Source organism: Chiloscyllium punctatum, chromosome 21, assembly GCF_047496795.1.
Source record: "Chiloscyllium punctatum isolate Juve2018m chromosome 21, sChiPun1.3, whole genome shotgun sequence".
Taxonomy (NCBI): domain Eukaryota; kingdom Metazoa; phylum Chordata; class Chondrichthyes; order Orectolobiformes; family Hemiscylliidae; genus Chiloscyllium; species Chiloscyllium punctatum.
This window is the reverse complement of record NC_092759.1, coordinates 81,562,725-81,634,813: the sequence shown is the minus strand read 5'-3', so window position 1 is coordinate 81,634,813 and position 72,089 is coordinate 81,562,725.

Below are 72,089 nucleotides of genomic sequence, written 5' to 3'. Positions count from 1 at the left end.
GTGGTAATTTCCATGAGCGGTGGACAGAGATTTCGCGATCCGCTGTGTAAAGTAAGGTTGGATTGGCAATTCCAGAGTAGGAAGTAAACAGTGTGAATGATTGGCAGTGCGTCAGTTCGTAGAATACAGTTTGTTCTTTGGAAGGACTGAGCAGGATCCAAGTTTGGAGTGATATTCCTTGTTGTGGAGAGGTCAAAGAAAGACCAGGGAACTGAGTTAACAGGAAAATACCCGAACATTTTTCAAGTTGTGTAGTAATAACATCGTGCGATCACAAATCACAACGCAAAGCAAAAACTAAAGAGAAAGATGAAAGTGTTGAGGTTCAGTTAGCGTGCATCCTGTTTGACCTAATGGTGAAGGAAAACCTGAACAGATAGAGGATCATACAGAAACGTTTTGGCCTGGAGGGCTAATGGATTGTCAACAGAAGGACGAAAAAATAAATTATTATATATGTGGATGCATACTCAGAAAAGAAGACAGAGAATATTCCTGAGGATTATTGTCTCAAAAAATACAATCCTAAGACGGAAATGGAGAGGTCAGTGCAATAAGAAATGGACAGAAGTGCACTAGATTATATTACCAGTCGCATAAGGACAGGAATTGTTTTGGCTACCACATGAACTACCAGCAGACTACCACCAAGGTGAACGGAGCCTCAGGTAATTTTACAAAAGTATTTGTATTGGAATGGAAGACACAAGGATGGGACTAAAATTTGCTTTGCACTTCATACATTCCAAATATTAGGTTAGGGACATAAAGGTAATAAAACCAACACTTTTGTGTTCCAATTCAGCATTCGAAATGCCTTATACGTGGGTAATAATTGATTGTGTATGTCCTCTCCAAAGAAACGAAACGTGAACCAGTACTTGCTAACAACAACCGATGTGTCTAACAGATTTCCAGAGGCAATTCCATGATGATGTATTAAGCCAAAAATGTTTTTCGTGGAGTGAGTACCCTTCTTCAGGTGAAATGGGTTCTCAGAGATATTTGATCATACTGTCTTGGTTCTTTAAGGAAGTCACGGATAGCTTAGGCATGCCGCACCTTAAATCAAGTCCATATCATCCTGAATCCCAGAGAGCATGAGAAAGATGGCTTCAGACCCTGAAGAAAATGGTAAGAGCCTACTCTCAGGATTACTCGAATGATTGGGTAAAGTTATCCCATTCGCTTTGTTCACCATTAGAACAGCTTCAAATGGGAGTTCTCGGTTTTCTCCATATCTTTTCATTTGGGACAAGAAGTCAGTGGGCTTTTGAAATTATTTAAAGAAAAGATGACAAGTCGAAATCGAGACCTTGCACTTTGATTATGTATGGGAGGTGAGGGAGAGATTAAATCGAGTAGGTGAGCAGACTAACAATCACCTTAAGACAGCAAAGCATAGAATAAAGCAGGTTGGAGATATAAGACTCGAAAATTCGAACGTTTTCCTATCGTAATAACTTATTTGTACTGGCAGCAAGTGTAAGAGATCCCTTCAAAACAATTTTTAGTGACCTCTTTCAATTTAGCAAATAGTTGTGCTCGGTAATCAATCTCGTAAAGATATCGAACAGAAAAACAAACTGCATTGACTATCATGTCAATATACTGGATTAGTGGTGCTGGAAGAGCACAGCATCCAACGAGCAACGAAATCAACGTTTCGGGCAAAAGCCCTTCATCAGGAATAAAGGCAGTGAGCCTGAAGCATGGAGAGATAAGCTAGAGGAGGGTGGGTGTGGGGAGAGAGTAGTATAGAGTACAATGGGTGAGTGGGGGAGGAGATGAAGGTGATAGGTCAAGGAGGAGAGGGTGGAGTGGATAGGTGGAAAAGAAGATAGGCAGGTCGGACAAGTCAAGGAGACAAAACTGAGCTGGTAGTTTGAAACTAGAATGAGGTGGGGGAAGGGGAAATGAGGAAGCTGTTGAAGTCCACATTAATGCCCCGGGGTTGAAGTGTTCCGAGGCGGAAGATGAGGCGTTCTTCCTCCAGGCGTCTGGTGGTGAGGGAGCGGCGGTGAAGGAGGCCCAGGACCTCCATGTCCTCGGCAGAGTGGGAGGGGGAGTTGAAATGTTGGGCCACAGGGCGGTTTGGTTGATTGGTGCGGGTGTCTCGGAGATGTTCCCTAAAGCGCTCTGCTAGGAGGCGCCCAGTCTCACCAATGCAGAGGAGACCACATCGGGAGCAACGGATACAATGAATGATATTGGTGGATGTGCAGGTGAAACTTTGATGGATGTGGAAGGCTCCTTTCGGGCCTTGGATACAGGTGAGGGAGGAGGTGTGGGCACAGGTTTTACAGTTCCTGCGGTGGCAGGGGAAAGTGCCAGAATGGGAGGGTGGGTCGTAGGGGGGTGTGCACCTGACCAGGTAGTCACGGAGGGAACGGTCTTTGCGGAAGGCGGAAAGGGGTGCGGAGGGAAATATATCCCTGGTGGTGGGGTCTTTTTGGAGGTGGCGGGAATGTCGGTGGATGATTTGGTTGATGCAAAGGTTTGTAGGGTGGAAGGTGAGCACCAGGGGCGTTCTGTCCTTGTTACGGTTGGATGGGTGGGGTCTGAGGGCGGAGGTGCGGGATGTGGACGAGGTGCATTGGAGGGCATCTTTAACCACGTGGGAAGGGAAATTGCGGTCTCTAAAGAAGGAGGCCATCTGGTGTGTCCTATGGTGGAACTGGTCCTCCTGGGAGCAGATACGGCGGAGGCGGAGAAATTGGAAATACGGGATGGCATTTTTGCAAGAGAGAGGGTGGGAAGAGGTGTAATCCAGGTAACTATGGGAGTCAGTGGGTTTGTAAAAAATGTCAGTGTCATGTCGGTCGTCACGAATGGAGATGGAGAGGTCCAGGAAGGGGAGCGAGGTGTCAGAGATAGTCCAGGTAAATTTAAGGTCAGGGTGGAATGTGTTGGTGAAGTTGATGAATTGCTCAACCTCCTCGCGGGAGCACGAGGTCACTTCCGCCCCCATCATGTCCACTCCCACAGCCACGTGCGGCCCTCACATCATCGCTGATGCCACATGCTCAGTGACTCCCGCCACGCCTACTGCCGTGGTCACCACCACTTCCACCCCCACCAGCGCCACTCACCTGCATTCTGCTGACACGGCACCCACAGACCCCACTGTCACTATACCCACACCCCAGAACCCCGAGGGCAACATTACCCCTGCTCATGCCTCCACCCCCATTCCCCCCACCATCACACCCACTCCAGGTACTGGCTCTGACCCCACTCCCAGCTCCACACCCACACCAGATCCCAGCTCCCGGCCCTGCCGAGTTTTCACCATCCCTCCAGACCTCCCACTCACTGAGGACGAACGATCAGTCCTCAGCAAAGGACTCACCTTCATCCCCCTCCGTCCACGCATCAATGAATTTAATACACGACGTGACATCGAACAATTCTTCCGTCGCCTCCGCCTCCGAGCTTAATTTCACAATCAGGACTCCCGCCCACCTTCCGAGGACCCCTTCGCCCACCTCCAACACACTGCATCCACCTGGACACCCCGCACTGGCCTATTACCTGCCCTCGACCTCTTCATTTCCAACTGCCGCTGGGACATTAACCGCCTCAAACTGTCGTCCCCCCGCCCCCACTCCAACCTCTCACCCTCACAACGCGCAGCCCTCCAATCCCTCTGCTCCAATCCCAACCTCACCATCAAGCCAGCGGATAAAGGGGGCGCAGTGGTAGTCTGGCGCACTGACCTCTACACCGCTGAAGCCAAACGCCAACTCGAGGACACCTCTTCCTACTGCTCCCTCGACCATGACCCCACCCCCCATCACCAAACCATCATCTCCCAGACCATACAGAACCTCATCACCTCAGGAGATCTCCCACCCACAGCTTCCAAACTCATAGTCCGGGAACCCCGCACTGCCCGGTTCTACCTCCTTCCCAAGATCCACAAGCCTGACCACCCTGGCCGACCCATTGTCTCAGCATGCTCCTGCCCCACTGAACACATCTCTACCTACCTTGACACTGTCCTATCACCCCTACTCCAGGAACTCCCCACATACGTTCGAGACACCACCCATGCCCTCCACCTCCTCCAAGACTTCCATTTCCCTGGCCCCCAACGCCTTATCTTCACCATGGATATCCAATCCCTCTACACCTCCATTCGCCATGACCAGGGCCTCCAAGCCCTCCGTTTTTACCTCTCCAGACGTCCTCAACAGTACCCTTCCACTGACACTCTCATTCGTTTGGCCGAACTGGTCCTCACCCTTAACAATTTCTCCTTTGAATTCTCCCACTTCCTCCAGACCAAAGGCGTAGCCATGGGCAAACGTATGGGCCCCAGCTATGCCTGTCTCTTTGTTGGCTATGTAGAACAGTTGATCTTCCGTAATTACACCGGCACCACTCCCCACCTCTTCCTCCGCTACATTGATGACTGCATTGGCGCCACCTCGTACTCCCGCGAGGAGGTTGAGCAATTCATCAACTTCACCAACACATTCCACCCTGACCTTAAATTTACCTGGACTATCTCTGACACCTCGCTCCCCTTCCTGGAACTCGCCATCTCCATTCGTGACGACCGACTTGACACTGACATTTTTTACAAACCCACTGACTCCCATAGTTACCTGGATTACACCTCTTCCCACCCTATCTCTTGCAAAAATGCCATTCCGTATTTCCAATTTCACCGCCTCCGCCGTTTCTGCTCCCAGGAGGACCAGTTCCACAATAGGAAACACCAGATGGCCTCCTTCTTTAGAGACCGCAATTTCCCTTCCCACGTGGTTAAAGATGCCCTCCAACGCATCTCGTCCACATCCCGCACCTCCGCACTCAGACCCCACCCCTCCAACCGTAACAAGGACAGAACGCCCCTGGTGCTCACCATCCACCCTACAAACCTTCGCATCAACCAAACCATCCACCGACATTTCCGCCACCTCCAAAAAGACCCCACCACCAGGGATATATTTCCCTCCCCACCCCTTTCCGCCTTCCGCAAAGACCGTTCCCTCCGTGACTAACTGGTCAGGTCCACACCCCCCTACGACCCACCCTCCCATTCTGGCACTTTCCTCTGCCACCGCAGGAACTGTAAAACCTGTGCCCACACCTCCTCTCTCACCTCTATCCAAGGCCCGAAAGGAGCCTTCCACATCCTTCAAAGTTTCACCTGCACATCCACCAATATCATTCATTGTATCCATTGCTCCCGATGTGGTCTCCTCTACATTGGTGAGACTGGGCGCCTCCTAGCAGAGCGCTTTAGGGAACATCTCCGAGACACCCGCACCAATCAACCAAACCGCCCCGTGGCCCAACATTTCAACTCCCCCTCCCACTCTGCCGAGGACATGGAGGTCCTGGGCCTCCTTCACCGCCGCTCCCTCACCACCAGACGCCTGGAGGAAGAACGCCTCATCTTCCGCCTCGGAACACTTCAACCCCGGGGCATCAAGGTGGACTTCAACAGCTTCCTCATTTCCCCTTCCCCCACCTCATCCGAGTTTCAAACTTCCAGCTCAGTTACTGTCTCCTTGACTTGTCCGACCTGCCTATCTTCTTTTCCACCTATCTACTCCACCCTCTCCTCCTTGACCTATCACCTTCATCTCCTCCCCCACTCACCCATTGTACTCTATGCTACTCTCTCCCCACCCAACCCTCCTCTAGCTTATCTCTCAATGCTTCAGGCTCACTGCCTTTATTCCTGATGAAGGGCTTTTGCCCGAAACGTTGATTTCGCTACTCGTTGGATGCTGCCTGAACTGCTGTGCTCTTCCAGCACCACTAATCCAGTATTTGATTTTCAGCATCTGCATTCATTGTTTTTACCCTATCGTGTCAATATGTTAAAACCTTATTTTTATTTCGAAGAGGAAATGTCAAAACCCGTGTTAGTTAATGCCTTGGAGTGTGAGGAATCAAAGTCAGGCCTTGTGGTGTTTTATGTGCCTCAAAATACGGAAAACAACGAGAAAGCCCGTGAGGAGTGGGATAGGCAAGTAAACTATCCGTCTCAGGAGCAAAGACAGACGCATTTGAAAGGTTTATTGCGGCAATATGTGGCGATATGCAGGAATCGGTCGGGGTGGACTATTGCGATTGTGCATGAGATAAAAGTAGGGACTCTTTTTCCGATTCAGCAAGGCTCCTACCATCTTAATCGTTTCAAAGACACACACCTGCAAAAGGAATTGTGTGCAATGCTGAATCAGGTCAGAGCGAGTGGAGTTGGCTGATCCTGTTAGTTCTCAAACCTGACAGGATTCATCGATTTTGTGTGAACTCTCAGAAGGTCACTGTTGGAACAAAATGCGACTCATACTACTAGGGTTGAAGGACTGTTGAGTGGAAGTTGGTTAAGTCAGTTATATCATAAATTCTACTTTCAGCGTGCTTCTCAGCAGCTATCTTTGTCAAAGAAAGCACGATAATTTTCTGCGTTTGAACATGGACTTTTTCAATAAAACGTGATGCCCGATGTCAAGAAGAACACACTGGTCACTTTGCAAATACCCGTGAGCAGAGTTGTGGTTGGATTAACAAACTGTGCAGTCTATCTGGATGATGTTGGAATCTTTCCTGAGTCATTGAAAGATCACATGGGACAGTTGGCTGAGCTTTCTGAAACAAGAAGAAAAACAAAATGTTATACTAATAAAGAAAACAAAATTCGGGTTAGCATTGGTGGATCATAATATCGGTCATGGAAGGTTGAAGCCAAGAAATACAAAGACGAAGTCAAGGGAGGAATTTCCGCGAGCACCCTCGAAGGAAGAGGTGTTTCGTTTTTTGGGAGTAACCTGATTTTACCGGAAGTTTGTTCCAAACATCTGCAGTGCATTGGCACCGTTGCATGATTTGCTGAAAAAGAACTTAACATTTGGGTGGACAGAATAATAACAGAAAGTACTTGTCAATTTGGAGCAGTGCGAACCACCACACCATTTTTGGAGATACCAAACATTTTGAAACCCTTCAAAGTTGCAATCGATACGAGTGTCATGAGTGTTGGAGGAACAGTTGCTTGACAGGAAGATGATGATTGAATTGAACGCGTAGTTCATTCCATTTCAAAGAAACCCAAAACCCATCAGGAAAAAACACCATATCATTAAAAATGACTTATTGAGTTTGGTATGGGCCCTCCATCATTTTACTGTGTACGTGAAGAGCAATGTCTCAGTAATAGTTGTGCATACGGGTCACAACTCTCTTTCATTCTTGGAAGGTGTGATAGACAATAATATGACGCTATTCTGTTCAAGTCTAATGTCACAGACTTTTAGGTTACAATCGTACATTTCCTTGTGATAAGAAAGTGATAGTAGTGATAGCATTTTCGCGAATTTAATGGATAAATTTTGTAATAGATTGAACAGATAACAATGGGTATGTGTGGATATATACATATATATGTGCTTGTGTGTGTGTATGTATGTATGTATATATATATATATATAAACACACACACAAATTATTTAGCTGTAATCGGTTTAATAATAAGAAACAAATAATGAAGCCATCTTTTCGTTATGCTGGTGCGATTTTTTTTCTTAATTGTTGTTGTTTTATGAAATTGAAGTCCTATATTGTACCTTGAAGAGACAGTTTAAGTTGTTTCGGTCGTGAAAGTTTGCAGGCACCTGGCCTGTGACATACCAGCCGTATGGAATATGAAAAAATAATGTCATATTTGCTTATCATGTTCACAACAGTTAGAATTTAACCAACCCGTTTAAATTATGCCACAGGATAATAAAACTCAATCGAATTTGAATGCTATTGTTTTGGCTCCATTGAACCAGTGTGACGATCTCATGTTTGTGGTATAAATAAGTCAACATTATGAAAGTTAGCCAGAGAACAACAACCTGCTGTTACGACACGGGGTAAACCCTATTGCAAACAAACCAAATATGCAGGAAAGTTCGGCTTGCCAAGTTATCTGTGAAAGTATAGTCTTCCCTTGCGTCATATTCGGTCTTCTCCTGCAAAGATGTTTAATTTGAAAGAAAGAAAGTAACTGTTAGAGATAGGCTGGCAGGAAAGCAATGGTTGTAGGTGATCTTTGTCTCTGGCCATCCTTTCAAAATGCTTCTTTTTTATACACCAACACATCGGACTGTCTCCTTGGTATGATGATGTCTAAACAGTAAATTCAAACTTATTGTGTTCTAGGTACTTAGGACGTAGATTAAAGTAATTGGTTACGTTCGAATTGTTGTGTAAACAACTCAATGTTCGAATTATAACTCAAACATTACTTTTTCGAGTTGCCCGGAACACTTTGTGCCTGCCGTCACTTACATGACAGGCGTGTCAGCTTTTAAAATTTTACGTTTTTTTAAAGGTACATTAAACACCTCAACTCCTCAGCACCTTCCCACTTAAGAAAAAATACTGAAACACGACAATGAAAATGAATGGTTTCATTTTGTTTTTGTTTCTTAAATACATTTCAATGATATGTATAGGACGTTAATTTAACTTCACGTTAATGTCTACACACAAACATGCAAACGTATAGATATAACGTTGGTAATTTTAAATCGCATCTGCATCTTTAATAACGCATCTGTTGTCACAATTTTAAGTTAATAATCTGTCACGTAAGACTTTCAACGAAATAGTTTGGTAGTTTTGTCTTTCAAGAATGTTAGAGGATTTGGACTGTATACAAAACAGTCGCAGTTATTTTGTTCTTGACAATAACATTAAAATGCTGTCAGGAGTGTACCAATCTCAATAATTCTTTTTCAATTATAGATTACTTTGGCCATTGTCTTTTGGGGTTCTATGAAAAGTAAACAACTGACAGACCAATTCCATCATCATCCCCTAGTAACAAGACATATCCAACTGCTGTGTCAGAAGTATCGATTGCAACATTGAAGAGGTTCAAAAGCGTTGATGGAACTCAAACTGTTTCTGTGGTTCACACAGTTTTTAAATTGTGAAATGCCTCCTGGCATTGTTGTTTACATGAAGATTTTATATTCTACTTCAGCAAATCTGCGAATGATGCCTTACACTACTGAAGTTTGCAATAAACGTCTGGTAGAATCGACTCAGTCATAATAATCGAGGTAACTCTTTCTTCGAGGTGGGTTATGGAATTACCTCAAAGACCTTTATCTTTGCGTTCCGTGGGGTCACACTTCAATGATCGATGCTATGTTCCAAGAACGTCATTTCTGCTTTATCGAATTAATTATTGTTTACATTTATTACCAGTTTTGATTCTCTTAATCGTACCAAGTGTTTGCCAGCTGTACCATGTCAGCGTTCCAAAACGCACTGCATCATCCACATAGTCTGCACATGTTTTAACACAGCAACAGATCTCTTCACGAGCCTTTGGAATATGTCGGGTGTGTTGTCAATTCCAAAGGACATCACTTTAAATTGATATAGCCCATTCAGGATTGCAAACAAATAAATTTCCATCACATTCTGTGATAACGTTAGTGCCAGTTCCAACGCAAAGTCCAACTTTGTTAGTAGCTGGCTTGTCAAACTGTTTCAAAACAGTCCTCGAATCGTGGTATTGAGAATGACGCCGAGTTCGTCACAGCGTTGGCCTATGATACTCCACGCAAAATCGTGAAGTCCCATCAGTTTTGTCAACTGACACAATCAGCGAACTCCACACGCTCCGACTCGGTTAGATGATACCTTGGTTGAACATCACCTCCACTTTCTTCTGTACATTTTAGCCTTTGAAATTATTAAGATCATAAGAGTGTTGTTTTATCAGGACAGCATTCCGTACATCTACCTCATGCACAACACTGTTAGTCCTCCCCATTTTATTCCTGCATACATCCACATACTGCTGTAACAAATTATTTAACTGCCTTCTTTGCTCCTGAGACAGATAGATAATAGAAATATCCGACTCAACAAGGGCGTCCTCGTTGTTTAACGCATTTTGAGCCACATCAAATTTCACAACATTTCGCTTTGATTAATCACACTGCGCGCCAGGAGCTAACACCTGTTTCACCACTACCTTCTGATCCAAATAAAGCTTCAACATATTCAAATTACATCTCGATACATTTTTTTCCTGTCCGACATCTTTACTTCATACTTCAGACATTTTCTCAACATAGAGAGGACATTTAAAACTGGCTTTGAAGGTATTTCCGATCAATTCTAACAATAATAATATGACATCACCACGAGAAAAATTCAGACTCTCAGTTTTTAATCAGCCACCTGCTTCAGTCTATGCTGTGCAATCTTTAGGTCCTGTTTAACTCTCTCAACTATCCAATGTAGTCTCTCCCTCACCTCCGAAACATAATCCTAGTGTTAGATCTCTGACTTGGGTCCTGTCAATTTCTCCTCAATGAATTTAAGATGCCCTCTTACTTCATGTCCAAATATTAACTCGAAGGAAATCAACTAGTAGATTCGTTTGTGGCATCTCTCACGACAAACAATAGGAATGGGATACCATTACCACAATCAGTTGGATCATTCCGACACAATGAACTTAACATAGCTTTCAGGGTGTGCAGACGCCTTTGTAATGCTCCGTGCGAGTCAGGATGACAGGCATTGGATTTAATGTTCTGGATACCTGAGCAACTCATCACTACTTAAACCAGTAGCAGTAAAGTTAAACCCCTTGCAAGAATGAATCTCTTCAGAAAGACCATACATCGGGAAGAAAGAACGCAACTCTTCCTTCACACTTCCTGAGTTAATGCTTTGCAATGGACTTACCTAAGAAAAACAGGTAGATTTACCCATTACGGTTAGCTAGTCGCGGTTTCCACTTCAGCTTTTGTGGATGGGACCTGCACGGTCAATCGTTACAGCCGTGAAAGGTTCTTTGAAGGTGGGAATGGGCAACAATGACTCTGGTTTTATTACTGCTTTTGGATTACTTTCAAGTTGGCACCTATGACACGTACAATAGAAGGTAACCACGTCCTTGTGCATTCGAGGTCAAAAGAGATGTTGATGAATGTTACCCTGAACCTTTCATATATCTTGGTAAACTCCGACAGGTAGTTCACGTGCGACCTGTAAGTCTGTGTGCTACAGTCAACACAATCTGGTGCACTTCTGCCCATGTCTCCACTGCACTAGCCTGTCAGGACCTCCACTTCAGTTTTAGGATTCTATCTTTCAAATGGTAACTTTCAGGAATATTCTCTGCCTCGTTTCTGAGTAAGTGTAAGAGTATATAAATTCTCCTGACTCGTTCTATTGCTGCAAGTGCTTTAGCCTTTCATTTTTAAACATTCCAATTCATAATATACAGTTCTGTCTGAACTTGTGGTGTTCTGGGTTTTTCTGCATCATTACAACAAATCGTTCAGCTTTTTCTTTAGGTTTTCATCATGCACTGACTTATGATAGTGAGATATTGTCATACTCAGTCTTGGAAAATGCCAGGTTCTTTTTACTTTTAACCTCTCAGTTATCAGGTCTTCATTGGGCTTCTCCTCCTCTACGTATGTTACATTCACCGTGGACCTTGCTAAATCGTTCCAAAGGATGAACTGCATTCCTGTTACTGACATTCTATCAATCAGACCAACTGTTTATTAACCAGTCTTGAGCTGTCACTTCAACCCAGTCTGGCATAGCGTAACGCGAAAGTCACAGAGTTATAGAGTCATAGAGGTCTACAGCACGGAAACAGACCCTTCAGTCCAACCCGCCCATGATGACCAGACATCCGAACCTAAACAAATCTGATTTCCTTACACTTCGCACATATTCCACTCAATCTTTCCTATTAATATACACATTTAAATGCCTTTTAAAAGTTGTAATTGTCCCAGCCTCCACTACTTCCTGTGGCAGCGAATTCAGTACACGCACCACGCTTTGCCTGAAAAAGTTGCCCCATTTGTACCTTTCATATATTTCCCCTCTTACCCTCAACCAATGACCTCTATTTCTGGACTCGCCAACCCCAGAGAAAAGACGATTTCTATCTATCCTATTCATGGACCTCATGATTTTACAAACATCTAAATGGTCGGCACCCAGCCTTTGATCCTCCAAGGAAAACATCCCCAGTCTGTTCACCCTCTTCCGATAGATCAAGTCCTCCAACCTTGGCAACATCCTTTATAATCTCTTCTGCACCTTGTCAAGTTTCACAACATTCATCCGATAGGAAGCAAACCAGAATTGCACGAAAAATTCCAAAAGTGAAGTGAGTAGCGACCTGTACACCCGCAAAATGGCTTCCCAACTCCAATGCCCAATACTTTGATCAATAAAGGAAAGCAGGCCAAACACCTTCTTCACTGTCCTGCCTACTTGCGACTCCACTATGAAACTGCACTCCATCCACTCTATGTATAGCAACATTCCCTAGGACCTTACCATTGCATACATAAGTCCTGATAAAACTTTCTTTCCGAAAATTCAGCACCTCGATGTATCTTGCACCAATTAATGGACAATTAAATTTGCCTGCTGCCCTCTTCACAATTTATTGAGCCCTCACTTGACAGCTCTGCCTTGCATTTTAATCTGAACAAGCATTATCCACAACTCCTCTGACCAATCTATCTGCCTAGCACATTTTTCCAAATAAATAAAGAAAGCTTCAACATTTTTCTCAACAAGATATGGCACAGTTTTGCCATATTTGTAAATATTACTAACGTAGATTGTAATCACCATCTTGTTTCCTCGACTTAGCTGAATAAGTCGCAAAGTCTAAGTTAAAATTCTCCCTCTTTCTCTCTCCCTTTCTATGCACAGTTTTCCCTCTCTCTTTCTTCACTATGTCTTTGCTCAGCTAAGAACTTTTTGTCACTTTCTTCCTTTTCCTCTGGCTCTTTCTTCTATCTCGTTCTCGTTCGTATAACTCTTCTTTTTCAGCTCAGACGTCTTTCTCTCTTTCTCTGATCCTCCCCCATCTTTCTTCTCCCTCTCTTTCTCCGGCTATTTATCTTCTAACTCTGTATTCCACAGTTGTAATTTACTTTTTTCCAACTCGAATGCACTCGCCTTTTTATCTAATGCATCTAATTGCTTGAATAATTCCTGAAAATTTCACATTCACTTCTATCCTTTTATTAACCAATTCCAACCTGTTTGGTATATCTACTGGTCATGTAGTTTCCTTTCCTTCTAAATTTTCCTGGCAAACTTGGGAATCATCTTCAAACACCAGAACCGCTTTAGCAATTTTCAAAGCCATTACTCTCTTTTAATTGAACCAACAACAAATAATGCGACATTAAATTAATTGGCTCACCCACGTATTATTGAAGGATCCAGGACGGATTCTTAGTTGGTAAGTGGTTACAGCTTTTGGGAGCTGACATGCTCAAACCTGTCTAAATCTCTGATTTGTTTTGATGTGAACCTATCCAAATCCTGTTCCCACTCCCCCAATCTTTTACGACATAGGTAAACCCTTCTGCTAACTTATATCAAATACGCAAAAACTTCACCTTACCCTCGTAATCCGTTAAATTATGAGTGACAGAGAATTGCAAATTGCATTATTTTTAAAAAATCATTCTTCAACTCAAGAAGAAATGATTAATCCACATTTTTCAACAAGTGTACACTTCCTTTCTCATCACGATTTATCTGCATTTCACTCTGTAAAAATCCACTGATACGATAAATCCTCCACTAAATTTACATCAAATCAATTTCAAAACTAGGTGTCGTCTTTGAGCGTTGTTCAACCTATCGGTAAATTTAACTTGGGTCATCGTTGCTCTTCTCCTGCAAATATGTTTCACATGAAGAATGTTTTCTTTTTGAGACAGGGTCTGTGGGCAACCTTTCGACAGCAGTAGGTGCACGTTGTCTCCCGCTAACTGTACAAAACGCCGGTTGGTTATGCCCAAAAACATTGTTTTGTTTTATTGTTTTAATTGTGGGAAACAGTAAAACTGAACTTTGATTGTGTTTTATCATTTTGGGCCATAATTTAAACTGATTGGTTGAATTCGAATTTTAGTGCAAACGCCGCAGAACCTGAGTTAAAGCTCAAATGTTACTTTTTTTTAAATTCACCAGTCCAACCTCCTGCCTGCAGTCAGTTGCATGACAGGCTTGGCAGCTTTTCAAATTTCCCTGTCTCTTTCCAGTACAGTTTATTCCTTCAACTCCAAAGCACTGCTATCTGGAGAGAGGCTGTCATTTAAAACACTCTATCTCAACCGTACATTTACCTAATGAATCAGCTCAGCAGCAAGAGACCGAAGATTACCCAAGGAGATCTGTCGCTGAAAGAAGACAGACCGCAATAACGACTGTCGCGGTTTGGTTTTGAAAATTAATTTGATGTCAATTTTATAGATGCTTTTATTGGATCAACATATTGTCGAAATGATGGAGGTAGATAACAGATAGTTCAGAGAAAGGAGATTATGTACCGAAAATAGCTGTTGAATAAAGTTCAAATTTAACGTTAAAGAATAAAGTTGATAATTTTGAATAGTAGGATTTGAGGTGTTCTCTATCACTCATACTTTAACAGATTATAATGTGAGTTGAACCTTTATGAGTGCTTTGTTTCATAATCAGAAGAGTTCACTGCTGTGTCACAATAAAAGTCTTCGCTCCAGCAAGAACCGTGACCATTTACACACTCGTTCCATTCGCAACGTACTGTGATCTCCTCCTGGCTCTGTTCCTGCAGGAGAACCCGTTGACTCCATCACCACTCTGTTCCCGCATTAACTGCTTGTGCCTAAGGTCCATTCTATTCCCTGAGTAATGGACAGTGGACTCATCCCTATTCTTTTCACCCAGCAAGTCGCAGCAATCGAATCCCCACTCCATTTTCATTTCTGCAAACTCTGAAACCATCTCCAGGATATTCTCCCAGCAACATCCTGTGGACAAAATCATACACTCTTCTCCTCGCAAACGCCTGGGATCCTATACCAACTTTACTTCACTCGCAACAGCCCGTGAACGAATTCCCACTCTATTCCCAGAGCAACGGCCTGTGAACACATCAACTTTGCTCTGATCGCAACAGTCTGTGAACTCATTTCTGGAATGTTCTCTGGACAACGGACTGGGAATAATTTCCCATTCTGTTACCGAGCAATGGCTTGCGAACTCATCGCCTTCTTTTCTTCTCTCAGTAACGGCCGTTTGATCTATGTCAACTCTGTTACCCTAGCAACAACCTATGAACCCATCAGAACACTTTTATTTCCTAACAGCTGTCTTATGCTCCATCCTGGTGTTGTTCGACTTACAATGGTCTGTGAACCCGTTCCTGCTCTTGCAACTCAGCAATGGCCTGGTAAACTGTTTGGACTCTGTTTTACTGGCAACAGCATGTGAACTCATCCCCTCTCTGTCTCCCTAACGATACCTTATGAACACATCCATACCCGTTTCCCCCAGCAACGAGCTGTCAACCAATCCCAACTCTATTCTCCCATCAACTGCGTGTCCACTCATCTCCACTCTATTATTCTAGCAGTGATCTAAGAACCATTCTCACTGTATTGTCCCAGAATTGCCATGTGAACCAATCTCCACCGTACTCGCCCCGCAGTAATTTTTGACTCCCTTGCCGCTTTGTATCATGAGCAACAGCCTGCGATCTCATTCTCAGTCTGTTTCGCCACAGGAGCTTGTGAACGTATTCCAGCACTGTTCCCCTGCAAAGACCTATGATGCCATCTCCAGCCTGTTCGCCTAGCGACGGCCTGTGAGCATATCCCACATATTTCCATTGAAAGTGGACTGGGAACCCTCCCCAGCACTGGTTTTAGAAACGACCTGAAAAACCTATCGCACTCTGTTTCCTTAGCAAGAACCTATGAACCAAGCACCGCCCTTTTCGCCAAGCAACTGCCTTTGAACACATCGCAACAGTTAATTCTAGCCACAGCCTGCGAACCCATCTTCACTCTGTGCTACTATAAACGGTCTGTGACATTACCTTCAGACTCTTCTTTGTTCAACATACTGTGAACCCATCCAGTTTCTATTTTCCCTGCAACAGATTGTGAAAACATCCCCGCTCTGTGTTCCGAGCAAAGGCCTGTGAATCCATCCCTGCTCTTTTCCTCCCGGAACAGCCCATGAACAACATCCACATTCGGTTCTTCTAGCAACGGCTGTCGACTCTTGGCCACAACGTGTGACTCCCACCGCAGTCTCTTCCTTTTGCAACGGTTGGAACCCATTTCCACTGCTGTTCTCCGACCAACCATCGGTGATGCATCTTCATTCCGTCCTCCGAACGACGGACAGTGAATCCCCGCTCTGTAACACGAGCAACAGCTTATGGTCCTATTCCCACTCTGTTCCATCAGCAACTACCTGTGAATGCATCCCTACACTGCTACGCCAAAAGAGGCCCGAGAAACCAGTCCGAATCTGCTCTCCGAGAAACGGCCAGATAACCTATCTTAACTCTCTTACCCGAGTTAGAGCTTCTGAAACCATCCCCGTTCTGTTCTCCAAGCAACAGCCTGTGATGACATATCTTTTTGTTTGATACTGGTCTGTGTACCCATTCCAAGACGTTTCCTCCAGCAACACCCTGTGAACACATTACAACTCTATTCTCCTTGCACTGGCCTGTGAATCCGATCCCTAGCCTGTTCTCCAAACACCATCCTCTAAAGGCATCCACACACTCTTCCCCAATAAAGGTCCATAAATCCAAACCAACTCTGTTCTCCTAGCACCGGACTCCGAAACCGACCTGACTCTATTCCCCTTGCAATGACCTGTGAACACAGATCCACGCTGTTCTGCCTGCAACGTACTGTGAATTCATATGCTAATAAACGCTTGTCAACGTCTCACAAATCTGTTCTCTGACTATTCTGATTTCCTACTAAAGGCTTGTTTCGCCGATCCTCACTCTGTTCCCCGAACAATGGCGTGTGAACCCTCCCCCACACTTTTTCCTGAGCAACGGGCTTTGAGCCCATGCCCACGCTCTTCTCCGAGAAGCTGTCTGTGACCCAATCCTCATTCTGTTCCCAAACCAACAGCCTGTTAACCTAAGTCAAACCTGATCTCCCAGCGAGGCCTTCGAATCCATCCAAACTTTGTTTTCGTCGCAAAGACCTGTCAACGCAATCCCACTGTTCGTCAAAAATGCCCTGTGAACTTATATCCAATCTGTTCTCCGTCAACATCATAAAACTCCGTGCCGTTTCTGTTTACCTAGAAACGGCCTGTGACCTGTTCTCCAAGCAACTGCTTGTGATCCTATCCCCACATTGTTCCCGGAACATCGGGCTGTGACAACAACCCCACTGTATTCCCTTAGCTACAGTCTGTAAAACTATTCGCAATTTCTTTTCCAATCTAGGGTCTGTGAACAAGTTCTCAATCTGTTTTCAGTGCAATGACTTGTTACCCTCTCCCATTTGGTTTTCCCAGTAACTGTCTGTGGACCATTACCCACTCTGTTCATCTCAGAGGTAACTGTTTGTTCTACTGTGGTTTTAACTCAGGCCTGTTGATTTACCTCGTTTCTGCTAACCTCGCAACTGTTTGTGACCTTATTCCGGCTCTGTTCCACCAGTAAGGGCGTGAGAACCCATTCCAATTCAATTCCTCTCGCAACAACATGTAAATCATCACGTTCCTGTTCCCCTCGCAAGTCAGAATAAGGGTGACCTCAAGCTAGTAAGACAGTGAGTTGGAGTGAGAGAGGATGAATCAGAACGGGGGAAGGCCTCACAAAAGCAAGGAGTCAAGGAGTCAAAGATGAAAACGCAAATCTTGAGCTTGGGCTTCGGTCCCCTCCAGTTGTCTAAGGACCAGGAGTTACAACTCAGTCTGTCGGTCTCCAGCTCAGCTTCTTCAGAGCAACGACAAAAAACAATGTAGTTGACCCTGACACTTATACCTTTAGTCAAACATTTTTATTAATTACAAATTAATTTCACAACCAGTGCACATTCTCACTGGTTGCTGATGGTGAAACAAATATTGAGATGTGTTTCCACAACCCCGATGGGATAAAGTTGGAGAATCCAACACTACCTACAATTTGTTACCATCGCGACAGGCTGCTTTATTGCTGAAACATTAGTCAGCTATGGGAAAAACCTGGATGAAATTATTAATGAGAGAATTTCAGCAACGCATGAATTTGGGTAAACGGATACTTCAGCACCTTCTTCAGCTGCTGTCTGAACTTAGTCTGAGTTATGGCATAAATAGCTGTATTTGTGCAGCAACTGAGGAGCTGCAGCATGAAACCGAGTCTCAGCAAAAACCAGTCCGGATGGATTATCTTCACCCCCAAATACCACAGCCGTTTCCATATAACAAACGTCGTTAACATACACCATAGCAGGATGAAATTGGCCGAGATCACAAACATTAAAATAACAGATTTTTTTCGATTTTGCATTTCTTTGTCACAATGCGCTTCATCTTTGGTGTGAGGCCAGAGTCTCCTGCGAGCTCTGCTACTTATTAAGATATATCTGACAGTGAAAACATTGAGCAATAGAATCAGGATAAATGGAACAACAGGGGTTAGAAAATGGTGAAGAAACTCAATTGAGACCCAGACCCGGGAATAAAAAACATATCTTGGAGCTTTACAAAACCAGGGAGAGTTCCCAAGCCGATACTCACCCAAGAGCATAAAGTACCAGAAAATGTTCTTTAAAACACTCAGCACGGTCACTGTTCCCAGAACCGCTGTCGCTGTTTTCGCACAGCAATAATTATTTTTCAGTTGCTGGCAACAAATGGCCACAAATCGATCAAAAGTGAAAGCTACAGTGAACCAGACAGAACAGTCAGTGACTGCATAAAGTAGGACAGCGTGGATATTACACACCGGGATGGACTTCAGGAAATAAAACTGTTCATAATAAACAAAGGGAATGTGTCTGAAAATCAGGTCGAATATTATGACCAGGAGATCTGCCACTGCCATGGTCCCCAGGTACTGACTGGCAGACGGAGACAATCCACAATCTTTACAAAGCTGCACGTAGATGGTCAGGACGTTCACTGTGAAGGAGGAAAACATATGAATTATACATGAGCCGTGAGGAAACGTCACCCATTTTATTGAGGACAGAGAAGTCTTAAAAATGTCACTGTATTCAGCGTTTTAATTTTGTAACAAATGGTATCATGTGAATTACTGACAAACATGTGATGAAAAACATACGAAACCCTGTCACCACACTCATCCTGAATGATTCTCTTCCTGTTCCCTGAGTACAAACGTAAGTTAGAAATATTTGTCATTTTTAAAAATTGTGGTCCATCGTGTATTGGGAACAATTGCAAATGCAGGGAAACCACAGTCATCCATTTAACTGCCTGAGGAAACTTCGAAAGTGTGTCGCTTTCTTTATTGGTAGGAAGCTCTTCCCCAGCGATGTTGTCTTTTCGTCAATTAACTGACGTCCCACTGTCCAAAATCATTCCAGTTGTGGAACCTTCTGGAAAATATCAGTCACAGAATGCACTAGATAATGTCTGGTATGAATTTTTCTGGAGAATGTCCAGTATACAATGTTGCAGGGAACGTCAGGGAAACAGTGTTCAGAAAAATGTCGATCTTAGATTAGATTACAGTGTGGAAACAAGCATTTCGGCCCAACAAGCTCAAACTGACCCTCCAAAGAGTAACCCACCCAGACCTATTCCCATACGCTCTCTTTACCCCTTACTAATGCAGCACACACTAAGAGCAATTTAGCATGTTCGATTCAACTGGCCTGCACATCATTGGATTGTGGGAAGAAACCGAAGCACCTGGAGGAAACACGCGCAGATACGACGAGAATGTGCAAACTACACACTGACATTTGACCGCCATGTCTCTACAGCGGGAGTGGCGGTCGGGATTGGAAACCAGGGGTCTATCGCAATGGAAAAAGCTTCATTTCAAATTTTACTTTGCAGTCGTAGTTGCCGGCATTTCTACAACAGGAGTAGTATACTTGGAAAGCGAAACAGACATTTCAAATTTACCAGAGGGCAGATGCTTCTGGGACTGGTCAGTTTTCTACCTATAGGTATATAAAGAGAGTGGTTGCTATACATGTGAAATTACACCTGTAAGGTCTAACACCCACCAACCTCCTCTCACCGTACACCACCAGAGGAATATCAGGTCAGCTTTTATTTATTTCTTTCATGCAGTGCAATATTATTCTTGTGGAATGTTTAATGTGTGCACCCACGGGAAGTACTCTCGATTCCACCTCCTTGTCGACCGTGTTACGGAACTGGTGCTCACACTGGATGACTGCAGAATCATTCAGGTGGCAGACACAGTTATCGATAAACAGATCCAGGGAGATATTTTATCACTGGAAATGAAGATACTTGAGTGATTGTTGGAAATGTTACGAACCAGTTTGTGCGGAGATCCCTTGTGGTCGTTCCTCTGTCTAACACGTATACTGTTTTGAATGCTGTTGCAGGGTACAGGGATAAACAGGGGTAAACAGCGGAATGCAGGTTTCTGGCACAAAGAGTGTCCCTGTAGCTCAGACGGGAAGGCGGGAGAGGACGTGAGCATTCGTCATTAGAGTTTCCATAGGTCGAAGCCAGACGTGACATTCTGTGGGAACGGAAGAGTCTCGCCGTTGATGTGTTGTCTCCCAGGTGCCATCGCCCATAATGTATCGGATCGTGTTTTCTGGATCCTTTAGAACGAGAGGGAGCAGCCCCATGTCGTATTCCAAATGGACACCATCGGCATTGGTTGTAAAATGGATGAGATGTAATCAGAAATCCAGGGACCTTGGGTAGAAGCTCTGAGGTAGAAGCAACTGAGGTGTTATTTTTGGCTTGTTACCCATGCCACGTGGTAGAAAGCGAAGAACGAAGAGACAGAGAGAAAGAGTGTGTTATTTAAGATGTGCAGACAAGAATGGTAGGAGGGCGGGATTCTGGATAATTCAGGTCCATCTGGGGAAGGTGGGAAATCTACAAATAGCGTGGTCAAAACCTTGACCAGAAGGAGACCAACATCTTGGGGGAGGGATAATTGCTAATACTCCTCTGGAGGTTTTAAAATCATTCAGTGCAGGATGGCAAACCGATTTTTCGCTTCATTGTACAGAAGGTTGAAAAAAGTGAAGTCTTGACAATGTTTTCAAGGTTGCAGGACGGTAGCGTCGGGCAACATAATGGGTTAATTGGAAATGGGTTGGAACTTGGGACATCAGTAATGTGACTATTTTGTAGACATGAATAGATCAGGATTGCTTTTTTGCACGTTTCAGGGTTCAGATGTTTCAGTAAGATCAGGGAAGGTGAAATAACTGATGGAGATGTGGCATTGTTCTTGATTCTGGTGAAGGGCTAATGTCCAAAATGACGATTCCCCTGCACCCCGTATGCTGGCTGACCTGCTGTGTTTTGACAAATTCACACTCTCGACTCAGATCTCCAACATTTGTAGTGCTAACTTTCTCCATGTAGCAAAGTTAGTCACGGACAGTGTTACATTGGTAAAATAACTTTTGATGATGACCCGTCTCCTCAGGTAGAATGGCTGAGCTTAGGAACAGGGTAGCAGAGATTCTCCTGTTGGGAGTTTTCTATAGGCAGCTGCAAACTTCCAGATAGGTCGAAGGAGGGAGTGCAAAGATGATTCTCAATAGGTGCGAAAGTGACAGGGTAATTATTTTAGGGGAATTAAAATTTTCCTATATTCTGGAAACTCTCTCGTTCGAACAATTTAGATAGGTTAGTATATGTCCAATGTGTATTGGAGGGCTTCCTCACAGAGTATGAAGATAAGGTGAGAGCCACATGGCTTTTGATACTGGGTATTGAACCAGACCAAGTTGTGAGAGTTGATCACTTTGATGATCGTAATCATAATGTGATTACATTTAGTTTAACCGTGGAAAGGGCTAGGTATATATTACAGGGCAAGAGTTATAGTCGAATGAATGGCAATTGCGATGCGATTAGGCAAGAATTAGAATGCACAGGATGCGGAACGAAACTGCAGGGTATATTCGCAAGTGAAATGTAGAGCTTGTTCAAAGCGTTTCCTTGGTAAGTGTACACCTGTCAGGCAGGAAGGAAGTGGTCGAGGGAAGCAAACGTGGATTAGTAAATAAGTTGAATATTTTGTCAAGTGGAAGAAGGAGGCTTGAATGCTCAGTCAGTGCGCTTGAGATTTGCAAGATAGACAGAAAGGGCCTACAGAAAATGTTTAGGAAAGCAAGAGGGTGATATGAAAAGTCTTTGGCTGGTAGGAAAAAAAGAGTAGAAAAGCCTAACGCCATTTCCTAGTATGTCTGCATGTAAAGAACGACTTTTGTCTGGTTAGGACTAGTAAAGGACAATCATCGCAAGATGTGTGTGGTGTCCAAAGAGATAGGAGAGACGCTAAATGAATAGTTTTCTTCAGCATTCTCATTGGACAAAGATAAGTTTGCCGGGCAGAGCACGGCGATCGAGGCGATGAGACTTGACAGGATTGGTGTTCAGAAGGAGGAGGAATGAGCAATTCTGGAAAGTGTGAAATTCGATAACTAGACTGGGCCGACTGGGATTTGTCATAGAAGTCTGTGGGAATCTCGGCGGGCTTTGGAGAGCATTTGACATTGATTTTTATGTCGTCTTTGCTTACAGGAATAGTACCAGAAGATTGCAGTATAGTGAAAATTGCATATTTTGTTCAAAGAAGGGAGAGATACAATTCTGCTAATTATGGATCAGCGACTTGTTGTGGAAACATTTTGCGAAAGGAAGAGAGACATCGAATTTAAATTCATCTATAAAACAATAATGCAATTAGAGATAGTCAACATGGTTTTGAAAAAGGTTCTGTCATGCCTCACAATCATTGAATTCTTTGAGTAACTGACTGCAGATAGATGAAGGTAAAGCAGTTGATGTGATGTTTGTATATTTGAATAAACTGTCTAATAAAGTGGACGGTGTCTTAGCTTTCTTTGCTAGAAGGATTGAATTTCGGAGCTAGGAGGTCACGTATCAGCTGTACAAAGCTCTGGTGGGACCGCCCTTGGAGGTTTGCGTGAAGTTATGGCCATCACGTTTGAAAAAGGACGTGGAAGCATTAGAAAGGGTGCAGAGCAGGTGAACTAGAATGTAGCCTAGTATGGAAATAAAGGCTTGTGAAGAAATGCTGATTGAGCTGAGGCTTTATTTTTTAGAGAGTAGTATCTTAAGAGGTGACTTAATCGAACTATACAAGATGATCAGATATTGAGACAGGTTTTAAAGTGAGAGACTCGATCCTTGGATGGTGATCGGTAGCACGTGGAGTCACAAGTTTACATTGAATGGTGAAAAAGAAAAGACACGTCTCAGAGGCAATTACTTTAACCTGAGAGTCGTAAGAACGTGGAATGCCCTGCCCGGAGCAGTAGTGGACTTGCCAACATGATTTAATTGAAATTTTCACCGGGTAAACATGTGAATAATAATGGATTACTTTGGGCGAGTTACAATTTACGCTGTTATCACAGGTTGTCTTAATATCCAGTGGTGATGGGCTTCTACTCTGATGTAATGTTCCATATCTTTCAACTCTAGACATTTAATGGATTCAAATTCCACCATCTACCATTTCAGGATTCGAACACAGACGCCAAAGTATTTCCTGGGATTTTGGATTAACAGCCTCAAAATAATACTTCAACTTTCCAAATATTGACTGGGAACACTATAGTAAGAGTATTATAGATGTCTCAGTATTTTGTCCAGCGTGTGCAGGAGGGCTTCCTGACTCAGTATGGAGACAGGCCAACAACAGGCGAAGCCACGTTATATTTGGAACTGGGTAATGGGCCGCGCCAGGTGTTAGACTAGGAAGTATGTGAGCACGTTGGTGATGGCGATCAGAATTCTGTTATGTTTATAGAAAGGGATAGCTGTATACCATTGGGCAAGAGTTACAGCTGGGGGAAAGGCAGTTACAATGCAATTAGGCAAAATTTAGGAAGCATAGGATGGAGAAGGAAACTGCAGGGGACAGGCGCATTAGAAATGTGGAGCGTATTCAAGGAAAAAACTCCTGTGTGCCCTCGATAAGTATTTATCTGTCAGGCAGGGACGAAGCTGTAGAGCGTGAGAGCCGTGGATTACGAAGGAATGGAATCTATGGTCAAGAGGAAGAAGAAGACTTATGTTAGGATGAGTTGTGAAGGCTCAGTTAGGGCTCTTGAGTGTTACAAGGTAGCCAGGAAGCACATAAAGAGAGAGCTCACAAGAGCCAGGAGGAGACATGCGAAGTTGTTGGCAGATAGGATCAGTGTAACTCTTAAGGCTTCCTAGAGGTATTTAAGGAAAAAATAAAGGATGACGAGAATAAGATTAGTGCCAATCAATTATAGTAGTTGTGAGGTTGTGTGTGGAGTCAGAGGAGAAGGGGAAGCACTAAATGAATATTTTTAGACTGTATACACTGTAGAAATCAACGAAGTTGTGGAGGAGATTACTGAGATACAAGCTACTAGACTAGGTGTGATTGAGGTTCACAAGGAAGAGGCATGAGAAAGCCTGCGGTGTGAAAATAGATAAGTCCTCTGGGGCGGATGGGATTTATCCTAGGATCCTCTGGGTAGCCAGGGAGGAATTTGCCGTGCCGTTGGCATTGATCCTTAAATCATCATTGTCTCCAGCAATAGAGCCAGAAGACTGCAGGACAGCAAATGTATATCCCCTGTTCAAGAAGGAGGGTCGAGACAATCCTGGTAATTATAGACCAGTGAGCTTTACTTCAGCTTTTGTTAAAGTGTTGGAAAATGTTTTAAGAGATAGGATTTACAATTATCTAAAAATGAACAATTTGGTTAGGAATAGTCAGCACGGTTTTGTGAAGGGTAGGTCTTACATCACAAACCTACTGAGTTCATTGAGAATGTGACCAATAAGGTAGATGAGAGTAAACCGGTTGATGTTGTGTATATGGATTTCAGCAAGGCGTTCGATTAGGTTCCCCACAGTCGGCTATTGTGCGAAATATGGAGGAATGGGATTGTAGGAGATATCGCAGTTTCGATCAGTAATTGGCTTGCTGAAAGAAGACAGGGGGTGGTGGTTGATGGGAAATGTTCATCCTGGAGTCCAGTTACCAGTGCTGAACTGCAAGGATCGGTGTTGGGTCCACTGCTGTTCGCTTAGAAACGACCTGGATGCGGGTGTAGGAGGGTGGGTTCGTAAATTTGCAGACGACACTAAGGTCAGTGGAGCTGTGGATAGTGACGAAGTATGTTATAGATTACAGAGAGGCATAGATATGCTTCAGAGCTGGGCTGAGAGGTGGCAAATGGATTTTAATGCGGACAAGTGTGAGGTGACTCACTTTGGTCGGAGAAACTGGAATACAAAGTACTGGGATAATGGTAAGATTCTTGGTAGTGTAGGTGAGCAGGGAGATCTTGGTGCCCAGATACACAGATCCTTGAAAGTCGCCACCTTGGTTGACAGGGTTGTTAAGAAGGCATACGGTGTTTTAGTTTTTATTAATAGAGGGATCGAGTTCTGGAACCATGTGGTTATGCTACAGCTGTGCAAAACTCTGTTGCATCCGCATTTGGAGTATTGTTTACATTTCTAATCACTGCTTTATAAGAAGGATGTGGAAGCTTTGGAAAGGGTACAGAGGAGATTTACTAGGATGTTGCCTGGTATGGAGGGAAGGTCTTACGAGCAAAAGCTGAGGGACTTGAGGCAGTTTTCTCTCGAGAGAAGAAGTTTGAGGGGTGACATATTGGATTACCAGAGGGTTAGATATGGTGGCCAGGGAGAGCCTTTTTCCAAATATGGTGACAGCGAGCACGAGGGGACAGAGCTTTAAATTGAGGGCTGTACATTATATATTTCAGATGTCAGAGGTCGGTTATTTACTCAGAGAGTAATAAGGGTAGGGAATGCTTTGCCGGCAACGGTAGTAGATTCACCAACTTTAAACACATTTAAGTCGTCATTTGACAAGCATATGGACGGAAATGGAATAGTGAAGATTAGATGGGCTTCAGATTGGTATGATAGGTCGGCGCAACATCGAGGGCTGAAGGGCCTGCACTGCGCTACAATGTTCTATGTTCTATGTTCTAATGCTGCCATGCCATCTCCATAAATGGAGACGATATCTCTGTTCCGCTCTAAGTACTGTGTAGACAGGCGAGCTTAATGTTCAGTAAAGCATGGGGAGCTGTCCAGGGTGGACATTGTGCAACCCACACCGGTTTACTCAACTTGAACAAAAGGAAAGGTATATTTCCCGCAAAGAGGGAGCTGTGCAGCGCACATCAGCAAGTTGATATATCCACTCAGCTGAGATATCTGGCGAGTTGCTGTTTGTACAATTACATTTGTCCTGATTAACCTTGGAATGGCATGAGTCGATGTAAAGAAATGTCTGCGCTATATCGGCATTGTGGAAATGGCTTGTCTTTGGACAATGTTCCTGGCACACAGTATACACAATATTGTAATTATTTCCAGGCACCTCCGCGCAAACTATAGAAGAACTTGCAATGTTTTGTTATTTCCGCTGACAAATGTTGTGAAATGAGCAAAATGATTGATAAGCAGTAAATCAGTGACGCAGAGGGCAGCATTGTATCACTTTAAACAAACGAGGCAAGAGAGGTTTTCACTCATTTTAATGATGTGTCCCGAAATCAAAATACTTGAATAACAATGACATGGAGATACATAGGTACAAACGTACGTACACATATTGATCCAGGAGCACACAGGAAAAAGAAAATCAAGGCGACACGGAGGGTCACACAGACACATACAGAGACGCAAAGAAACAGAAATTGAAATATGCAGGCACATACATAGACACACAAACATACATTGAATCATGAATCGTACAGACAGTGAACAGATAATTTCATGCAACCAGTCCGTGCCGACCATAATTTCAAATTAAACTAAACACACATTCGTGCGCTTGGCCCATTTATTTCCAAATGTTCTCTGATTCAATAACATTACTAATTGCCTTTTCGGCGTGCAACTGCATTCACAACCACCACTTCCGTTGGAATCTCATATCATACACAGACACATTGCGTGGAAAATAAATACCCCTCATCTTCTTCTCATTTTTTTCTCTTGCCATTTCAAAATTATTCTCTATTGTTGAGTTAATGTATCCTGGGAAAAAGTACAGCTGTCATTCACTTTCTTCATAATCCTCATCATTGAGTATTGAATCAAACCTTGCTAAGCATCTTTCTAACCATTTTGTGCACATGGCATGCAAAAATCAAATACTTGTGCCTGAACCCCTAAGTCTCTCTGTTCTGCAACTCTACCAAAGTCCCTAATTTTCATGATATAATTTCTCCTAATTTGTTCTACGACTAATGAAATAACTTGTATTTAAACAAGTTCAAATCCAACTTCCAATGCTTCGCCCAGTGATTGTTTTTAAGGCCTCCAGACCTTCCCTCGTCGATAAAAAAACATCCTATCCACACCTCACCCACAACCGACTCCGAGTGGCCAATAAAGTCTGGCTTTCATTTTCAAAAAAGACCCTGAGCTCAGTTGACCCTGGGAGGGCAGGAGTAGTAAGAGGTTGGATTGCCGACGCAGTCATTGGGAGGAGAGCTGGAAAGTAGGCAGCTCCCTCATATAACTTATGGTATTAGGAACATGGCATGATCGTGTTAGTGACTGGATACAGTGATCGTTGCTTGACATCAGAAATTATGCTCCTTCCTCAACTGTAGTTTTTGGAAATAATGATTATTTTTCATGCTCCTTCAGACTGCAGATAGTTCTGCTGGAGTTTTTGTCCTAATGTTGCAGTTCCGAGATGAAAAACGGTTTAGCTGCACGTCATAGCCAAGCAATTGTAGATGTCAACAGTTTTTTTCAATGGAAGCGCATATGCAATCTTCATCCTACAGTTGAGACAATTACCTTGCATCTTTTAAAAAAAATAAGTGCTTTAACTTTGTAATCCTGTAAAATTAACAAGGCCTTAAGGAATCCATACTGAGCTGAAAACTGGAATTAAAATGTGACTCAAATTCTGGGCATGATTTCCGACTTGTATAGTGGCCAGTGGCCCCGTATCTGAGCAATAGCTCTGCACTGGATTTCAGTTCACCAACTCGTGATAATGTCCCAAGTTCTGAACCATGCTGTCTGGATTCAAGCTGTGTCTTTCATGAAGGGGAGTCACAGCATGTCAGACTACCCATTGCAATTGTGTTGCAGTTATCAGGGCTTTTGCTGAGTGGTCGAATTCTCTCTGTCCCTGGGCCCAAAGGTCTGCATTGAAATTCGACAGAGCTGTTTCATAATACGTCTGAACTAACTGATTAAAATTATTTTGTAATTATGTTTTAATTTGTAAGGAAGATGTGTTGGTATTGAATTACAGAATTTAGGCTCGGAGTGGCTGAAAGACAGCCATTCTTGTTGATTGGAGTCAAATTCTCGCCAGATAGTGGTTGATAAAATCCATGACGGGCATTGATAGGGAAAATAGTCAATTTAGTTACTCCCAGGGTGGGCGAGTCCAAAACTAAAGACAAAGGTTTAAGGTGAGAAGAGAAAGAGTTAAATGGGACTGAAGGGGCAACCTTTCACGCAGGATTGAGCTGCCAGTGTGGATGGTGGAGGCTGGCACAATTGCAACACAATCATGCAGTGGTTCGCACTGTGCCTCACAGCGCTGAACATCCGATTTCGTCTCCAGACACAGGTGAATATCTGCGTGGGGTTTGTGAATTCTCGATGTGTCTGCATACGTTACTGCTGGGTGCTCCGATTTCTTCTCAATGTCGAAAGATGTGTAGTTTCGGTCGGTTGCCCTTGGTAAATTACCCATTGTGTTCACCAAAGTGTAAGTCGCTGGCTGAGACATGGGAAATGTCGGGTTCAGATCTCGGTGAGCTGCTCTTTGCAGGATTCGTACAGAATTGCTGGGTCAAATGGCTGGGTCAAATGGTTGTGTCATAGACAGTGAATATTGTTAATCGAAATTATAAAAACACCTTGTTGAATTGGATCAATGATCATAGAATGAACTGCATGAAAACCGACCCCTCACAGCATCTTGCTCATATCCTCAAACAATATCTTCCTATGTAACAGAATTTCGCCCATATGCTGCACAGTGTGGATGTCATAATTTAAAATGCATCTGCATATTGATATGAAAAGGAAACACTGAGCGGCATATGGGCCAAATTCTGTTATATAGGAAGAGACTGCTTGAGGATATGAACAAGTTGCTGTGAGGGGTCTGTTTTCATGCAGTTCATTCTATGATCATTGATCTAATTCAACAAGATGTTTTTATAATTTCGAATAACAATATTCACTGTCTTTGACACAACCACACTTGGTGTCATCTGAAAAAAAAATGCTAATTATGCCTTCTTTTAGTAAATCTAAATCGTTCCTATAAATGGTAATCAAAAGTGGATCCCGCAAAGGTTCCCTGTGGAATACTACTGGTCACAGTCCTCCAGGCACGAAAAACAACTCGGCACCAACACAAAACCCCCTGCCTCCTACCATTAATCAGTAACACACTAAAGCAGACAAACTAAGGAGATGCAGATGTATGGTCACAACAGTATTTCCAAGAAAGAGGTGTTTATGTTTCGATCGTAAGTGGATTACGGATTGCGGAGAGAATGCAGGAAAATTGCGTTTACATACCTACCAGCTCTGATCAACAGTGGAGTAGCATTGTCGGGACAAACGGCCGAACCTGCTCCATTGTTTTTCTACTCTCTGTGGCCAATAGGTTTCATGGGCTGGATGCCCTACATCAATTCGTACCTGCTGTACCCCTATTTCTCAAAAGAGAAGGTGGCTTGCTGTGATGTGAGCACACTTCGAATTTAAGAGGTGCCCCATTGAAGATTGAATGAACGTGAGACAATTATTTTATTTGGCGTTACATGTGAGTTATTCACTTTAAGTCAGAGAACTGGCTGTGTAAATTGCTAATGAGATTCTTGGGTTGATCATGATTCCCAAATGTGCCAAGAAAGCTTAGAAAAACAGGGAAAGGCAATGTTTTTAGGATTAGCAACTAGGTAAGATTTGTATTTTACCTGAGACAAAAATAACTGAAATTGATAAAGAGTTTATCAGAGAGACAAACAAATGCACTAGTGTGAGAAAAAGTTCAATAACAATTCAGTAAACTGGCGTTACAAGTTAAGAAATTGCAAAAAAAAAGCCATGAAACAAATAGAGAAAGAGAGGAAAAGGAGAGACAGAAAACGAAAGAGAATAAACAGAGAGAGACGAAAGGAATTGAGAGAGAGAAAGAGAAAGCGAGAGTGACAGAAGGGAGATGAGAAGGAGAAACTTGGAGAAAATTGGATTTCAAAGTTGCAAATTAATGTGGGAAGTCATGTTAACAGGATGTAAATAAAAAGGCAGTGTCCTGATCGAGATGAATATTTTAAAATATGGCCACATATTCATAAGACAGATTTCGAAGCCTTCTTTAATTCTTTTGAAAATCAGATGAGGCTCACAGAAAGGTCACAGAATTTGTGGGCAATACTATTTTAGACTGATCTGTAAGGCAGCTCTGGTGCAGTATTTGAAGCGCGGGCAGATGAGACTGTGCGAGATTTACCCATATCAAACAGGTTACTTTGAGGAAGTATGAATTGCGAACCTGAAGCATACAGACGTCGGTCCATTAACATATTAAAGGAAGCAGGTCATATTTATGCTGATTTCGGAAGAATTAAATATTTAATTTTGGTAGATGGTGCAGGCCTTAAAATAGACATAACCAATGAGGCCATAAGAGAGGCTTTTCTGCTTGAACAGTTTAAGTAAAGAATTCCTCCAGAGATGATAAGAATTCGAGTGGATTTACAGATATTTCAAAAAGTGAGAAAAGCAGCAGAGATGGCAGATGAGTATGCACTGGCGAATTAGACAATGTTCAGTTTATGGCAACAATGCCATCCTGCCCGGGATAGAGATTGGGAGAAAGGGAGATTCTGCTCTACAAATAAAAGAGCAACGCACACTGGTTTTAGTTTATCACGATTAACTAATACGCCCACAATTGTGAAACAAGGATGAAAATCGTCTGGTGTTTCTACTATTGTAAAGGGGGACAAGTAAATTCGATTGCTGGCCATTAAAGAATGACACAATTGGAAATGTTGTGGCAAAAGCGGCAAAGCAAGTGGCATTATTCAAAAAGCAGAAAGTGGGTGCAGACCGTCAGTAGGAGCTGGATATTGTGTTAATGTGGGACCTTGGCAAAGTCTTCGCCTCTGTGGGTGAAGCATACCCAAAAAGAACATGGGAGAAGTGAAAGAATTTATAATTTTGAGGTATATAGAATCTAATCAGTCTCGAAGAATAAGAGATGAACACATTTGCACTCATTCCGAACTGTTACACGAGAGAGTGGTAATCCGTGGTATTTTGGGCAAAAAATTAGCATATCCCTATTTAAGATCAGGTTGGAGTGAAAAAAAATAAAATGCGGTTGGATAATCAACGGTTGGACTGATTGCCAGAGTGTCGGTTCCAGCAATGCAGTTTGTTCTTGAGAACGATTTTGCAGCATCCAAGTTTGGAGTGACAACTCTTGTTGTGGAGAAACCAAAGGAAGGCTTGGGGAAAAAAAACTGGACTTTATTTTCCAGAACGTGTAAAAACATGATCCCACTGTCAAATAACAGCACATAGCAAAAAGAAAAGGAAAGGCGAAGGTGTTAATGTTCAGTTAGTGGACATCCTGTTTAATGTAATGGTGCAGGAAATAACTGCACAGAAGAGGGCCGGGCAGATGTGTTCATTCTTGTAAGGCTAATGGACTTAGAACAGAAACACATGGTTAATACCATGTATTGATGCATATTTGGGAAATGAATTATTATCTATTCCTGAGGATTGTTGAATTCAAGATAGAGTCCTCAGTTAGAAGTGGAACATATGGCCGGTTAGTGCATAAGACAACTTGGCAGACGTGCACCAGATTGTGTTGCTGTTCGTATATAGATCAGATATGTTTAGGCTAGCCACTGAGTTGCACGTCGGTGATTACCAAGATGTAAGGAAGACTCATCTAAGTTCCAAAAGCATTTCTATTTGCCTGGACCACAAAAACATGCGGTTAAGTTTTGTCATACAACTCATACATGCAAAAAGGTAGATACGCTACAGAAAATAATAAAACCAGCACTATTCTTGCCAATTCCTACTATCAAAGAATGTTCCATGTGGGTTATGATTTATCGTGTGAGCCCCCTCCGTCAAATCAAAATTGGGAAAAAATACTGATGATTCAAAACGGATGTGCCTACCAGATTTCTGGCTGCATTTCCATTATAGAGTATGAAGACAAAAGGTACGAGAGAGAAGCAGTCAGACGAGGAGTGACATTTTGTAAGGAAGTCATTGATAGATTGGGCATACTGCAGTTAAAATCAAATGCGTTTGATCCTCAATCCTTGGGAGATTTGGAATCGAGGCATCAGACCTGATGACACGTGAAGAGCTTACTATCAAGATAATCCGAATGCTTGTGCGAATGGTGTCCCATTTGTACTGTTTACCTCCATATATACCGCAAACAAATCTATTCACTTTACTCTGTTTGAGTTAATCGTTGGAAATGACATGACCGGGCATTTCACAGTAATTTTATAAAAAAACGAATTGACAAGACTGAAGTCGGTGATTTCACACTTGGACTGTGTATCAGAAGTGAGCAAGGGGGTTATATCGTGAAGGTAAGTTGGTTAAATCGCATCTGAAGGCATGGCAGTGTTGAGTTATTCATGTGGCAGATAGAACTTCGCAAATTTCCTGTGAAGATAAAATATTATCACAGCTACCAATGTTAGAAGACCGTGTTAAAGTCAAATTTAGTGGTCCCAACCAAATAGAGAAAACGTTGAGTCAGATAAGGTAAGTAGTTAAGAAAAAAAAAATTGGATATACAATGCAAACTTTGTCGAAACCTGACTATACCAGAGAGGGAAATGGAGGAACAGGTGTTGCTAACTGCCCTGCAGAGTGAGGAATCACATCCAAATGTGGTGGTTTTGATGTGCCTCAAAATGCTTTAAACAATAAGGAGTCTCGTAAAAATGGAATCTGTTATTGATGCATCCGTCTGAGAAGAAAAACTGCCAATGAAAAGGCTTGTGCAGCAGAGTGAGAGCATATACAGAATTTAGATGGGCGAATGATGTTTTACATGAAGCAGAGGTAGGGAATGGAGTTCAGACAAAACGACACCCATACAGGCTCCAACCTTTCAAAGCCACACTGTTCTTGAAGGACGTGGATGCGATGTTCAACAAAGATATCATCAAACAGAATCAGAGTGAGTGGTGTTTGCTGATCGTGTTCGTTTCTAAAGCTGTTGGAACTCAACGATTTTGTGTGGACTATCAGAAGGTCAACGCCATAATAAAATAGGACGTGAACTGTAAAGACGACTGTATAGAGATTTTTGGACAAGCCCAGAAAATAGCTAAATTGAAAATTATGCGTGGATATTGACAGTTATCTTTTCAGAGATAATAAACAACGTTTTTGCGTTTCTCGTCTCGAATGGTCTCTATTAGCTCAAAGTAATTCTTTTTGGAATGAAGAACGTTCCAAAAGCACCAGCCACGTTTTAAAGACTCATGAACACTTTGCAGTTATGTTCATAAACGGTGCTGTCAATCTTGACGCTGTAATGATCTTTAGTGAGTCGTGGAAAGATAACATGTTGCAGTTGACAGATATCTTTGAAAGATTTAGAGAAGCAAAACTGGTAAAATGTTTTAAGAAAACATAATTCGCGAAAGCAGTGGTGATGCTATTGGCTATGACATCTGTTATGGAAGGTTGATCCCAAGGAATGCCAAGACCAAAGCCATTGCGAAATTTCCACGATTAACCTCGAAGAAAACGGTCCTTCGATTTTTGGAAGTAAGCAGATTGGAGTGGAATTTTGTCCCAGACTTCAGCAGCGTAACAACGCGCATAACAGATTTACTGAAGAAAAACAAGAAGTTTTGGTGGACGGGACAATGACAGGAAGCATTTGTGAACTATAAAAAACAATTTGACCATCTCACCAGTTTTGGTTACGCCGATCTTTTTGAAACCCCTCAAATGTATAATCGATGTTAGCAATATAGCAGTTGGACCTGTTCGGGTAATGGAAGACAATGATGGAATTGAATGGCAAATTGGCTTTTTTTCAAAGTAACCTGACACCCACCAAAGAAAACACTATACCATCGAAAACGAATTATTGAATTTGGTACTAGGTTTACACAATTTTATCGTTTATGTGACAACTTATTTTAAATAAGAACTTTTAAAAAAATGAAGCCATCTTTTCATCATAACGTTTCATTTCATTCTTAAATGTGGGCGTGTTCTGAAGTTGTATGCATGCACTTTCCGTTTAAAAGTGTAGTCGCTGTTTTACATAGAGATCTTACAAGCACTTGTCAAATGACTAGTTAACACTATCAGAGTGTGCTGGAAAATCCAAAATATGTAACATATGGTTGTGAAATACATACCTGTGTTGGTGCTGTTTTGATAACAATTGGAATTTAATCAATCAGTTTAAATGAGGGCGTCAGGGTACTAAAGCCTGAACGCGATCAGATGTATTGTTTTTGCCAAACTCGACCTAATGAGATGAACCGATGGTTGGGGATTAAAAGCATTTTGAAGGTCAGACAGAGACGAAATGCCATCGACAGAAACGAAATGCCATCACGACAGATTGCCACGGCATAATACTCTTTATCAAGCTACCTTGTTTTCATACGAAACACCTTTACATTTAAACGAAAGAAGACGACCCATGGCGATGCTGAGCCAAAAGAAGACGAACACCGATGAGAAGAGCCGCTGTATGGGTGTGAAACCATTTTGATATAACTTTAAAACTGGTTTTCATTGAAACAGAATTTTGCTATAGAGTTGGAGGCCAATAACAATCAGTTAAGAGAAAGGCAGACTTGACAGTTGTATATAGTGTTCCCTAAATGTTCACTTTTAGAGCTTACGATTAAATTGATCGTATTTTCTTTAAATATTGGAATTTTGGAGTACCCAGTCCCTCATATTCCTACAGATTTCGCGAGACGTGAATATTTTTCTGGGTGTTTGGTCTAATTATCAGAACGCTTTACCACAGTGTCCTAACGCTGATGAAGATTATATGCTTTGATTGTGTTGTAAAACGCCGAAATATTAACCAGGTTATTGGGAAATCTTCATTCCTCCTCAAGACTTATCTGTCAAAAGTAGAGCTCCTGATTGAGATCTCATACTAGATTAATTGCTGCATCTGAAAGACAGCTTTTCTAATTATGCAGCGTTCTAGTCGAATGTTAGTCTTTGTGCTGCGCTCGAGGAGAAAGTGAGGACCGCAGATGCTGGAGATCGGAGCTGAAAATGTGTTGTTGGTAAAGCGCAGCAGGTCAGGCAACATCCAAGGAGCAGAAGAATCGACGTTCCGGGCATAAGCCCTTCTTCAGGGCTGAAGAAGGGCTTATGCCCGAAACGTCGATTCTCCTGTTCCTTGGATGCTGCCTGGCCTGCTGCACTTTTCAAGCAACACATTTTCAGCTGTGTTCAGTGCTCGTCTTATAAACTCTCAAGGATCGGTATCAATAATTTTAAGACCTGTATCTGATTATCTGACAACAACTTGACCTAATTGGTTATTCCTGTGCTCAGAACTATCCTGAGAACCAACTACAAAACACAGGAGTAGGCCACACAACATTTCTCCGCTGTTGCATTCAAACAGAGCAGTCTTGTTTATCCAAAAGGGAGACTGTGTTCAGAAAGTTAATTATTTTCAATTTGGGAAACGGTAACTGGTGGAATTACAATTGGGACAGCGTGCAATCATCAACAATTTATAATCTAAATTAATGATTTTGGACAAATGGGCGAAATGGTTTCGATTTCAATTTGTAAATACATCAGCATAGTCCTCCAATAAGATGTCGTGTTGAAGCTGATCTCCGGCAAATGGTACAGAGAGGCAAGCATTGTGACTGTAGTAAAGGTCAGAAAAAATAACAGCGTGAGTGATGGGTGTTTTGTCTTTTGTGGGAAAGCTAAAACATCAGTACATTATGCAACTAGAGAGCAAATGTTGCACTCGGTGGTACAGAGGGATTTATGTGACCTGGTACATGAATCCGTCCAAATAAAATTATGTCAATTCAAATTTACCTGGAATTAGTGACGTCGCCAGTAACTTTCAAAAGCATAAAAACGTCAGAAGCTGAAGAATATTTGGGACAATCTCTCATTGTCCATTTGTCATTAGGTCATGTAATATTTGGACGAAGTCCTTTCCAGTTAATACTGTGCATAGATGTTGTTTTTCGGTTTGTGCTCAAACGGCCCATGCGTTTGCTTATATGTGTGTGCGTGTGCGTGTGCATACTCGTGCACGTGCACGTGTCAGTACTTTTCAAAAGAGAAATATCAATGTCCATATTTGTAGAATGAAAATTGTTCTGTACGTTTATCTTTCCATCATTGTTTGAGTAATTTTGTTTTAGTCTTAAACTGGATACCTTTAGCAGATTAAAGAAACTAGTCTGACTCGTCCTTAAAACAGACCCTGACAGAGTCTGAAACGTATATTATTGGCCATTTCCCATGCGTTTCACAGGAACAACGAAGGGTTGTTTGCTAACAGGACATACTGAATCGAGATAATTGTTGATTTTTACTTTGGAAAGTTTTCAATCTGGTTATATTTAATAATTGTTGTGATGCGTGGAGGAACGTGATGCGAAAAGGAAACTGTGGCAAGAAACGCTTGGTAACTAGATGATACTCCGTAATGGATCCATTGTAGAAGGCGATTCTGTGGGATAGGATTATATGCGTTTAAACGGTTCAGACTAATTTGACATAAATGTCATTGCTTGGCATGCAGGAAATCGGGTGTCTCTAATTAATAGGGATTGTTGAAGACATGACAACGAAGATTGATCAAGAAATGGGCCTTCGACGTTCTCAGTATGGACATCGGCAAGGCTTTTGATAAAAGTTCAGATGCCCGAAAATCTCTATGTTTTAGATAATAAGTAGGTGTAGGATGAGCTACATAATTGACTACAAAATTAGATTGAATGTATGTGACAGAGACTGGCGGTAGAAGATTACTATTCAGAATCGACGACTGTGACCAACGATCTGCCACAATGATCATTGTTGAGTCTCCTGCTTTTCTTCAATTTATGTCAATTATTTTGAGGTGGATATCTTCCTGATTAGTCAATTTATAGATTACATCAAAATACATCGTACAGAGTTCACCAAAGAATATTATCTCAGAGTTAAATTGATCAGTTTGCCCAACTGGCGAAGGAGGGAAATATCATGTTTAATTTAGATTAATGTGATTTGTTGTACATTGGGAATGTAAAGCAGGCCAGTAAATATACCATTTATGCTGGGGCCTCGGGAGTATTGTTGAGAAAAGGGACCCCAGGTTGCAGGCACATTTGGATTTGGAATTGGACTTAAAATTCGATAGGCTGGCAGAGAACGCATTTGGCACACTTCCCGTCATTGGTCAATATTCTGATCCCAGGAGTTGGAATGAAATGTTGCGTATGCATAGGAAGTTGGGAAGACCACATTCAGAATACTGAGATCAATTTGGTACACTCTGCTATGTGAAGGATGTTGATAAACTCGAGAGGGTGCAGAAACGTTTTACAAGAATGATAACAGGACTGAAGGGTTTTACCACTGGGGAAAGACTGCACAGTGTTCTAGGGCAAAAGTGAGGATTGCAGATGCTGGAAATCAGAGTGTTGATTAGAGTGGTACAGGTCAGGCAGCAGCCGAGGAGCAGAAAAGGGATGTTTAGGGTAAAAGCACTTAATTGGAGAACCAGAGGCCGAGATCTGGCATTGTAGAGCTTTATAAAGTCATGAGAGGCCTGGATGGCATGAATAGCCAAGTTATGTTATCCCAGGTTGGTGATTTCGCCAATAGAGGGCAAAGGTTTTCGGTGAGAGCTGTCAGAGAAACTGATGGAAGCTGATAAAATTACAATATTTAAAAGATATTTGGATGGGCAAATTGATAGGAAGAATTTGGAGGAATGGTGACAATTTCTGGCAAATGGGACGAGATCCATTTAGTATAACTTGTTGGCGCAGGGATACTTACATGCTGTACGACGAGAGAAAGTTATGAGGAGAAATTCAAAAAAAGGTATTACAAGTGGGAATTATCTTCGCCAGATGTTTACGGGGCCTCTCTGTTTACATTTGCTCAAACTGAGTTACTTAAACACTTGGCAGCGAAGTGAGTCAGGGATAATGGGACAAATACATGAAAGTGGGTCTGAGACCACAACCTTGTCAGCCACGATCCTGATACTGGTGGAGAATGATTTGACAACCCACTCCTGCTCCGTAATCCTATTTTCCTTTTTTTTTTGTTCAGTCCCTCAAACCTGCTAGAGAGAACGAGTTGTAGGCCACTTTTTCCTATAACCTCTTGCACAGAAGCAGAGAAAACCATAGCCTGTCAAGACTGTCACACACAGTTTGGGGTGGTTTGGAAAATATAATTGAGTACCAAAGAGATCCCTCATCTCACTTTAAGAGATTTCCCTCTCGACGACTGGTGGTTCATTCATTTGGTCATGTTGTGGAACCAGATTCTTTGTGACGACAGTTCTCATACCTCATCCAGAGTTGGCTCACAAAGTTGTTGGTCTCTGTGAGTAGATACATCAATAACAGACGTTCTGGAAGCTAACAAAAATTAACTTTCCAATAAGTGAATGTGAGAATATTAGAAAAAGGAACAGTACATTTCCGGTCCAAGCCCACCTTGCCTTTAGCGAAAATAATGATTGATCTGCTCTTGGTCTCAAATCCTCCCTGATGTACAATTCAGCATTGCCCCCAATTCTCTGACAGATCGTAATCAATCGAGATTCTCTTTCTAAATGCTTCGAGTGATCCTGTTCCCCAATTCAATGCAAAATAAAATTCCTGACTATCATTACCCTCTGTTTGAATTGAACTGTCCCTGCTCCTACCCCATGGCCTATTGATAGGAACAAAAGAAGTGAACACAATGGCTCATTTAAGAATGACTGACCCTGATATCAAGTCATTGTTTCTGACTGAATCTGAAATAAAGGAGCAGGTGGGAAGTTGCATTTCATGGAAATCGTTTGTATCCTCTCCACTGTTTTGAGTCATTCACATTGCAAGGGAAGATTTATCATCGCTTGACTTCAATCATCTCAGCCACGTGACACCACTACAGGAAATTCTCTGGATAGCTTCCTCGACCCAGACACCTGCTGTTTGTTTTGATCGAATAGCTACAATATGGAAGCAGGCCATTCATCGCATTGAGTTGACTCCTATCAGAATAGGGGCATTTATTGAGGATTGCGCAATATAAAATCAATTTGCCCCCATCAACTCCTGAAGCAATCAATCTCCTGGACAGCATTCAAACTCGTGCTGTTAAAATCTCAGTACGGTTCACGTAGCAGCATTGCCAGTCCCTGCAAATTTCCACAGTAAACGGAGGAGCACATTCAGCACCTCAGGCTGGACTCCCCAAACTATGGGGAAGTCATTCAGCCCAACAAAACTGTGGGACAAGAAGTGGAATAACTCGTTCCATCAATCCGTCCAGTTGCACAAAATCTCAAGGAGTCTGCTCAGACTCATGCGTCACTTGCACAGAATAAGAAATAAACGATTTCCCACCTGGAGCCACGTACACAGGAACAGTAGGAGACCATTCAGTTCCTCAACTTACTAACAAAGGAGCGAGGAGGTATCAGTGATGCTTCAACACCACAAACAAATGCAGCAGGGACTGCACAGAAAGGATGTTCCACATTGTTCCACGTAGCTTCATTATTCAGTGCATTACATGTTACATTAACATGATTTTCTGGACGTAGATAGGAAGCCTTTTTTAAATCTAGGTTCGGAGGCGTTTTCCATCTCCGAGAAGTCAGTCCCATGTTCTTTCCGGAAGTCGGACGCTGGTGGGAATGCTGAACTGTGTCAGAATTAATATTTTGTGGCTGCTGACAAGAGGATGGATAACCTTAATTTCAATGCAGCGTCACACAGCAATAACACTTTAAAGTGTTCACAGATAATTCAGAGCCTGTACCACTCTGTTCATAACCTTTGCCGGTCAACAGAGGCACGCAGATTACCGGGCGTCGGATAAATGTATGAAACTTCGCACCGTATCAATGGTTGTTTGAGACACATTGAGTGTCTGGCCATAACCATCAATTTTCAACTTCAAGTTTTATGTAAATAATTGCATCTCGGGTGCCAGTTATTGTCGTGTGGGTATGTTCACCGCGCTGGGACGCTGATTTGCAGATGTGTTCTTCCCTGCCTACGTAACATCTTCAGTGGTTTGGAACCTTCTGTTAATCGCTGCTGTACTGTGTCGTGTGGAACTTATTTGCTTCAGTCCCTGATGCTTACAGTCGTGGTCATACTACTTCATTGTCGTGTTATATTGAGTGTAGGTCAGGAAGGTTGTTGATGGAGTCTGTGGATGAGTGCAATGCATCTAGAAATGCTCTGGTTGTTCACTGTTTCGCTTGTCAAATAGCCATTTTATTTTGACATTCGAAGTTTTAGTCTGTGGACGAGCTAAACAGAGGATGTTCAGAGAATATCCAGAAGCATGGCAATCATCCACAGATTCATAGAACATAGAACATAGAACATAGAAGAATACAGCGCAGTACAGGCACTTCGGCCCTCGATGTTGCGCCGATCAAAGCCCACCTAACCTACACTAACCCACTATCCTCCATATACCTATCCAATGCCCGCTTAAATACCCATAAAGAGGGAGAGTCCACCACTGCTACTGGCAGGGCATTCCATGAACTTACGACTCGCTGAGTGAAGAACCTACCCCTAACATCAGTCCTATATCTACCCCCCCCCTTAATTTTAAAGCTATGCCCCCTTGTAATAGCTGACTCCATACGTGGAAAAAGGTTCTCACTGTCAACCCTATCTAACCCTCTAATCATCTTGTACACCTCTATCAAGTCACCCCTAAACCTTCTTTTCTCCAATGAAAACAACCCCAAGTGCCTCAGCCTTTCCTCATAGGATCTTCCTACCATACCAGCCAACATCCTGGTAAACTTCCTCTGCACCCGTTCCAGTGCCTCCACATCCTTCCTATAGTATGGCGACCAAAACTGCACACAATATTCCAGATGCGGCCGCACCAGAGTCTTATACAACTGCAGCATGACCTCAGGACTCTGGAACTCAATTCCTCTACCAATAAAAGCCAGTATGCCATAAGCCTTCTTCACTGCACTATTTACCTGGGTGGCAACTTTCAGAGATCTGTGTACATGGACACCAAGATCCCTCTGCTCTTCCACACTACCAAGTATCCGACCATTAGCCCAGTACCCCATCTTTTTGTTACTCTTACCAAAGTGAATCACCTCACACTTAGCTACATTGAACTCCATTTGCCACCTTTCTGCCCAGCTCTGCAGCTTCTCTATATCCCGCTGTAACCTGCTACATCCTTCTTCACTGTCTACAACTCCTCCGACTTTCGTATCATCCGCAAACTTGCTCACCCAACCTTCTAACCCTTCCTCCAGGTCATTTATAAAAATGACAAACAGCAATGGTCCCAAAACAGATCCTTGTGGAACACCGCTAGTGACGGCACTCCAAGATGAACCTTTGCCATCAACTACTACCATCTGTCTTCTTCCAGCCAGCGAAGTCCTAATCCAAACCTCCAACTCACCCTCAATGCCATATCTCTGTATTTTCTGCAGTAGCCTACCATTGGGGGACCTTATCAAACGCCTTACTAAAATCCATATATACCACATCTACCGCTTTCCCCTCATCTACCTCCTTCGTCACATTCTCAAAGAATTCAATAAGGTTTGTGAGGCACGACCTGCCCTTCACAAAACCATGCGGCCTATCCTTGATCACATTATTCTTATCCAGATGTGCATAAATCCTATCCCTTACAATTCTCTCTAAGACTTTGCCCACAACAGAAGTGAGACTCACTGGCCTATAGTTAATAGGATTATCCCTACTCCCCTTCTTGAACAAGGGAACCACGTTTGCTAGCCTCCAGTCCTCTGGAACTACTCCTGTAGACAAAGAGGACACAAAAATCAAGGCCAATGGCTCTGCAATCTCCTCCCTTGCTTCCAGGAGAATCCTAGGATAAATGCCATCAGGCCCAGGGGACTTATCTGTTTTCACCCTTGCCAGAATTTCCAACACCTCTTCCCTACATATCTCAAAGCCATCCATTCTACTTATTCGTGCCTCAGTATTCATATTGACAACAATGTCCTGTTCCTGAGTGAATACTGACGAAAAGTATTCATTCAGTGCCTCCCCAATCTCTTCAGCCTCCACACGCAACTTCCCATTAATATCCTTGATTGGACCTATTCCTACCCTAGTCATTCTTTTATTCCTAACGTACCTATAGAAAGCCTTCGGGTTTTCCCTAATCCTACCAACTAAGGACCTTTCATGTCCCCTCCTTGCTGCTCTTAGCTCTCTCTTCAGGTCCTTCCGGGCTACCTTATATTCCATCCACATACATATGCAAATAGACCTAAAATATTGTCCACTACATGGAACAACTCGAATAGGCAACTGGCAGCAGTAGAGGCAGAACCAAATACAGCAGCAGTTCCCTGGAGGTTTCAAACCACTGAAAATTGCACCTGGACAGGGGATGAAAAATCTCCAAGTCAACTTGGCAGCTCGGGGAAAACACCGAAAACCACGGTAGTTTCAACTTCTTATTCTGCCATAGCACTACAAAATAAACATGTTCTGTGCTCCTCATGGTACCGTCATGGCGGGGTTTATTCGACTGTCTCAGTGACAAAGATGTCGTTATGCATTAAAGAAAGCACATCACTGCACAACACCTCAAGTACTCTTGCAATAAAGCACTATCATTGGGAAAGACATATTTACTCTGCTACTTCAATAATTTTTCATGAAGGGGCACAAATCATTGACTTGCTATCGACACTGCACGAATTCTGTTAATGTCGCATGAGCAAGGGCATCCACGTCTTTTTCAACAAAAGCACTTTCCATTCTCTCATAATTAAATAACCGTAAATGAGAGTGATTGTACTTGTCGTTCACATCTTAATCAGTTCTATAATTGCAAACAACCATTGTCCAAAATCCTTCTTATACGACACACGTCTTCAGTCCAGAATAGAAATATTGCTGTCTTCATTCTCTCACTTATCCAATTTTTAATCCATGTAGTATTTTCCCACCCCTTCCAACTCGTGGACTCGAACATTCCCTACTCACCTGCATTCAATCACGTCAAAGGTCTTCTGAAACTTGAAGTATTTCACTGTCAGTTGTCGATGTCACTACGGACATTCTAGAGAATCTCCAGCGGGTTTGTCAAAGATGATTTCCATTTCCTGAATTTTAGCCGACTCTACCAAATCATTTATTATTCCGTAAGTATCAAACTGTCACACTCCTTATAAAACGTTACAATGTTTTACTCACAGCTGATGTCAATATATGCACTGTTTCGTGTTCTGCCTTGTTTCAAATGTTCAGGTTCAAGAAAACAGCTTTCCAGCCACCAGGATCATTTACGGAATCTGAACTGCTTTGAAGAATAATCTGTAATTTTACCACTCACTCTATTGTTACGTCCTCAGTGCTCCGTGACATAGCGCATTGGATGCACCAGCTTTACCAACCTTCAATACACTGAGATGTTTTTTAAAAAGTTCATTAATTCGATTAACGTTGAGTTCGATAAAATGTGAAGCTAAAAGAGCAGAGCAGGTAAAATAATATCGGAAGTGCTTGAAAGTGAACGTTTCGGTCAGGGCCATTTGTCAGAGTCCTGATGAAAGGTCCTGAAAATCGAATTTCCTGTTCCTCCGCTGCTGACTTAGTGCTGTAACTTTCCAGCTTCAGTTTACCGACTCTGAATTCCAGAATCTGCAGTCCTTACTATCATCAATGATACAAAACTTCTTCAACAAAGATCGTCATTTATACAGGTAGGCTTTAATAAAAGAAATCTGATGGCTCATGCGTGTCAACAACCAAGACATGTTTCATTCCAATTTTTGTCCTTCGCATAGATGTTCGTCCATCACCTGTCGTTGGATTTGCTACAATGCCTCACAGTCATGACCTCTGGCTCTGAATTAAACACCCAGTATCATTAGACCTGTGATCAGGAGATTTTGTTTTGAAATAACTGTAGACACGTTTATTGTGGAATATTTGCGACCGAGAAGAGTGCCAAGAATAGAAATTAAACTATGACATCTGCAATTACGGAAGGGGTAGAATTTTCTTTGATCAGCAATAGCACTGAGGCAGAGATACTATGGATGTGGTTCTGGTCAGGTTTGATGACAGAGGGAGTACGGAGACATAAAGAAGTTCAGGGTAAGAGGGAGACTTGAAGATATGAACAGTCTTGTTCCTTCTTCGATGTTTATAGGTGAGGAGTCTGATATTCATGGAAATTAAGTAGGGATTGTGTCTGAAACTGAAGATAAAAGTTTACGTCTTTGCTGAATATAAACAACAGAAATAGCAATGATCTTCACCATAACGTACTGAATTGACAGAGACAGAGTTCCAACGAACGCAAACAATAGCGAGGTTGGAATACTAACCGACCTGACAATCATTATTACTGGTGGTTTTCACAACTAGAACTGTGGCTAATCTTGACAAAGCATGTCAAGATGCGATGATAAACGTCTGCGCATTGATGTAATTTTCAAGATTTAGTTTTCCGAATCTGATTTTTTTTGCAATAATCCATCAAAGGTTCGCTGATTCTTATCTTTTGCTTTAATAATCTGATGTTCTATGCTTCTCTTTATCTTGTTCTCCCTGCAACTGCTGAACCAAATGGTCTCGGAGATGATGCTGCCCCTTAATGTGGTTAATATCAGATTGAAGGAAACCCTCTACTGACAGAAGATGCAAACCCACTAATGTCACAATTAAGAACCGTAGAAACTGACATCAATTACTCCAGTTAACAACTTTGATGACAACTCATATCACTATAATATTTTGTGTGTGTGTGAGACATGTTGGCACCTTTGGCAATTGGGATCATGACCCAGCTCTGATTGCAAAGGAAGAGGTGAGAGAGAGAGATGATGTTTTCTCTTCAGAACCTGTATGACGCTGCTGTATTTCGGCAGAGAAGTTAGTGCTGGGTTCCTGGCACCGTTGATGTCTGATCAATAGGCCTGCTTTATCCTTTTCTGGCAATTATTTATGCTTCACTTCTACGTTTATCTGATCATCATTTTTCAGCATCGGTGATGCTTGGCACTTTCTGAGCAGCTACTATAGTGGTGCATGGGGTACGAATACGGCCACTACTTTATGATCATTGTAGTCCGTTCCTGATTCTGTGGAGTGGTGGTCTGCTTTGGTAGAGTGTGCGTGACGCTCTAACTGCACCAGGAATATTTGACTTACCATTAGCCAGTTATTGCTCGGATTTCAGCAGCGTTGGGTAATCTCTCTCAGCTGCTACACCTCGACTCTGAGATTTCCCTCTCAATTGCCTTTGGATTTTCTTTCTTCTTGGAGAGGAAAACTATTGTGAGACGAACTGTTTTCGGACTTTGAAGTTTGATAAGTGTTTGTTTATGGAATGTTAGCATTTTGGAAGAGTTGCAGTTTAGTAGCAAAATAATCTGGTATTCTATTAAGATTTCCAAAAAGACTAAATTCTTCCAAGACTCTCTTTCTTTTGTTGTATTTTAACTCAAGCATTTTTAGGGAATTTATGCTTTTGTCAACATCTGGTATGTTGGCCAATGGAATTACATCTGGAAGACAGCACCTCACACGGACCTTTACAATAAGAAAATGCTCAGGTGGAAGCGACAATTTCATACATTTTGACGGAGTTTTCTCTAGTCCATAATAAGAGGGACAGGTCCTCACATACTAACTGAATAATTAATAATGGACAACAAGTTTCAGAAATGTGGGGTTTGACAGAAAACGGCGGGTTTGGAAGAATGAGATTTTGTATGACTGAGGCACAAAAATGAAAACATCAAATGATTTTCTACCAACTATGCTGACGTGGCTAGTAAATCAATTAATCAATCCTCCTCAGAGCTTCAGAATGATCTCAAACGAGATCTCTACGCAGCTTGGGGCGCTGTGCATACCTGGCTAATGTACCGCTTAATTCAAATAGGCCTTTTTGCCAGTGTAGAAAACTGCATGGCTCATCAGTGCAGTAGCTATCTGTCCAGCACCAGGAGCAGAACAGACCACACAGTTGCATTCATCTGCAAACGCGGGCCAGTTTGTCTGTTCACCTCGATGTACTGTGCGCGAGCACTAGTGAATTGAACAGACACCATCTCAGATTCTCGAGCTATGTGTATCAACCCAATGCACGTTGTAACACTGTGTAAGATCGTTGCCGAGCACGGGGCTTCTTGGAGCCCTTGCGAGAAGGATCAGGACGAGCAGCACCCATCCATTCACAGCTCCACATCTCTATTGTGCCCTGGCAAGAGGTGGTATGGATAAGAAAATCACTGCCAGCGAAATTGTGCACAATTTAGGAATAAGAATGGGAGAGATTGAGAGAGAACTTAAGAGAAGGATATGATTGTAGGTTTACAAATTCTGAAATGAAATAATTTCGATTGCGTCGAGCAATGGGGACTCGTGTTTCTAGGAAGATGGGTGAATGGATATGCTATGACTTCAGATGTTGGAGAGTATTGGATGAGCATTTGTTCTGTAACTTTTTAACTGGGAATGAGGTCAGCAGATTTGTCCACTCATTGTATTGAATCTGGCATTAATTTCTCTCGGAGGCATTATCTTTGATTGTGACTTAGCAATCGTTAGCACGAGGCCGAGCTGGATTTCTTTTGCAATCTTTTTGAACTCACCTCGTTCAATATCTACTCCATTCTAATGCAGAGCCTCTCATTGAATGACAGCCCAATTTTCCAAACCCTCATGATTGGATGTATTCACCTGTGCCCGGAAACCCTCGATATTCTGTGATATCAATTTTAGAATGCTCCTGGTATTTTTCCAAATGATTCCCAGGTTGAGCAAAATGTCAGGTCCCACTGAGGAGCAGATAGGCGGAAGAAGAAGATTGTTTTTTTTTAAAACGTCATGTACGAGTAAATTCCAACATGGGACCTTCAAACCTGCTGCAACAATCAATAAGGTCCGTCCTCATTTGATTCTGTCCTGAGCTCCATGTTACAAGAATTTCCCGTCATTCAGACCCCTTGGGTCAATCTCAGTGACCAGACAGCACAAGAACACTTCTTTTTTAATCTCGGTTATCTTTAAGCATGTGCTCGGGAGCGATATCCCATGAGAATGCACTCTCCAAACAATTTACTACATCAGCTTCAAACTCCTATGAAAGCATATGCACAGTTTCTTTTACCGAAAAGTCAAAAATATTCATCAACTTTATAATTATAAATATTCAAACACAAGTCGTAATTCTAGTTATTCCAGTTGTCTCATCTTATTGTACTCAGCTGATGACAGCATCGAAACAATTGCCTCATTAATGATGGATATTTTTCTTTTTTGCTCAGCTGTTATTTCGAATGTTGTCTAACTGGCAGCTTATTGATTGTTATAAAAGTTTCTATTCTTCATTTAGCTCCCTACTTCTGCCTAACGCAGTTTCTTAGTCTCCCACAGTCGGCTGTATGGCTGGTTTCTGGTGCAGAAGTAGGCCAACAACGCAAGATCAATTCCCCACACTGGCAGAGGTTAACTTGAAGGCTATGCTTTCTCGCCGTCACCAATCGCCTGGGGTATGGTGACCTTCAAGTCAAACTGCCAGGATTGATCTCTCTCTCTCTCTCTCTCTCTCTCTCTCTCTTTCTCATGAGAGAACAGCACCTGGTCCTCTGGCACGATAGCGACTTTATTACATCAATGCCAGCATTTCAAACATTTATCTACATTATCATTACAACTTGCTTTGTATTTCTGGAAGTTCTCGTCATTCACAGTTTCATTGTAAACCTTCATTGCACAGCCCTGCCCATTCACCGATAGTCCCTTGACTTGATTGTTATTCATGAAGCTATCTGTCTGTGCCTCAAAACATTTAATATCTCTGTCTCGAATGTTCTCTGGGGAAGAGAGTTCGAAAGTCTCACAACACGATGAGAATGAAAATAAATCTCCTACTCTCTCTAATAAATTGATAATGATTTTCAAAACGAAAGCAAAAAAAACATGTACTTTTCCATTGATGTGCTTTCAATCGACATTGTCGGAGCAACTTGCAGTTGCAGCAGCACCCAGTCTGACTGAGAACACACCGGCGAGCTGTGAGTGAATGTTTTTCTTCGTCTCCTTACCTGAAAACGGACAATGCAAGCTGTTCAGAGATTTTCACTTCACTTATTCCTGTAATGAGAGGTTTGCATTCCGGAGGTTTAACGGGTTACCCCTGGACTGTGAGGTGATCAGATTAAAGCATACAGACAACGTGTGGAGAGTGGATCAGGTGGATACCAGATGGGCATTTGCATCTTCCAAATTTATTGTCAGTTGGCTTTGCGTTTTAACAATGGATGTGTATTCCACGACTAACAAGTGACTTATATTTGTCTAATGAATTCTTCCTCACTTGTTCTTATCAACGAACCTGACCCAGTCTGAGACCTGTACAATTAGTCATATCACTGACGTGGCAACACTAAAAATGATGTGACCAGTAGCTGAGTGGGATGAATAAAGGAAATAGTTTCCACTCCAACCTCGGTCAGAACCATTATCAGGAGAAATTCACAAAGTGGGAATATATTCAAATTGGGAATTTCCTGCCCCAGAAGTTTGTGTTGGCTGGATCGTTAGTTTATATGGAAGCAGGGTTCATTTGTTTTTCGATATACTTGCGGATCAGGGAGACTAGGGTATTGACAGAAAAGTGCAGCCTGGATCGCAAAGAGATGAGCTACGATCTTAAAAAGATCCAATGAAAGACTCGTGCTTCTCCATCCTAATTACTGATGCGCCATACATTTCTATCGACCTGCCACACAGGAAAAGGTCGATGCTGATCTGATAGTTAGGTGTCTGTTTGGAAAATTTACATGGGAAGCCCAGGCTGAATCCGGGAGAGCGTCACTCCGACAAATGTTCTTTCCTGGCTTCCTCTCTAAATAACTTCGGTTCCAGATTTCGTCCATGCTGTTGACCCCAATTCACTTTGTGTGCAGCCCGCATATCCCACCCAGCGTTAGCCCAGCCCAATCCTCTGCTATCCTTGAATGCAACATTGCACAATCCAAGTTGCAGGTATATAACCAGTAACTTTCCAACAACATAACATGTGAACATATGAAATAAGAACAGCTGTCGGGTATTGGACACCTCAGGCCTGCCCTGTCATTCAATAAAAAAATGGCTGAAATACTCCAGGTCTTATCTCTACTTTCCTACCAAATCTTTGTATCCCACGGCTGGGCCGATTTATCAAAAGGCCAAACATCTGGTCTGTCAGTTGTTTCAGTGCTCTAGCCTCCATAGCCCTCTGGGTTATGGAAGTTCAGAGATTCGGTACTTCATGAAAGTAGAAATTTCACTGCGTCCCAATTCAATGTCGACATCCCGTATTCTGGATTTATGTTCCCGAGTTCGAGACTGTGCCCACCTTCTCATTTTTTTTAATCCCATTCTCTATCTTGGAATTTTCAATGTTATTACCTCTCATTGATTTCAACTACAAAGAATAAATGTCTAAACGTTTTAGATTTTCTTGAGAATTCAACATCTTCATTCCAAGATGAAACAACTGACTCTCTTTCATCAGTTGCTGTATCAGTATTGAAACCATTATGTTTCATGCTAGAGTCACCCAAATTAATTCGCACTGTACTTCTTTTTACGAGTCTTCATCATTAAATAACAGCCTGACCTTTGCTTCTTAAGTCTGAAGTTCATGACCACATACATTTTTCCCAGTGAACTCCACGTGCCAATTATTTGCCCACTCATTGACATTACCGATTTTCCCTTTCAGATTCTTTACATCCTTACTGTCACTGAGCCTCCTACATATGTTTGCGTCTCTATAACTCGCATGCATACTGCAATCAGCCCCCACTTCGAGCCATCAGTAGAAATTGCAAAATGATTGATGTGATTGCAGTAAAATTTGTGATAGCCCAGTAGATAGATGTTTTTAATCTGATAAAGACCCAATAATCTCAACGTTCCGTTTAGTCGGTGTGAAAAAAAGCGAAACCGATCCAATAAATTATCTTTCACAGTGTGAGACTTTATCTTGTGTAAGAACCGCCATTTTGTTGTCACAAGACTAATAGAGAACACGTATGGAAAGCCCAATAAACTAGCGAGACTTGAGATTTGGAAACCACGTTGAGGTTGAGGTTATGATCACAACACGTGTTCTTCTCCGGAGGCTCACTGGAGATGTTACACGAACGATGATGAATTGTCTGAAAACGAACTATCCAGAACGGCGATAAAATCTACACATCCAGGGTACAATTTGTTGCACATCACTTCCGCTTTATCAAGTTGATTGGTACATCCACAGGAAACGATATGGAAAATAAAGAGCATTAAAGCATTGGAAGGGTAAATCATGAAGACCACTGGCGATCTCTTCCAAAGGTCTGTGGAATCCTACACTAGAAAGATTCACTACGGCAGGATGCGGCAGAATGGAATAAGAACAGTGGAATGCTGCTACACCAACTAGCAGAGTCAGCTTTTGGATGAAAGTTCACTATAGTGGGATGAGATAACAGCAGTTAGAAAACTCAGACTTGCCTGCTAAATATCGTCATGGCAGTTTGGAACGGATCTTGACAATAAATAGTTGGGACATGACATTGAAGATTCCATTCATGGTTAGTAGATTCTGCCTGCCTGAGACACTTGTGGCAGAACATAGCATTAAATATTTAATTAATAGATAGTAGAGTCAGCCTGGGACAGGAGATCATTGTGGCATTTTGGTAGTAAAATATCTAATATTGAATAGTCAGCTTGGGACAGGAGACCGTTATGGTAGATGAGGTAGTCAAATATCTAATCGTGACGTTAGAATAATATTAAGTAAAATGTGGGAGAAAAAAAACGTTGTGCTAGAAGTGGAGAGATAATGGGAACAAAAATTATTTATTTATTCTAGGTCTGGTGTGAGGTTATTCTAACTAATACAGTTGGGCATGCTGACTAGATTTAAAAAAAACATGATAACAAAAATTTATTCAGAGCCAGGGACCCTGAATTGTGACGGCATTCAAGAATTTGTTTTCTGAGTGTAATCATTTTTTGTTTGTGAATAACATACCTGTTCCTTGAATAACTCTCCACATCTCCTGGTACACTCTACATTTTCTCGACGACAACTCAAGCAATATTTTGCCTGACTTTACAGTGCTAAACGTAATTTCCCATTCCGAAAAACACACTGAATCTGATCGCTGAAAGCATTTTTTCTAAATACCTTGCAATTCCTTCCTTTATAACACTGTCGCATGTTTGCAGTAATAATTTTCGGGTTGCGTGGCATATATACTCTTGTTTAACGTCTCACTGCCTTCTTGAAAACAGACGCCAGACTGGAGGTTTGCCAGTTTTGCAGGAATACTCCGAAAATTGAGAGATGTGTGGACACACCATGCCGCCAGTCACTCTCTAACAACCTTTCTTAAAACAGAGTATCAGTTTTGCTATGTTGTCTGAAATTGGTACGACTTGTTTGAAAAATAAAGCCTTATTCACCTTGTTAAAGACAGTGCATGATCTTGTGGGTGGGTTCGGTGGCTCAGTGGTGATTACTGTTGCCTCAAAGCGATTGGGATCCGGTGTAGATTTCAGTTCCACGTCACTGTCTGAATGGAGTTTGCACATTCTTACTGAGTCTGCGTGGATTTCTTTCAACAGTCCAGTTATTTATGAATAGTCTGTTTAAAATATGCAGGTTAGGTGAAGTGACCATGCAAAATTGCCCACTGTTAACAGTGATGTGTCGGTTAGGCGTATTAGTCAGGAGAAATGCAAAGTAAAATGGTAGCGGGTGTGTCGGTGTGGACTTGGTGCGCCAATTGGTCTGTTTCCACGTTGTAGAGTTTCTCCGATTCTATAAAAAAAAGCCTACAACTATTTTGCTTAAGTTATTGGAATAAATTGTGTCATCCCCTGTGAGGGATTATGCAAACTACTGGTGTAAATTCTCTGCTTGTTCCAGGAATGTAAATCCCCAGACGAATTCTCGAAGTGTCCCACATGTTCGATTTGATTTCCTTCCGAGGATCGCGCACACATTGTAAACTTTGAAAAGACAATAAACAGAAAAACTTTTAATGCCAGATTTATTTTAAAAAATCTTGAAAGTTTTACAAGACAAACTTCTTTTATTTCTTTATATTATCGCCCCTTTGTTCCAGTAATGAACATCCCAAATCTCACCGACTCTCGTTTCTATCAACGTGAATTCTTTACTGTGTGATGCAATAGTATCCTTGATAGCCATTGGGAACCATAGGTGGTTTACTTGATTATTGAATCTTCTTTCGTGACGAGAGTCTATCATTTCTGAGCGTTATGAAATATCAGCTTCAAAGTCTCTCCCACAAATCCACTGACCTTCACCGCGGTCTGTTTTCACGTTCCGTTTCAGAGCAGATATACGACATGAATCTGCAATTGAAATGATTGATTCTTTTCAGTGTTTCTTGAGTAACCTCCGTAAGTGGCTGAACACATGGTCCACTGAGAGTAACTTAATTCTCCCAGTTTCTCCGTTTCTGTCATTTCTGTTCGATTATTCCACATTCCAATGGAAAGCTTTGAGTGACCAATCTCCTGTGCTTCGGCCCTCACCTCTTCCCCTCCTTCCCAGAACAATGACAGAGATGTCCTTGTCTTCCCTTCATCTGCGCTTGTTGCACATTCAAAAATCATTCCACACCACTTCTTCAAACTCCAGCAGGACAGCACCATCAAACATATCCTCCCCTCCCAGACACTATGAGACTTCCACAGGGACCATTTCCGCTGTGAAACTCGTTCTCATCCGAAACAATTGTTCAATCTCGTTGGCACCCACTATGCATTCGCAGAAGCTGCAACGCTTGCCCATTAACATCTTCGCTTCTAACTGTGCAAGCGACAAATCGCACCTTAGAGGTGAAGCAGCATTTCAATTCTCCTCTTTCGATTCAGTCCACCTTCACTGCTGCTCACAATCTAGTGTCCTTTCCACTGGCGAGACTAAAAGGAGAACGTTTTGAAGAAAATTTCCATTCTGTCTCTCGGAATAGCCATGACGTCTGCTTTCTCTCCCTTTCGAGAAAGCACCTTACTCTCATGCCAAATGAGAATTCTTCTGGGAGGTTAGACTAAATAGAGCCAAAGAATGTTGTCTATCTCGATTTCTAGAAGGCCTTTGATAAGGTATCACGCAAGAGGCTGCTCAGAAAAATCTGGCGGGACGGTGTGAGTGGCAAGTTTATGTAGAAGATTGCCTGCCTGACAGAACGTAGGGGTGGTGGAAAACATTATCCTTCTGAGGATTGAAGTCGCTGACTAGTGGTGTTCTAGAAGCGTCAGTGTTGGGATCACAACTTTTCACTTTTTCCAGAAATAATTGGAATGAAGTAACTGTGGTCATTCTGGCTACGTTCGTAGATGAGAGAAGGGTAGGTGAGGGACATGTAGTATTGAGGAAGCAGCGAGGCTGCAGAGAGATATAGATAGGTGAGGAGAGTGGGCAAAGGAAATGACAGATGAAAAATGATGTGTGACATTGTGAGATCATGCACTTAAACAGGAAAGGTCGGAACATTCACTATTTGCTGAATGCGAAAAAATATCAGAATTCTGCAGTGGAATGGAAATTTGGATTCAAAGTCCGGTACGCACTTTCTGTGAACTGGGTTATTGAGCTGGCAATTCGGAAGACAAAAACAATGGGGTCCAACATCTCGAAAGGACCAGAATATAAAAGCGGGGTTTCTTAAGCTTTATAAGGATGTGTGCAGTCCACATTTTGAATATTATGGGCTTCATACCTCAGGTAGTGTACACTGGCCTTGGAGCGTTTCTCGAGGAGTTTCATGAGAATTATACCACGAATGAAAGGCTTACCATGTGATGAATACTCGACACCCTGGACGGAATGGAATTTTGGAAGACTATTCCATTGGAGGAGAAACAAGTATCCAAGGGCACTGCTCCAGAAAAAAAAGTGAAGATACTTAAGGAGGGAAATAAAGAGAGACATGCTTCACTCGAGAGGAGTGAATCTGTGGAATTCATTGTCACAGATTGTTGTGTAGGCCATGTCATGGAGTATATTTAATACAGTGGTAGATAAGCACTTGACGAACAAGAGATCAAAGGTTATGGATAGAAAGCAGGATAACAGGTTTGAAAATCTATCACCCATGAGCAAATGGCAGAGTAGTCTCGATGGACTGAATAGCCTCATTTCTACTCCTATCGCCTTATTTTCTTATGTTAGTTTCCTTCTGGGCTGCTGCTATGTTACAATGAAGTCCAGTCCTGACTCGAGTAAAATCTCCCTTTATACTTTGGTACGTCACTGCCTGCAGAAGATAAAATTCAATTTCTTAACTTCACAGCTTGGCGGCATTACGACTGTTCTTCATATTTCATACGTTCTCCCTCCAGGGCTCCCTACGACATTGTCTAGTTTATCGTACACTCAAAACGTAGAACGCATTAGCGAGTTTTGAGAAGTATTGTCGCTCAGGTTGAGGTTCCGGGTGTCGTTTGCAAGGTAACCAGCAAGTTTACACTTCCAGACTTTTCGTCACCTTGAGTTTGCAATTGCCTATAGGCCAATGTATCGTTCAGTGACGAGTGTGGGTGCGCACACGCCGGTTTCAGAACCATGTGAACTGATTACCAAATGATCAAGCTATCACAGCTTGCTAATAATATTTGAAATATCACAAATAACATCTGATAGAGCTGGCACAATGATCGCAAAACGGACAGGTCAGATCGAGGAACTGCTTTCCTGCTACATTCAGTCATAAATATTGACGGAGTATTAAAAATTAATCGCTAGTGTAAAACGCTTCACAAATGTCCCCTCAATAGTCTGACAATGTAAAAGACAAGAGTGCAGTACATGCACTCTCCTCAGCCAGAAGTGTTGAGGGAATGATCGAACTCACTCTCATCATGACGTTGACAGAATCACAGATGTCAGTCTTCAACCAATTATTTTCGCTTCATGTAACATGAAGAGCAGCTGAACATTGGACTGTGACAATATTCCTGCAATGGGACTGAATACCTGTGCTGCATAACAACCCGTGATCCTGGAGAAGCTATTCCACTCCAACTGTGACATCACCCTGACAAAGTTGAACGTTACTCAACTATGTCCAGTTCACTGAAAGAAACATAATTACAATTTGAGCAATTACTACCCCCTCAGCACGATCACGATCGTCAAAAATGAGGAAGTTATTTTTGACAGAACTATCAATAACCTGCTCAGTGCAATCGTCAATGAGACCCCAAGTGGAAATGCTAGTATTGAGGAAATTTCACTGGACTAGTAATTTAGACGAGTCTAATGCTCTGCCAGCTGGTGGAAGCTGAACACTTTTAATAAAAATGGACATTTGAAGTCTGGAGTCAATAATAATGACCTTGAAACAAATGTCGTTTATGTGCACTAACTTGCCCCACCAACGTACTTGTCGGACGCAAGTCTACTCTGCTTCTTCAGGTCTGGCCAAAACTCATTCCAGACTCACTGAAATGTGATAAATTTGTCAATTTTCTATGAAATATCGATGCAATATCGATGTATTAATCATTTCATCAAGTATCAAACTCGACAAAACGCCTGGGCCCAGCCTCAGTATTGGAAAAGACAACTGGAAACACTGTCTTGCCCACCCTGCAGTGGTCTGCATCCTAACATCTGAGAGTGTGACAACATTGACAGAGATTTCCCACAGATAGCACAGAAACATCCGGAATAGAGTAGGCCATTCAACGCATTGAACTTCATTCCTTTCCATTTTATGGCCAAACAAGTCCTCAATGCACTTTTCCCCATAGTGTACATACCCTTTAATATGATTCACCAACAGAAATGGTAAAATAGGAACTGCAATAGTCCATTTTGTCCTTCATTTTTCTCCTCCATTCAATATACAGGCAGTTCTCCTCCAATGCATGATTATGAAACACGATTTGGCAATAAAGCCATTCGTGAATTCGGATTTTATATTTGAAAAATAAACTCCCATTCAGTGTTACTGATTCAATCCCCAGCACCAGCTGATATCGAAAGTTACCTCTGTGTGAAAAACGCAAAATCAATGAGATCACATCCGACAGGAACGCAATCAGGCTTACAAGCCAGGAAACAATTTGAAGGGAACCTTATTTCAAACCGAGGGAGAATCTTAAGGAGGACTGGCACTCAACTTTAGCTTCACGTGGCCAGTAGTTTGGCACACTTTCTGTAGAAGAATTTGTGAAAGTAATAGTGCTGCAGTCTGTGATTGTAATATTAAAGTGATTCTTAACTGTACTATTTCATTGAAATATAATTTTTACAGATTCACTTAGAATGTCGTCCCTTTTGTAATAGGTTTACTGTAATTTTTGTTTTGATTCGATAACTTGTTATTGGATAACTCACTGCAATGACGGCTGATTCACAATCTCCACAGCATAGTCCCTCGCTCTCTCCATTCCTTTAGTGTCGAAAAATAGTTTCTCTTTTATATTCAGTGCCGAGGCTTCCACAGCCTGATGTGTTATAGAATTCCCCACGTCCTTCGGCTCAGAGTGCGGACAATTATTCTCATATCAATGCATGCTGGCCTGCCTGTACCTAATACTGTGGCCCCTTGCTTCAGAAGTCTGAGCCAGCGGAATGTGTCATTCCTGCAACTAATCTGTTGTGCCCTGTCAGAGTTTGGCATATTTCGCTGAGATCTCCACTGATTTTCCAAAACTCATTGAATACAGGCCCAATCGACTCAAAGTCTGATCACACAACAAGCCTCTCAACTCAGATATCGGTCTGGTCATCTTTAATTGCTTTTCCAAAAATTCAGGTTTGTCATTAATTAGTCAAGGAGACCGAAACTGCAGAGTACTGCACAATGTTCGAGTTGAGATCTAATCAAGGCCTATACAGCAGCATGAAGACATTCTTACTCCGGTAATCAATACCCATTGAAATGAAGTTCAACACACCACTTATCGTCCGAAATGCTTTCTGTTCCTTCAATATTGCTTTCACTGTATGATGGACATGGTGATCCACATCTTTTTCAGTGTTACAATTACGGAATTCGTGTGCCGATGCACACTGGTCAGGATGCTAATGCCATTCCAAGTACTGGCGTCCAACTCCTGAACTGACTGCCCTGCATGGACTTTACAGCAGAAAAGAAAAAATAACATAAAATAGGAGCACATGTCTCTTTATAAATCAACACTTACAATCAATCCCTTTTCCAATGTTAGGCTGCTGGCTATTTTTGCCACCAACATGCAGGACGTCACAACTCCCATCTTTGCTTTTCATCCCACAAATATCTGCCCATTCAATCCACTTATCTCAATCGTCTTGGAGCTTTTTAACATCTTCCACTCCACTTACAATCCAAAATCATGTCGTGCTGTCAGCAGACTTGGAAATATTGGATTCGGCTCACTCAAGCAAATTTTGATATTTATTGTAAATAACTGGAGTCAAAGCACTGATCCCTGCGATAACCCACGAGTCCTCCAGTCCAAGAAGATTATTTTATTCCCAAACTTTGTCAGCTTTTCCATTCTAAAAACATGTGTTCAAATGAATTCCAATCCCACAAAATGTGATTTTGCACTCTCAATATGGAACATTGTCAAAAGTGCTTCTGAAAATCCAATTGCATAGAATTCGGAACTTTGCCAGAATGTATCTACCAGTTGGTATCAAAAAAATGATACCAATTTCATAAATCTATGTTGATTTTGAATATGCCACTGTTGACTTCGGGGACAGTGACCACAACTCGGTGACTTTTGCTCTAGTGATGGAGAGGGATAAGTGTGCACTGCAGGGCAGGAGTTATAGCTGTGGGCAGGGAAATTATGATGCGGTGAGGCATGACTTAGGATGTGTGGATTGGAAAAATAGGCTTCAAGGGAAGGACACAAATGATATGTGGAGCTTGTTCAAGGAGCAGCTATTGGGTGCCCTTGATAAGTATGCACCAGTCAGGCAGGGAGGAAAGGGTCTTGTGAGGGAGCAGTAGTTTAATAAGGAATTGGAATCCCTTGTAATAGGGAAGAGAGCGGCATATGTAAAGATATGAAGGTTCAGTTGGGGCGATTGAGAGTTATAATGTAGCCAGGAAGGATCCAAAGAGAGAGCTAAGAGCAGCGAGAAGGGGACATGAATAGTCCTTCGTTGGTAGGATTATGGCAAACCCTAAGGCTTTGTATAGGTATGTCAGGAATAAAAGGATGACTAGGGTAGGTATCTGTCCAGTCAAGGATAGTAGTGGGACGTTGTGCGTGGAGGAAGAGGAGATTGGAGAGACACTAAATCAATACTTTTCGTCAGTATTCACTCAGGAACAGGACATTGTTGCTGATGTGAATATTGAGTCACAAGTGATTAGAATAGATGGCTTTGAGGTATGTAGGGAAGAGGTGCGGGGAATACTGGAAATTGTGAAAATAGATAAGTCCCCTGGGCCAGATGGCATTTATCCTAGGATCCTCTGGGAAGCTAGGGAGGAGATAGCGGAGCAATTGGCCTTGATTGTTATGTCGTCGTTGTCTACAGGAATAGTGCCAGAAGACTGGAGGATAGCGAATATGGTCCACTTGTTCAAGATGGGGAGTAGAGACAGCCCTCGTAATGATAGGCCAGGGAGTCTCACTTCTGTTGTGGGCAAAGTCTTAGAGAGAATTGTAAGGGATAGGATTTATGAACATCTGGAAAGGAATAATGTGATCAAGTATAGTCAGCATGGTTTTGTGAATGGCAGGTCGTGCCTCACCAATTTTAATGAGTTCTTTGAGAAGGTGACCAAGGAAGTGGATGAGGGTAAAGCAGTAGATGTGGTGTATATGGATTTTAGCAAGGCGTTTGATAAGGTACCCCATGGTAGGCTACTGCAAAAATTACGGAGATATGGCATTGAGGGTGCATTAGAGGTTTGGATTAGGAATTGGCTGGCTGGAAGGAGACAGAGGGTAGTAGTTGATGGCAAAGGTTCTTCTTGGAGTGCAGTTACTAGCGGTGTTCCACAAGGACCTGTTTTGGGGCAATTGCTGTTTATCATTTTTATAAATTACATGGAGGAGGGGCTTGAAGGCTGGGTGAGCAAGTTTGTGGATGATACGAAAGTCGGTGGAGTGGTGGACCGTGAAGAAGGATGTGGCAGGTTACTGCGGAATATAGATAAGTTGCAGCGCTGGGCAGAAAGGTGTCAAATGGAGTTCAATGTCGCTAAGTGTGAAGTCATTCACTTTGATAGGAGTAACAAGAAGATGGATTACTGGGCTAATGGTAGGCTACTTGGTCGTGTGGATGAGCAGAGGGATTGTGGTGTCCATGTGCACAGATCTCTGAAAGTTGCCACCCAGGTAAATAGTGCTGTGAAGAAGGCATATGGCGTACTGGGCTTTTTTGGGAGAGGAATTGAGTTCCGGAGTCCTGAGGTCATGTTGCAGTTGTATAAGACTCTGGTGCGGCCTTATCTGGAGTATTGTGTTTGGTTTTGGTCACCATACTATAGGAAGGATGTGGAGGCACTGGAACGGGTGCAGAGGACGTTTACCAGGATGTTGCCTGGCATGGTAGGAAGATCGTATGAGGAAAGGCTGAGGCACTTGGGGCTGTTCTCATTGGAGAAGAGAAAGTTTAGGGGAGATTTGATAGAGGTGTACAAGATGATTAGGGGTTTAGATAGGGTTGACAGTGAGAACCTTTTTCCGCGTATGGAGTCAGCTGTTACTCGGGGACACAGCTTTAAATTAAGCGGAGGTTGATATAGGACAGATGTAAGGGGTAGATTCTTTACTCAGCGAGTTGTGAATTCATGGAATGCCCTGCCTGAATCAGTGGTGGACTCTCCCTCTTTATGGTAATTCTAGCGGGCATTGGATACGCATATGGAGGTTATTGGGCTAGTGTAGGTTAGGTAGGCTTGGATCGGCGCAACATCGAGGGCCGAGGGGCCTGTACTGCGCTGTATATTTCAATGTTCTATGTTCTATGCCCATTACTTTCAATGCCAATAATTTCACGAAGGCTGTTGATTTCCTACTTTCATTATATTATTTCTTTTTCACAAGACTTAATGTTCCAAGTATTAAAGAAAATACTTTTTTTAACTTCTGTAAAGACAGAACTGAAGTAATTACTTCTTAGGTATGCCATATCTCTCATCGACTTTCTCCAGTTTCCAGCATTAAGAATCCTGCTCTTGTTTTCTCTTAGCTTTAACACTCGCATACATACCGAAGGCATTATTATTATTATTATTATTATTCATGTTTATACCTGTTGTTAACATCCTCTTCGGAAATCCATCGAGTCCTGTCTTACCCTGTTCAACTATTAACGTTCCACAATCATATAATCACAGAAAAGTAGACTTTGTCCGAGCAGAAATATAGTGTGATCGACAATAGTCCCACTTTCCTACACGAGGCTCGTTACCATTATGTTATGACCACTTTTTCACAGTTGTCAGATTGTACGCCAAAGATATCATTCCAGGAGATGCATTGTATGTCACCAACAAATTTTGCATGAAAAAGAAAGCCACACATACTCTCTAAACCTCAAACGCTTCCCATTAAAAGTATGCTTCCTTGATCATAACACTTCTCTTAACAGGCTGTCTATCTATATTGTCTAGGCCCCACGTAATTTTATCTTTCTGAACTCCCTCGCGCTCTGCCTTCTCTGCCCAACCTAAACAAATAGACCTTATCAGGCCTGATGTAAAAGCTGAAATGCTTCCTCACGGGGAACTTCCCGCTGAATCCTCCAGCCCAGATGCATGAAAAAGACTACGTGGGATTTGTCACGAATTGTCTTCTGAGAATTCTCTTTTCATTACTGTATTATCGTGGAAGTACTCTGATTCTGAGCTTATCGTCTCCAGTTTTCGAATATATTACTGTGAGTTTGTACTAGTTAAGGTCGAAAATGCTTGATATTTTGCAATTCTTTATGTTCAGTTTCCAGCCGAAGAAGTTGTAGTGAAGAATATGTACCTGTTACGAAGGGGTGTGTGAAATACACCTTTGAAGAGAGTTAAAAGTTAGCAGTGACAACAAAACCTGTTCTCAATAAAGCACAATGTTACATGTGTTACAGGTACTAGATTAACTGGATACCTGGAAACGACAAAAAAGAGGTTCGTTTTAAGCCAGTCAGTTTAAATTGTACCTTGAAAAAATTACTAATGTCTCATCAAGTTTGAATTGACTATACTGACAATCTTGAAAGCCAATGTGATAACATGATGTCCTGGGAGGTATAAGATTGGGAAACGCTGAACAATTGAGAGGAGAACTGCGAAGCCAACACCATCTGCACACTGCCCAGAAAAATAGCTATCTTGAAAGTACCTTTCCGACCTCTAAGCTGCGACGCAGAAATTCCAAAGAAGATGAAAAGAAGAAGCTAACGCTGCCTAGTCTTGAGATAAGAAGTGTTGATTTGTAAATCACAATTGAGAGTTTGATCGCACGGATATTATTGAAGTGAAGTGAACAGTTAGGTTAGAATAAGAAATGGTAAGTAGCTGTTCATTAATTATTCTCTGTTATACTTTAAGAAATAAAGTTGTTAATTTTTACTTCAAATAGTCCTTGGCCACTCGAATTTATATGGATTACTGCACAGTCTAAGTCTTCTCTTTATTGCTGGCCTTAACTTAAGCAGGAAGGGTTACTCAGTGTTATGAAAGTTCTAGGGCTCGGGTCTTTGAGTTAATGTAGTTTAGACAGATTTGAATAGACTTGGAGTTACGAAATATCCCAGGGAATTAAAAGACATGCGGCTTAGTTTCCTAGATCTTTAAATAAAACGGAGGTGAGGGAATTATTTTAATTTTGGTGACTTGCTGTTGATTAAATTAAAAGTGACAGAAATGGATCTTAGAATTGCAAAAGCGGGTCTGCGATTTGAAGATGATTGTCAACTTTGCCAAGAAAGTTTTGAAGGAAAAAAACGACATAGTTACAGAAATAACAAATAACCAAGGACAAACTTGAAGCTGACATTTAAAAGGGTTACTCAAATACTTCGGAGTGACAGAGAAACAGAAACGTTGGGCAGAGATAGAAAAACTTAAACTACAGTTGAGGAAAATGGACTTAGAAGATAGACAAAGGGAGAAAGAAAGAGAAAGAGAGAGAAGAGAGAGACGGAAAAATTAGAGCTATTAAGATCCTTAGCTGAATAAGTTGAGAGAACAAAGGGATAGAGAACGAGACAGAGAAGAGTGAGAAAGCGGGTGAGATTTTGGATTGAGACCTTGCAAATTAAACAGCAAATCAAAATAATAATATGAAGATTAGAAGATAACGTAGTGATATATATCAATATGTTAAAATTCTGCTTTCTTGTGATGAGACAGATTTGGAAGCCTTCTTTATTTCATTCGAAAAATTTGGTCGGGAGTTAGACTGGTCCAAGGATATACGAGCAATGCGAGTTCAAACTAAACTGGTAGGCAGAGCTCGTGAGCAATATGCCGTACTTTCAAATGAGGTGTCAAAGGATCATGAAGAGTTTAAACAGGCTCTTTTAAGCGGTTATGAATTGGTACCAGAAGCATTTAGACCACGGTTCTGAAACACAATGAAGGAACCAGGTCAGACTTACGGTGCGTTCGAAAGAAACAAATAGATTCATTTTTATCGACTGGTGGTTGCTTTGAAACTAGGACATTTGAATCTCTAAGAAAGAATATTCTGATGGAGCAGATTAAAAACGAACTTCCAGAGATGCTCAGACTTCACGTGCAGAGACAGTACGTTGCAGAAGTGAGAATAGCAGCAGACGTAGCAGAGGACTCAATGCTGATGCAGAAGTCCGCCTTCCAGACAGAGTTATGTCCCCTGAGGGATAGAATTTGGGTGAAGGCGAGATCCTACTCTGCTAAACCAAGATAAGATAGTACTGGTAAGATTTTGCAACAGGATCAGAAGGAAGCCCGAGAGGGCTAAAAGGGGGTGCAAGGCCTCAGTTTATTCCACTGGAGCAATGTGGGACACGTTAAGCAACAGTTTCGGTCGTTAAAGAATGGCGTTGTAGAAAATAGATGCAGTAATAGAAGCTCAGCAAGTGACATTAGTGAAGGTAGGAAAGGAGATCCGAAGAAGACCAGAGGAGCCACAGGAGATTGCGGAGCTTAGGCAGGGGCCGGGCATTGAGTGAGACCTGATCTCTGTATCTGTGGGTTACGTTTACTCGGAAAGAACAAGAACAGAAAAACAACAAGTTATAATTATAAGAACTACAGGATCTAACCGATCTCTGATAGTAAGGGATGAGCGAATATGCACACTTTCTGATCTTTTACCCGAGAGTGTGGCAATTTGTGGGACGGATGGACACCCATTGACGTTCCCCTTCGTAAGTTCAGGTTGGAGTGTCAATTTAAGACTGGGGATGTTGCAGTGGGAGCGTGCAACAGAGTGTCAGTTCCAGGAATTCAGTTTGTTCTCGGGAGTGATTTGGCAGGATCCACGGTGGTAGTTCTACACATTGTTTTAGAGAAGCCGAAGGACGATCAAGAAACAGAGAAGTTATAACAATAATATCCTGGTATTCTCCCTAACTGTGTGTAAAACAGATCCCACTATCACTTGTCACACCACGAAGGAAAAAGTAAAGAGAAAGATGAAGGACTTGAGGTTCAGTCAGAAGATACCCTGATTGATGTAATGGTGCAGGATAAACCTGAACATCAGAGGGTCAGACAGAAATGTTTAGTCCTGAAAGGCTAAGGGGCATGCAACCGCAAAATATATTTGTAAAAGATATACATGTGGATATATACTCTGAAAAGAAGGCAGATAATATTCTGGAAGTTTAATATCTGAAAGATAAAGTCCGCAGACGGAAAGTGTCACCCAGACAAGTTGGTGCAGAGGAGAAATGGGCCAGAGTGCAGCAGATTATGTTGCCAGGAGAATGCAGGCAGGAAGTGTTATGGGTAGCCCAGGAGGTCACTGAGGGGTATGAAAGACACAGGCGAAGGTATTTATCGGACTAGAAGGCATAAGGATGTGGGTATATGTTGCTGTTTGTATCATACGTGCCAAATGGCAGGTAAGACACAGACTGGGTAAAACAAGGACAACAGATGCTGGAAAACAGATTCTAGATTAGGGTGGTGCTGGAAAAGCACAGCACTCCTGGCAGCCTCCGAGGAGCAGGAAAGTCAACGTTTCGGCCAAAAGCCCTTCACCACGAAGGGAGGCAGAGTGCCTGCAGTGTGGAGAGATAAATGAGAGGAGGGTGGGGGTGGTACTTTCCCCGCGGTAAGCCAGAGACTGTCAAAAATGAGGAAATTTGTTTCCAATTCCTGCATTTGAAGAACCTTTCACGCGGGTTATGTCGGTGTAGGTCCCCTCCTGAGAACTAAAGGTGCGAACCATTACTTGTTAACGATAATCGTTGTGTCTACCAGATTTTAAGAGGCAACTGCATTATGGAGAATCAAGGCATAACGTATAGAAGAGGAGCTAGTCGCTTTCTTCTCACGGCATGGCCTACTTAGAGAGATTCAGTCAGACAAAGGGTTCAAATTTTACCGTGAGGTGTTCAAAGAGGTTATCGATTGCTTAGGGACACAGCTCTTTACATCCAGTGTGTGACGTCCTGCATCCCAGGGAGCATCAGAAAGTTTTCACACGACGTTGAAGACAATGTTGAAAGCATACTAACAGGATTACTAAATGATTGGGATATAGTTATCCCATTCGTATTGTTTACCATGAGAGATTCCCAAACGATTTTGATTAGTTTACTCCCTTTGTCTTAATATTCGGTCATGATGTTATCGGCACTTTGAACTTAATTAAAGAAAAATTGTCAGTAAAATTTCGGAGATCTCACAATTCGATCATGCATCGGAGTTGAGGGAGAGATTAAATCGAGTACATAAGTCAGCTCAGCAGCACGCTAATAAGGCAAAGTGTAGAATGAAATAGGGGCAGATAAAACCTAGGAAATTTGTTTCCCAAGGAGATAACGTACTAGTTCTCTTACTGGTGACTGGAGATCGCTTCAAAGCCAAGTTTAGTAGTCTCGCTCAAATTGAGAAAAAGTCGAGTCAGATGTACGATCGAGTAAAGACGCCAGACAGAAAAAATAAAGCTGTCACGTATGTCATGTGAATATGCTGAAACCGGATTACACTGGAGAGCAAGACATGGAGAATCAGGTGTGAGATACTGCCCTGCAGAGTGAGCAATCAAATCCAAATGATATGGATTTTGAGTTGCCTCAAAATGGATTAAGAATGAAGAAGACCTTGAGGAGTGGGATAGATCAGTAATCTATCTGTCTCTCAGAGGCATTGATCGGAGTTCAATGATTTCTTACCGCAGTACAAGGTCATATACAAGAATCCAATGTGGAGGAATAACGCTATTGTACATGAACTGGACAAAGGGAACACTGTTCAGATAAAATAACACCCATATTCGCTTCAACCTTTCAACGTCAGTCAGGTCTAGATGCAGGTGGTGTGCATGCCCGAAGAGGACATTCGTGAAACAAGTTAGAGCGATTGGAGCTTTCCACTTATCTCTGTTCTCACACCAGATGGGACTCAATGATTCTGTGTGAATTAATTTAAGGTAACCACCGTTACAAAATCGGACTTATACCCATAGCCGAGATTGAAGAACTGTGTCAAAAAAGTTGGACAAGCCAGTTGGACTTAATGCATGGCGACTGGCAGGTACCTTTAACAGAGACGGCAAAAAAAATATTGCAGCGTTTGAAACCCCAAATGGGCGATATCAGTTCAATGTGATGTCATTTGGAATGAAGAATGATCCAGCCCCATTCCAAGGATTCATGAAAAGAGTTGTGGCTGGGTTATCAATCTGTGCAGTCTGTTTGGACAAGTTAGTAATCGTTATTAAGTCCTTGAAAGATCACGTGGCACAGTCGGCAGAGCTTATTGAATTAATACGAAAAGCAAAACTGGTGATAAAATTAAATAAAGTGGAATTCGCGAAAACAGGGGTGACGTTCTTGAGACAAAAATCTGTGGTGCATGGTTGACTCAACGGAGCACAAAGACAAAGCCTATCAACCAACCTGAAGTAAAATGTTGGTTCGATTCTGAGGACTCAGCGGATTCTATCAGACGTTTGCCCGAAACTTCAGCAGTGTAGTTGCACCGTTAAACAATTTGCTGAAGAAGGAATCAAAGTTGAGTTGTACAGAACCATACCAGGAGGCATTTCACATTTGAAATCGATAGTAACGACCAAACCCGTTTGAGCTGCACCAAATGTTTCAAAATACATAAAAGTAGCCATCAATGCTTGTGACATTGGAGTTTGAGCTGAACCCTTGGAGGAAGATAAGGATGGGACTGAACTATCAGTTGGTGAACTTTTGAAGGAGATTAACATCCACAGACGAAATACTCTACAATCGGAAAGGAGCTAATGAGTTTGGTACTGGCCTTACAATATTTTAATATGTATATCATAAACAAGGTGTCGGACAGTTTTTTTTTTCTGACCGCAATCCGCACATTGTCAGAATGTTTTAAAGGTAATAATATGAGACTATTTGCTTGGAAACCCATGAAACAGCCTTTTAATTTAAAATTCATGCAGGGTGCAGGTCAGACGCATGTAATCGTTGTTGTGTTATCATGGATTTAACTGATAGAGTTCAGATGAGGTTTGTCTTTATTTAATGTTATATTTATGTGTGTGTGTGTGTGTGTGTGTGTGCGCGCGCGCCTGTGTGTGTGGCTGCCTGTGTGTGTGGAAAGAAGTTAAATGTACTTACATTAAATGTATCTGCATGTTTTTCAAAAGAAGAGAAAAGAAAATGAAACCATTTTTGATTTTGTTTGGTAAGTTTTCATAAGGGGGTGATGATATAAAAATGTGGGTGAACTATAACTTTATAGAGAGTTACAGGTTAGCAGTGACAGCAGTAAGTGTTGTCAATAAGACAAGATGTCAGATGTGCTCCAGCTACTGTCGTAATTGTTTACCTGGAAATGACAAAAAAGTTCTAATTATGCAGTTCAAATTATAATCTGAAAAAAAACGAATTTCTAATAAAGTTTGAATTGAGTATGTCGACAAAATTACAGTCCAATGATGCAATCCGATGTCCTGGTGTAGCAGACCCGGAGAAAGTTGAACTGTTGAGAGGAGATCTGCCAAGCTTCGGACGTATGCACACTGCCCAGAAAAATAACTGACGTAAAATTAGCTTTTCGATCAATAATCTGTGACACAAAAATTCCTAAGAAGAAAATCGTAAGACACCACAGGAAGGTAAAATTAAAGAACCTAAAGCTGCCTGGCTTTGAGATAAGAAGTGTTGCTTTGTCAATCATAACTGGAAGTTTTATCGAATCGTATTACAGATGGGAAGGTGACAGACAGGTTAAAATAAGGAATGTTAAGCAGCTGTTGCTTAATTATTCTCAGTTATACTTTAAGAAATAAAGTTGTTAATTTTTACTCAGAATAGTCCTTCGCCACACGACATTTTACAGGTTACTGTACAGGATGAATAGTCTCTGTGTTGATGTGTTTAAATTAAGAAGGAGAGTTCACATCTGTGTGTAAAATTGTTCAGTGTATCCTGTCTTGAAATTATTCACTGTACACATGTGTGTACATTCGACAATAGAGCTCAATTAAATCAGTGAAATCAATGTCTTTTGCTGCTTTCTCCAAAATTCTAGCGTGGCCTACATGTGGTCCGTTAGAAATATTAATGCTCAAATCAGCGATTCCATTACCGATATAGATTATTGGAGTTTTTAGGTACACAAGTCCCACGATCACTTTGCATTTCTGGCGCAATTTACGGCTATTAGTACTTCAAGAATCACCTGAAGTAATTGTTTATTTTACATGTAATTCCTGTGTTCTCTGTAACAAAGTTTCTTGCCCACTCATTCGCGCTTCCAGATTTGATTTTAATATATTTAATTTCCTTTCAAATACTGACAGAAACGTTTCATCACTCTTCATGTTTCTTATTAGGTTGCATTCACCTCATTTTTTCCCAGTGGGTAAACACAATGTCTGAGAATCAGGAGATTCGATGTTTTGGGCATAAGCCGTTCATCAGCAATGGGCCATCCATCAGCTCCTCACCATTCCTGATGCAAAGTTTTTGTCGGAAACTTTCCAGCTCCTTGGATGCTTTTCCAGCTCCTTGGATGCTTCCGAACTTGCTCAGTTTTTTCCAGCAGCACACTCTCGACTCTGACCACAAATGTCTGCATTCCTCACCCCCGCCTAACCACGGTATCTGTCATTTTATTCTGAGCTGCTTCCTTTAATATAATGCAACCGTTAACTTCCTTTGTTTACGATCATAAAGTTAGTTTTCCCTTTCCTGTTTGCATCTGGAGGGATATGTATGTTGTCCACGTTGCATTGTTTCTATAAGCAACAGACATCACCTGATGTCCATTAAGTCTTTCCCATGTAGCTTTCCAATTCACTTCTGCCAAGTTGCCCAAGGAGCTTCATGGTTTGCTTGACTCAAAGTCTGAATAATGTGAAATAACAACAAAACTGTTTTGCATTCAGACATGCGTAGAATTCAAGATACCATGATCATGACACCTAAAGCCCCTTTAAAGCAAGGTTTTCAATTACCCTTTCTGATTACTCAACAACTAATTAAAAAGAAAGGTCGCCCTATCTTTAGCTGAGTGCTCAACATACTGTGACAGTAAACCATGTCACTCTCGTCCATGAAATCCATTTTCCATCAGTCGTATTCACTTGGGTTAAGACTAGTAAGATTAAACTTGAATTTGTCCATTATTGTTGCAGAAGCCACAAATTTGTACTCCTAATTTTCTGACGTGCAACATGTCAAACGTGTCTTTTGCAATTTTCAGATTGATGTATAACTTCTATCAGTGTTAACTTCTCCTTGCTGTTTATTTGCTTCACTTTCGCAGATTCGGTGGAAAATGAGTCATGTGGGTTCAGAGAACACTCATGTTAGATTCGCGTGAGATGTTTGCTGAAGCCAATACTGACGTTGCGTTAATCTCCCCACATTTCTTCTTTTCTTCTTAAGCGTCATTGTAACATTTCATCAGTTTTTTCTTGTTATGCTGCTGTAGTAGAGAACGGTCATGATCTTTCAACAATACAGTGTATTTCACCAGAGACCTAAAAATTTACTAAACTGGGTGGAACCTGACAGAAGACTGAGAACGTGTTGCTGCTACACGGGATCTTCGCTAGATCACAGCTAGAAAAAATTCGACAGATATTGTCTCTTTTCTGAGAACAGGATATTGTTATATTCTGAGGCGATGGTTCCCTCAACAGATTCGGGCATTGTCGGTCTTAACTTAAAAGGAAATGTTGAACAGTTCGATTCAACGCACTTCGCTGTTTTTTATAGTGAAAAATTATCTTGGTTTGTCATAGAAGACTGAAAGGACTCAGCGAAAGATGCCAATTACTGTTTTCCAGGCTTTTACACAGAACATCAAAATAATTTTCAGGCCATCAATCTTGTTACATGATGAATGGACGAGGTTATGCAGCCGCAGGAACGTGACATACAGTTGCAGGAGGAGGCCAGTCACCCCCTGGCGCCTGTAATACCGGTCCGAGACCACTTCATGCAGCACCAATATCCTGTATCATTTCCACCTTCTCAAGTCTGCATCACAGAAACTGGAAAAGGCCACGACGTGATTGACATTTGTTCTCTTGGAAAGAAGGACGTCATTCAGCCCAAGAGAACTCATTGCACAGCAGCAGCAGGAGGACAAGAAACCTTGAGCCTATTACTCAGGATAGTCCTTTAATCGTGAGTGTAAAGTAGGAAAACGAGGATGGCATACAGCCCATCTGTTTTGTAAACCAAGACATACTGTGACTCATGCCTCTCACACAGTGGTAGGAGCAGATCTTTCAAAGCTTTGTGCCAGTCACAGGAATTGGAAGGGAATGTATATGCTATAGAAAAACCAAGAATTTTGAATATCCTTCTGCATTAGGGAATTAAAAGTAATGAGAGAATTAATGGAATTGAAGGCAAATTGTTGTCACCTATTATCAAGGAATGAAAAACAGGACATTTATAAAATCAAACCATAATTCATCAGAGTCAGCAAGTGTCATAGAGAATAAACCCTGATCGTATTATTTGATCACGTTGTTTAAAATTGTGATAAGCGACATTGATGATGAGGATCCTGAAGAGGTAATACGGAGTTAGGAGTTGTTACGTAGCTTGGATAGAGAATGAGTAAACCAACAAAATGTACTGAGATGGAATAGGGAAGTGAAGCCTTCTGGTTGCCAAACCTTGGGGATGCTGGAGAGTTCAGACTATTTGCAATCTGTAACGTCACTTCAATGAGAGGATAGGAGACACTTTTTACAAAGTTTCAGATAACACCAGCACAGGTGGTAAAGTAGAATGCAATTAGTATGTAATTAATTATGAAATGGTCATGGATTGATTGTGTCAACACTTGGCAGATAAAATATATTGTGAATAAGTATGTTGTTATCCAATCTGTTCAGATGAACAGAAAGTAACTTACTGTCTTTTAGGAGAGAAACTACAGAGTGTTTACGTGGAGAGATTTATGGGGCTCCTCGAGCATATTACAGAAAACTAGGGGCAGTACAGCAGGTAATGAGAAAGCCGAGTGTAATTTCAGCGTTCATTCGTGCAAGAGTAGAATATAATAGAGGAAGAATTGCTGCAACTATGCAAGGAATTACTGAACGTGGACCTGAACGACTGTTTCCAGACTGGATGCACTGGCATGATAAGGGAAGTAGTTGCATTGGAAGCAATTCAAAAGCGGTTCACTGACGTTTAAACAGCAGTCTCGTTGAGATCTCTAAGATATAAAGGTGCTTGAAATGCCAATGCTGAGTGGGTTTTTCCACATGTGGGCCAATCGCACAGAAGTGATCATAGTTTTATGATTCTGTCATTCAAACTTCCAAAGAGCATTGGTCGCTGGGACATTAAGTAAATAAAGGGATATGGAGAGCGGGCAGGCAAGTGTCGCTGAGGCCGAGATCGTGTGATTTTCTTTTTATGTAGCCCAGAGATTTCTTTTGAGAATATGGCATTTCGTTCTCAGGTGTCCCTTCACTCTCACCTCTTTCAGATGTCAGTTGACTTTCCCCTCTCTGTCCAGTTTCCCTGTCATTACAGCATGTGGACATTTTCTTATGTTTATAGCAGGGTTGATTCAAGATTATCAATGCCATCAAAATTAAATTGAATTGGTCCTTAGTTTCCAACTGCCTTTTTAATTAGCTTAGCTGAATTTAAACTGCTTGGCCGTCTAACCTAACATCTTTTTGTCACGTTTTCAATTCGAGAATCTCGAACTGCTGCCCACATACATTAATCTTTAAACGTTTAAGTATAATATACTCTTTATCTGAAATGGATGACGTCTGCTTTCTCCTAATTTGCAATTTTGCCACGCTGACACATCAATTTCGTGACAATATATCATCAACTCCTTTGCAGAAATTTCTATTTTATAGAAGCTGAATGAAACTGTGGTTCGCACAGTCACTCTCGGAACCTCCCTCACCTGGCGTGAAGCTACATTTTGTGTCGTAGGAAGTGAACCCGCTCTGTGACGAGTTCCTTGTTCAATCTGGATCCCCTCACGTTGCCCTCCTGGGTTATGTGTAGCTTGGGAAATCGTTCTTCGTTACCCCGGGGTTGGATATGGCAGATCTCTTTACCCACAACACTCATTCAATAGTTTCAGGGTTTCCACTCTCTGCAGACTCTGCTCCAGTTGTTCTTCATTT